General features: G+C 40.7%; 2 protein-coding genes and 1 long non-coding RNA gene across 4 annotated transcripts; 1 reads left to right on the top strand and 2 right to left on the bottom strand.

Moving 5' to 3' along the window:
* Positions 1–27,257: 27,257 nt before the first annotated feature.
* Positions 27,258–27,634, bottom strand: LOC134287138 (uncharacterized). 2 transcript variants are annotated; one of them, XR_009997056.1, is made up of 3 exons: positions 27,511–27,634; positions 27,380–27,436; positions 27,258–27,319 (listed from the first exon to the last, which is right to left on the bottom strand). It is a non-coding gene; the product is annotated as an uncharacterized LOC134287138 (long non-coding RNA). The 2 variants fall into 2 exon arrangements; XR_009997057.1 differs by having other exon boundaries at positions 27,380–27,447; positions 27,511–27,624.
* Positions 27,635–48,320: 20,686 nt separating this feature from the next.
* On the top strand, positions 48,321–49,362 carry LOC115257834 (uncharacterized). Its single transcript, XM_062848287.1, has one exon. The coding sequence runs from the start codon at positions 48,321–48,323 to the stop codon at positions 49,221–49,223; it is 903 nt and encodes a 300-aa protein (XP_062704271.1). The 3' UTR covers positions 49,224–49,362.
* LOC134286641 (uncharacterized) lies at positions 49,266–50,562 on the bottom strand. Its single transcript, XM_062848286.1, has 2 exons — positions 50,497–50,562; positions 49,266–50,416 (listed from the first exon to the last, which is right to left on the bottom strand). The coding sequence occupies exons 1-2, from the start codon at positions 50,560–50,562 to the stop codon at positions 49,379–49,381; spliced, it is 1,104 nt and encodes a 367-aa protein (XP_062704270.1). The 3' UTR covers positions 49,266–49,378.
* Positions 50,563–72,089: the final 21,527 nt, after the last annotated feature.

The raw sequence follows: 72,089 nt of genomic DNA, 5'->3' as shown, positions 1-72,089 counted from the left end.
TTGAATGCGGTCTGAGCCAATTTTCTTGTTAACCGTTTATCGGGTTATCTAAAAAGTCACGATTTGATGTATAGCATGCATGGGTTAGGATCACTTTTTCATTTAACCACTTCCAGCGGGACACCCGGAACCGATTCCGGGACAATACCGATTATCCCTTGTATGGTTTGAAACTAGTTTCTTGCTAACTGTTCATCAGGCTACCTAAAAAGCCATGAATTGATGCGTCTAATGGATGGATTTGGATCATTTGTGCATTTGACCACTTCAGGCGTAACAACTGAAACGGTTCTGGATCACTACCGATACTGTCTAATGTGGTCTGAGCCTATTTTCTTGCTAACCGTTCATCAAGTTATCTGAAAAGCCACTATCTGATGTGTCACATGCATGTGTTTGGTGCCTTTTGGCATTTGGCCACTTCCGGCGGGACACCCTGGATTGGATCCGGAACACTATCGGTAGTCTTTAAAGAGATCTTAGTTGTGGTCGGAGTTTATTTTCTTGCTAATCGTTCATCAAATAATTTAAATATCCGCTGTTGAATGTGCCGCAGGCATGAGTTTGGTTCTCTTCCACATTTGACCACATCCGGCGGGACACCTGGAACCGGTTCCGGAACACTATCGGTTGATCCATATATGGTCTGAAACTATTTTCTTGCTAAAGGTTTATCAGGTTGCCTAAAGAGCCGCGATTTGATGCGTCGCATGTGAGGGTTTGTTTAACTTTTATACTCGGCTACTTCCGGCAGGACATCTGGAACGGGTTCTGTAACACTACCGGTTCAAATATGGTCTGAGAATGTTTTCCTGCCTACTGTCCATCAGTTTATCGAAAAAGCCGCTGTTTGATGTGTCGCATGCATGGGTTTGGTTCATTTTCATATTTGGCCACTTCCGGCGGAACACCAGGAACCGGTTCCGGAACACTACCGGTTCAGATATGGTCTGACAATGTTTTTCTACCTACTGTTCATCAGGTTATCGAAAAAGCCGCTGTTAGATGTGTCGCATGCATGGGTTTGGTTCACTTCCATATTTGGCCACTTCCGGCGGAACACCCGGAACCGGTTCCGGAACACTACCGGTTCAGATATGGTCTGAGACTATTTTCCTGCTTACCTTTCATCAAGTTATTCAAAATTCCGTGGTTTGATGTGTCGCATGCATGGGTTTGTAGCGTTTTTATATCTGGCCCCTTCCTGGGGTACCGATCCGGAACACCTAAATGGCCATAACTCCGGAACGGCTTGACCGATCTGAACCATTTTCAATAGGAAACAATGGGACTATATGCCGCGTCGAATGAACCATCGGTCGTTGAAATCGGTTGATATTTACTATCTAAAAATGAGGTGACCTTTTTGTACACACACACACACACACACGCACATACGCACACACATACATACACACACACACACATACACACACACAGACATCATCTCAACTCGTCGAGCTGAGTCGATTGGTATATAAGACTTGACCCCTCCGAAGGCTCTATAAAATTTTCGTTTTTGGAGTGAACATATAGCCTTTCGGTACACCTTGGTGTACGAGAAAGGCAAAAAATCAGAACAATAGATCACGTTCACAAAAGATGGTTGAACCCATTTAAACTTCACATTTTGCTCAAATTATGGTAGAAATAAATAATTTTCCTTAAAAAATCGGCTTCTTTGCACCCTTTTTCTCCATAGTATACCGGCTATGGCTAATCCCATAAGGAATGCACGCAAATAGTGCGAAAAGAAACCGAAGTTAAAAAATGTAGCCATACAGGGTTCCTATCATTGGCACACGCTGTAATAAATACGAAAAGTAGTTTTGGCTTTGTGTCTATATTTTTTTCTGTAAAGTATAGAAACTAAGCTATCTTTTAACATATTGATGACATTCGTTGGGCTTCTCGTTATTTTTGTACAAATCCCAAGTAACATTCTCAGCGCTCATTGGATTTATTTTGGTTTTATTAGAGTTTTATAACGGTCATAGATAACACCATCGGTTGAAATTTTATTTAACACTAGAAGTGTTCTAAGAAGCATCAATAAAATTATAACAAAACTTATCAATGCAGCAACCTATTTGATTTATGAACGGTTTTATGGTGGTCGTAAAGAGTGCCTTAAAATAAACGTTGAAAGAGTAATCATTGCAAGCTTAGCATGTCAACAGATGCACAGTGTCATATTTGATGGCCAACAATAACGCCGACTATAACCGTGACCCAATTATTTGTTTCATTTTAATGGTTGTTTAAATATTATTCAATTTATTATACAGCGATTTCAAAATTCTATCTAAATAAATGTGCTTTCAATAAAATACAATCAAAAGTGATTTGTTCAGACATTCCTTTAAACATTTTTGTCCATCCATAATCGACCATAGTGAAGTACTCTTCTTGATCGAACTGTGCGCCATCTCATAGGGAGTAGCGGTAACTATAGGTGGATTTATTGGTAGCTTAATATGGTAATATCACGATCAATTACACTTATTGTGGCTATAACGAAGATACGTTTGATTTATTGTCGAACGCACTTATTTCTTGGGAAGCTGCTGCTGCCATATTGAAGTTGAAAACTTTTCCTCATCGCGGAATTAATAAACACATCAAAATACTACATACCTTGATAATTTGCCGCTTATTATGGAAAGCATTGTTATAAGCACTTTCAGGAGAGTCATTTTTGGCGAAATTCAAGAAAAAACGGTCACTAAATATACACTTTTAATCCATGTATCGGCTGGAAATTGCACTTTTCGAGAGGCGCGTTTGTTTTCAGCACCTATTATCAAAATATTCACTGTGAAACTGCTCTTGCACATAAATTTAATCACAACATAGATCGCCAGAGTCACACTCTTCTAATAATATTCACTTCTGCTTACCGATTAAAGTAAATTCTATTATGGCTGCGATCCCGACAGAAGTTTGTTTACCTTTTTTCCACGGATAAAAAATTGGCTGTCAATGTTTTCGAGCAGAAATGAGCAACATGAAAGTTTTATTGCGAACTTATTGTTGCTCTTAATGGTTACTTGAAAACATCGATAAGTGTGGTCCACTTGGTCGAATTACGTTCTTATAGCGGTTATCAGAAGGTTTTGATGGAATTGTTGGCTTTATTAGCAGTTTTATAAAATTGGTCGGGAAAATCGCTTATAGAGCATTATAAATCACAAAATGTTACTTGGGATAGTTTTCCTTAGGTAGTGCCTTAATTGGTACAGGCACCCTACTGTACAAATGATTTTTCGATTCAAAAAGTGGCCAATGTCAAATTTTTCGTATCGGAATTAACAATGACAATTTAAACACTTTTCATGCGTTTAATAAGATTTTCATACGACTTGCAGTAATTCTTTTACCAAATAGTTTGACAACTAACCAGAACTATAGATCTATACACACAAAACGTAAATCATCCCTTAATCTATAATCTGTTTCAGAAATTATAAATACACGTTGTTTTTTAAATGGAATGTACTGTTTTGATGATTTCAATCAACATTTTTTTAGAATACACACAGTTCGAAAAAAACCTGTAAAATTATGACGGATCGAATGTAACAAAAGGACCCCGTCATATATGATGGAAAGTTTTGTGCGATCTTAAAATTACATTGCAGATATCTGTTGGAAAACATAAAGAAAAATTGAGCTCCGCGCGAGAATTGAACTCAGATCCTTGGGGTGTGAGTAGCACGCCCGAGCTCTCTCGGCTATCTCAACTTGTTGAGGAGCAGACAGTCAAAGTTAAACTGCTTCTACCATAATGCACGCATTCCCGACATGCTCCGGCTGCAGCAGAGAGTACTGAGAGAGACAACTAGGAAACCGCCTGAGCTGCGAGCAGCCGTTAGTTTAGCTGATGACGGAGAGTGGCTGACATGATTTATAGCAGATGCATGTAAATTTAAAGCGAATATGCTTTAAAATCTGTAAACAAGCCGTCTGACCAGCAGCTGGCTGCACCGCTGACGTTAAATGTTGGTGATTTACATTTTTCTGCCGCAAATTTTAGTTGATCTTCAATTTACGTGCTGTTTAACTTTCATATTTTTTTGCAGCATATTGTGACCCATATTTTTGAATTTCCTTTCAATTGTCATGATATTTTGAAGAACAGTTGAGTTCTCTAACAATTAACTTCATTCTTCAAATTTGCATTTACACAAAGTTCTTTATCTGTATTAACGAGATTTTTAGCCCTAGGCTAGTTCATCTCGGGACCCACGCTTTACTTCTCTTCCAAAGAAAGAACTCACATTTTGCGAGTTTGTCGGGAATGGAATTCGATCCCAGGTCCTCGACGTTATAGTCAAGTGTTCTAACCATCATACCAGGTCCGCTCCCATGCACAAAGTTGTTTTTCAATGATTTCAACATTAATTATCACTAAATACCAAATTTTATCTAACTTTTTATCATATTCGCTTACTCAAAAAGTTGTCTAAGAATTCCCTTCATCAAAACCTGCAAAAAATCAATAAAGGCATTCGCACAACATTTTTTATGACATCAAGTTTCCTATTTTTCAAGGTTTCCTACGGAATATAAAAACCACCGCACGCACAGTTTATTAACTTTTCTGATCGCATTTAATTTAAAATAATTTATTTTTCAGCTCATTCAATCCTTCAGATGGCAAAGCTTGTTATACCATAAAAACGATTGCAGTAAGCAGTAATTAAGATATTCGTTTGCTTAACTTTTGTTACTGTATGTGATGTTGAGAAATTTAAAAAAAATTGCATTTTGATCAAATATTCCAGTGAAAATAACTTTAATAAATCGAGAAATACCTTTTCTTGATGAAGCAGTAACTTTCATTGTGTTTGGAAATTTAATATTATATTATGGGGACTTTTCCTTCTTTTTTACCACTTTGTACGAATTCAAATTTGAATCATCTAGTTTACAGAGCCCTATTTTTGAACTTTTACAAGAAACATCAACAAAGTTGGTATCATTTGCTTCGTTAGAATATTTACTCTAATAGCTAGAATAAACTTTTTAGATATTGTACTCAAATTGAAATAGCAGTCAATCGTTAGTGCATTTATGATTTCTGAAACAGTCTATAGGGTAAGACACGTCAAAATAAAACTATTTAGTTGCCTTTATAAGCTTTCCTACAGCTACAATAGATTACAAACAAATAATATGTAACAACTTGGATATTCGTCTAATGATTTCCCTTCTAGTTCGTCATCAGATTGCTCCTGCAATTTATCTTAAGATTTATCCTGGAGTTTTTTAGGGGTTTCTTCTGAAAGTTTACTCATATATTTCTCTGAGAGGATCTCCAAGTATTCATACATCAAGTTCTTACGGAGACTCTCTCAGGAGCTCCTTCAGGGATTTCTCCTGGGGTCCTTCCTGCCAGAGTTATGTTATGCTTGGTATCCAGATATTCCTCCTAAAATTCTTCCAAGGATTTCTCTTTGAGTTATTTAACGGTTGCTCCGCTGGTAACCTCTTCCAGAGGTTTCTCCTGAAGTTCCTCCAGTAGTGATTCCTTCTTTTTTTTTCAGTAACCTGATTTGCCTCATAAAGAACAACTAAACGGCTGCAAATGATCTAGGACTTTATTTATAATCGTCACCATAAAGTGTTAATAAATTACAACAGGAACAACCAACGAAGCGTTATCTTTGACATTTATTTTTAATTGCAGTTTGTGTAATCTATTAAAAATGAATCCAATATGCTAATTATTTTTTTCCATCTCTCTTCACCAAACAACACGGCTGCCAGAAATAATTTGGTTTTAATTAAAAAATAATAATTAATAACGTAGAGTACTGGAAGCTCATTTCCTCACGCACACATTCGCCCAAAAGGGACCGCAAACAAGCGGCCTACAGCCGACTACATGAGTCCCGACGCGACGTCAGCCAAGAGGAAAAAATACCATCCCGTAGCACAATATCTGTGATGACTGGTGCCCTTCCGGGGTCAGTTATTGCACCCCGGGCCAACTTCCGCCGGAGGTCAAAATGGCCATTCTACATGACCGGTCAACAGCGGTAATGATGTTCATAAAATAATTTAATGTTTATTTGTACCTGTTCCGAGAGCTATAATTTCCAGTCGAGTTGATCTACAAAGAGTTTGCAAAAATAAATAGCTTTTTTTCTCGCTCACATGTTCCGCCATCAATTATTCGAGATGACATCAAACATCATCAAGATTGAACAGTATCGATGCCATTGGTTGTCATGTTTTACAGCGAGGAAATGGATGTGCGGTTACTCGTTTGAGGTGAGATGAACGTTTATTCGAAAGTTTTCGTATTTGTTTCCAAAGAACCGACCTTTCAAAGGTTTACCAATTGCAGTTACCTACAATAATTATCCGCAGAAACAACTGTTTCAAATAGTGATTAACCCAAGCACCAAAAAAAGACGACCATCTGCAATGAGCCAAATCGAACAACCCTTTCTAGATGAAAGAATGCGGGTCATGATCTAATTTTTATCGAGCAAAACCTCGTAATCCGTCGACTGGCCATAACTTTGGTCCTCGTTGCTTTGTTTCGGTTTCTAACTTCCACCAAGACTAAGACAGTCAGTCAGAATGAATCGCGGACGGATGATGGGCTCCTTTTGCATTCGACTGCGACTGACTGACAGGGCTGATAACAGTCGGCGAGAGCAGTACATTCCTGGAAGTGGCAGACTTTTTCCAGGAATCTTACAAACCACTGGGCGACTTTAACTGTTTTATGGGACATTAGATTCTCGACATGCCGAGACCCATCAGGCTCCCTTTCGCGAGATGGGAGTGGATTGTTGAAAGTGGCAAGAAAAGAAAGACAAGGCAAGAAGTGGATCTGGGTCGGGTGCTCGTTTAATTTTGTCGACGTCTGGTGCGATGGTTGAGGACAAATCGTTTCCGTTGCGTGGGTATGCTTTTTTATGCAATCAAATTTTATCGATGCCAGGAACAGAAAGATCCTTATGTTTTCTTTGAACTAGGGGAAAGAGAAAGTGGACTTCAAATTTGCCTTCTCAGCGGGTTTTGAAGATGAACATGTATTGAGAACATATCCTGCAAGTAGCATTTTTTAAAAATAAAATAAGAAAAAAAACGACATTTCATCCGGCAACATACAACACGATTCAACCAAATAAAAATTGGTCAAGAGTTTCCTTGGTCATCAAAAAACCATACAAGACATATTAAAATCACATTATCATCATCCCCGCCGAGTCCATTGTGACACCCTTCCTGTCCCCGACGACACCCGCACACCAACTACTGACACCTTAAGCCTCAGCAGGTCGCCGCCAGTCAAGCGTAGTTGAACCGGGGGGCCATCAGCCCATAGGAAGGAATCATCAGCTTAAGCATTATATATCGGGAGAAAATCCGTTTTGCACCCTTGCCTTCCACGTGCCACAAGGTTCATTATCATCACCGAAGCGCAGCACACAATCTCCGGAACAACGACAGTGACGATCAACCGAAAAAGCCAGAAGACAACAGACGACAGGAGACGGTCCATCAGTTTCAGCAGGAAAACCTCCCCATCATCGTCGCCGCAACCCTTAAAAGCAGCGCGCAGGGGAAAAACTCACCTCCGTAACCAGAAAGAAGCGGAGAGACGGCATATGTCACGTTTTCAGCACCGCACCCTGCCTGCCTGGCTGCGAAGAAAATTCCGGATTTTCTGTTTTGTCATTTCAATCTCATTTTCTGCTCTGTCGCCGGAGAATAATACCCACCAACTAGCGCACCCCCGCTTAGGTTCGGAAAGGAAACTGTCCGCCACCTTCGCCACATTCGGGATAATCGGCTGGCCTGGTCGGCCGTCACCGCCGCTGCTACCGCACTGAACAGCGTCAGATCGTCACCCATCGACCGATTGCAAGAACAACAGACAGGGGAGGAAATAATTCGAAATTTAAAACATCAATCAATCAATTATTAATAACAAGTTAAATCCTTCGAACGTCTCGTCTACTGAAGGAACTGAGTCCCTACGTTGCTACAATGAGCGCCGTAGCGCAGTTTCCAGGGTTGGCTTGAGGAAAATTTTGAATCTAACTTGCTGTCAGACTATTGATATTGTACCACCTTCACTATCACTGGAGGCTAATGAATATCACGACGATAAGTAGCGAATTGATATTGACCCGTACTCTGTATCACTGATTCACTGAAACTTCTTCTTCTTCTTCTTTATGGCTCGACGTCCCCATTGGGACTTGGCCTGCCTCGCTTCAACTTAGTGTTCTTTTTAGGCACTTCCACAGTTATTAATTGAAGGGCTTTCTTTGCCTGCCATTGCATGAATTCGTATATTGTGAGGCAAACCCAATGATACACTATGCCTAGTGAGTCGAGAAATGTTTCCCGACCGGAACGGGAATCGAACCCGCCGTCTCCGGATTGGCGATCCATAGCCTTAACCACTAGGCTAACTGACTCCCAGACTCCCAGAAGCTACGTTCAAAATTTGAGAAAAATCGGTTGAGCCTAAGGGGGCACTCAAAACGCTTGAAGTTTGTATTGGAAAACTTGGGCAAATGTGTGCAGAAATTTTCAGTTTTCGAATTTTGCTGCTAGGTGGCACTGTAAGCATTCAATAAATAAACCCTTTTGTATTATTGTAGGTGACTATATGCTAAAGAACTTTGTCGAAGACCGCGAAGTGATCCAACGTCTGTGAAAAAAGTTATACTCTAGGAAAAGTGAGGCAAAGTATTGAGATTTCATTATTGATATTATTCCTTTACATGCATTGGAAAAATAACAATAAAGTTTATCCTCACTTTTCCTAGAGTATAACTTTTTTCACAGCCGTCGGATCACTTTGCGGTCTTCGTCAAAGTTCTCTGGCATATAGTCACCTACAATAATACCAAAGGGTTTGATTATTGAACGCTTACAGTGCCACCTAGCGACAAAATTCGAAAACATAAAATTTCTGCATTACATTTGGCCAAGTTTTTCCATACAAACTTCAAGCGTTTTAAGCGCCCCCTTAGGCTTAATTGATTTTGCTCAAATTTTGAACGTAGCTTCTGGGTGTCCAAAACAACTGATTTAGGAGGTAAGACTTGCATTTTTCGAAATTTTTGTTTTTCATATAACTGTGGGCCACCTTAATCGTTACATTAGGGGCTGTCCATAAACCACGTGGTCATTTTTTGGGACTTTTCAACCCCCCCCCCCCCCCCCGCGTGATCATCAGTCCATACAAAAAAAATTTATTTGTTCATACAAAATGGTCATTGGTCAAGCCCCCCCCTCATGACCACGTGGTTTATGGACAGCCCCTTACTACCCAGACGGATCTGGTCGTGTTCGGTTCCGCCTACCAGCATGTACTCTGACTCCACACGTATCAATCATCTAAGGGTGTTTGCATTATAAAAAATATAATATAGAACTCAATAAACCAAATATTTCAATGTAGTCAAAACCAAATAGTAGGATTATGTCTATACTTTTAATTCATGAATACTTTTCTCGTTGAATGTGATGAAAAATATTAAAATTGTGACTTTCTTGAACAATGCCGGAAACCACAGTTTATGAATCAGCAGAATACTTGCCCACACATATGAATCAGTTGAGACACTATTTATGAATCTTCGATTTTTTGGCAACTCTTGATAAGCTCATGTCACCATACGCCTCAATGGCTGTAGAACCATCATCTCAGAACACATAATAGACATTTGCCATAAATCTGAATTGATTTCAGGCAGGTGTGTCTACTTTTAAGAACAAAACTCCAACATGCTATTCACACATTCAATTGGCATGGGCCTGAATACTTTATATGCACTAAAATTTGCTTTATATGCACTAAGATTGCTTTAATCGAAAATCTCCTTTGGACCCAAGTTGAGGCCACCAACCAAGGATGCTTTCACTCACCTGGTAATCATTTAATTCATTTGTCTATAATCCAATTCAGACGCCTGTTACTACAATGTGATGTTCGGCAAACGTGTGAGGGAGTGTTTTTCCTACAATTATCACCAAGGACGCCATATATTAATATTTTTTACGGCGTAAAAGTGTTAGTACCATCTACTGTTACTAAAAGATTAAATTTTATGATAATTCAGTATGAGAAGTAAAACTAACGCTCTCACACTGTAAATATGGGAGTTTAAACATGGTGTCCTTGGTAATAATTGAAGAAAAAAAAAACACTACCTTACAAGTAACATTGTCGTAACAAGCTTCTGAACTGAGTTATAGACGAATGAATTAAAAGAAAGCCAGGTGAGTGAAAGCATCCTTGACACCAACACGTTTTCAAATTCTATTTTATACTATCTCATCACTCATATTTTAATCAACGTAGCCCGAAAATGTACAAAATCCCGTGCTCAATGATCGTTCCTGACACGCCCTCCATCAAGTGTCCAGCAACGATAACAACATTCAAAATGGCCATCCAGGTTCTAAAAGATGCTGAGCATTTCTTACAAACATTGAAAAACTGGTGAAATATATTTAAAAATTGCAAAATCTCAGACAATTTTTACCTGATTCAAAAGCTGTGTCACATCCGTATTTTTTCCCACAATTTATGAGTCATGTGTTTTGCTAGATTATTATGTGAAGTCGCCATTCCACAGCACTTTTCCATCATAAACATACTGGTTTAACATGTTACAGTAGGTTGCTGCTCGATTTATCCCCAAAAAGTTGTTCAGAAACGTCTAAATTGTCATTTTTTTCTTATCGACAACAGTCGTACGTCTTGCAAAAGCGACTAAAAAATGGCAACAATGACAGCCTAAAAATCAAGTCGACAATGTTCGTTGATTTCGGAAACAAAATCATATTCCGCGCTGTAACAACTGTTGAATGTTCGATATACACAAGGGTTTGTTGAACAAAAATACTTTTTAGATGTTTTGTGACAAGTTACCTTCTGATTTTGTTATTTAAAGCCAGCTGATTAATAAACTGTGGGTGATTCATCGGTGTGGGGTCACTGTACTTTGTTTTTGAGGCATTCACCACCAGTCCGACCTCTGTTGTTTCGCGTTTCAGGCGGGTGTAAAGCTCTGCCACCTTTCCAAATGTTCTTTCAATAATGTCCATGTCGTCCGTAAAGCACACAAATTGACCGGATTTTGTGAAAATCGTTCCCCGGCTGTTGAGCCCGGCTCGTCGCATCACACCTTCCAGCGCAATGTTGAATAGTAGGCAGGAAAGTCCTCACGCAGTTTTGCACACCGTTCATAGTTGCTTTAATCAGTCTAGTCAGCTTCCCAGGAAAGCCGTTTTCGTCCATGATTCTCCATAGCTCTGCGCGGTCGACACTGTCGTATGCCGCCTTAAAGCCGATGAACAGGTGATGCGTTGGGACCTGGTATTCACGGAAGGATTTGCCGTACGGTGAAGATCTGGTCCGTTTTCGATCGGCCGTCGATGAAGCCGGCTTGATAACTTCCCAAGAACTAATTCGATTTAGGGGACAGACGGCGGAAGATGATCTGCACGCAAATAAAACCGTTCCAGAATACGTCAACTTCCAGTCACGAAACCTGGAACGAGCTGGAACATGGCTTACGATTCTACACCATGAATAAAAATCATGGATACACGAACAACAAGGAACAATGTTCTGCAAACTAAACGTAACGCCTGCGAAATCGAACACTGGCACTACGGAAAATCACAGAAACGTGATTTTCGTTCCAGAAATCATCCAGCAGTTCATGAGAGTGGCAACAGTGTTTACATAGGCTAGAACTTTGTTCACGGCTACGTTCTCATAAACGCGATTTTGTTCACGGACATGAGAACCTACTTCACGGTCAGCATTTGGTCGGCGATGAATTTCAAGGCATTTTCGTCGTGTCGTAAGTAAATGTTGTCAACATTTATTTTGACTTTTACAACATACTTACCTATCACATTCAAAATAAACAGCCGCACAATATGTGAATACACATTTTAATAACATATTAAAAGAAATATCATAATTCAATGAGCGGAATCATTCGACAACAATTATCACTGTTGATTTTATACACAGGCACTTGCATAGGTTAAATACAGAAAAAAAGGCAATCCACTAAAATACAATTACGCAACTCACACAGTAACTAACACACAACTGCAGTTGCACTTAACTTTTTCAAATTGAGGATACTTTGGTTAAACTATAGCAATATCTTTCGCGACATTTGTATGGACAGTAGCTGCCGGGTGGATGTTTGTTTTTTTTTTTGCGTGCATTACCAATCATGACAGCACACATGAACGGAGTTCCAGATAGCGGAACTAAATCACGAATGTGATTGTTGTGGATCGCAATATCGTGAATGCAGTTCACATTTTTTGCAAAGCGTTACGAAATGGACAGATCAATCGAACGACCACAAAATGTGTTCCTAGATATATGACAATTCATCTCGAAAACTGGATTTTCTCATCACGTTAACTAGAACTACATCACGAACCAGTTGACAGCCGAAGCTTGCACTAACCGGACGCGTTCTTTTTCATTCGATCGATTTCGTCATAAAATGAGTGCAAAACGCGAAAACACTTTAGTGGTAGACTTCAGTTTTTTACCCAGAACACCTGAAGTACCAGCAGTGCATAACCCAAGTAACAGAACTAGCTGAATAACAGTTTCTTAAGCTAAAGTTTGCTTGAGAGTTGTTTGTTCCACTCTTGTACAGCAAAAATGTTTGTTGGGAAATTCATATGCGAGGAACTTAAGTTGGACATTAAACACATCCGAAATGTCCAGCTTCACAATGTGCGAAACTGTGTTTGCGTCGAGATGGTAGACATGGACATCGCCAAGCACTATCAAGATACTCGTCACTTGCAGCACAAAATTAAATGTGGTGAAAACGAGTACAAAATCCCCGTGTACGTAGAGGACGGTGCTATCAATGTGCGGGTGCACGATTTGCCACCAAATACGCCTTCCTCGGTGATTGTCGAACATCTTCGCAAATATGGAACCGTTCTTTCCATTTCCAGGGAAAGGTGGAAACACTATTTTCCTGGGCTCTACAACGGGGTTCGAGTGGTGAGAATCCAGCTCACTCACCCAATCCCGTCGTATGTGACCATCGGCAATGACGTCACGATGATCACGTATCCGAGTCAACCGAAGACGAAAAAGCCTCATCCACGAAGCTTCAACATCACACCGCAAGCCAACACAACAAACACCGGCAAAACATACGCTCTTGCAGAAGCGGACTTCCCACCGCTGGATGCTCCGCAGCCACAACGTTCATCGTTGAAAAACAATGATAACCCCAAACGAATGCCGAAAAGTAATGAAGGAAGAATGCCCACGCAACCCGAACACGTAGATGCTACTAACAACGCAGACAATAGCGAGCCTGAATCAACAGACGGTGAGTCCGACGAAGAACAATTGGCAGGCAAGCGACGGCTGTCATCGGATAGGAAAGAGAACACTCCGAAACGTAAAATGTGGAACCAGAGTTGTCAGATTGACGGATCAGAAGATAGTGTAACGATTGAGGATGTCGATGTGACGGAAGTTGAATCAACCGATTTTTCACCGGTACAAACACGGAGTACGAAAAACAAATTAGGTAAAAATAAGTAAAACTATGTATTCTATGTTAAAATTTAAGAGATGAACCAGCCTAGGGCTGAAAATCTCTATAATAAAGACTCCACGCCATTCAGGTGCTGATTGAAGTGTTGCTTCCATCTTTCGATCACCTCACGTCCGTCCGTCAAGAGGCCTTCGTCTTTATCCCTGCATATTTCGGCTTGCGGCACGAAGCCGTTGCGGGATGCGTTGAGCTTCTGATAGAACATCCGTGTTTCTAAGGAACGGCACAGCAGTTCCATTTCTTCACACTCCGCTTCTTCCAGGCGGAGCTTTTCTCCTGAAAGAGGCGCCATGTAACTCGTCCTCGTCTGGCAGCGCGGCCTTGAGATTCTGTGCGTATGCTGATGCGTTATCCAGTTCCAGGTACGATGAGTTCGTCTGCTGATGGGCGCTGAACTTTCCAATCGTCGCAGCTCTGGTATGATTACCTCTAAACCTTGGGACGGACCTCCTCAGTCTAGCTGAAGTCAGATGGAGAAAAAGTGCGCACGCTGCACTAGCACTTAAGCACACAGCTCTCAGTTGGCGGTCTTTGTCATCGCTTGACCCTTGGAAACATGAGGTAGGCACTTGTGACGGTTGGACCAAAATATGTTGTCATCAATAATGTATGGTATACTGGTGACCGATACGGTACAACCTCTAGAGCAGCTGAAGCAACCGGAAGTCGCCTCAGCATACGCGCAGAATCCCGAGTTAGCGTTGCCAGATGAGGGAGAGCTCAAGGTGGTCACTCCAGAGCCGAGAGCACCTTCTGGTACGTAAAAATGAGTCGACGGAACGAATGGTTTGATGAAGAGTGCAGAGCGATTTAGGACGAAAAGAAAGCTACGCGGGCAGTAATGCTGCAGCAAGGAACAGAATAGACCAGCCTCTTGCGGGAGAAAACGCGCTGCCTGGAAGAAGTGGAGTGTGAAGGAATGGAACTGCTGTGCCGTTCCCAAGAAACACGTATGTTCTACCAGAAACTCAACGCATCCATCAGCGGCTTTGTGCCGCGAGTTGAAATATACGGAATCGAAAGATAGCTAGCCCGTTTATTTTTGTTAATTTGATGAATAGTAAGGTTGTTTTATTAGTCTTATTTGGTGGTACTCGCGTGCATTAAAATTTTCCAGCCGACCCTGTGATAACAGTCTGGATCGTTTTTGTCTCACCGGGAGTTTTCGAGCTTCGGATTACGCTCAACGTGGTCGTCAGCAGTCTCATCAGCAACTGCACTGTTCTTGAAGGCGTTGGATTTCGCACACGGCTTCTACAGTTAGTCTACACTAGGGCACATAGCAAAAACATCATCAACGACCACGGTGGCATCAAATCTACTGACAAGGGTGCCCCTTTCGCAAGGTGCAGATAAATCCGACAAGCCTACCCTCGCTCGGCGGTGCACACACCCTCTTGCACCAAAACTGCAAAAGTGTGCTATGTTTCATATATGTACGTAGATATAGTGACGCGTCGTCGCGGTGAAACAATCCCTTTTACAATATTTATATCGTAAAAGCCATCTCACCCGCTGCGTGCCGTATCGAAATGCCACAAGGGAACAAACAATATCCGTCCGGTGACTGCGCTGCAGTTTTTATCCACTGAATCCTCTATCTTTTATCGCCTCCCACCGTTTGTCGGCGTTGAACACCGAGCGAGGTGATGGAAAAGTGCCATAAGCCAATCATCTTTACGCACTTGGTTTTATTTCTTCCAATTACAATTGCACCACCAACGAATTGTAAGCTGAAACCGTTTCTGTTTGATCGTTTGACCAAATTTCGGGACGTTTCCTGGTAGCCATTTACAAGCGTTTGTTGGTGGATGCGTGAAATTGAGGGCAAGGAAATAGTTCTAATTAGGTAATTAAGGTCTCTCAGTTGGTGTGCAACTAATGAGCTCATTTTGGTTATGACAAGGAATTGAGGGAGGGATGCATCATCAAGCGAGTTGTTGTTTATCAAGGGATCGCAAATGCTTTTATGGACATTGAAGCCTATGTGATATGGTAACAAATCGAACCTTACGCCAATTGTTTTGTTAAATCATGTTTCTTCCGTGACTTTTGAACTCGCTAGGCTGATGATTGGGGACAATGGAAATTCGCGGCGAAATTTTATCCAGCAATCGTAAGTTTAGCTAACATTTCGCGGAATTTCACATATTTCGCGCATATGCCTTAATTTTATGCCATTATCCCTACTGGAGACCGATTCTAGAGTAGAATAATGCCCTTAGTTCGAAAACGCGAAGGAAATGAATACGGAAGCGTATTTTTTAGACTTCTCAAGTAGCAGGTAATTTTAGTTAATAGGGGGATTAGGGGCATAATGCACACCCTAAGCAAATGAGTATGTTAGGCCTGTATAACAGAGAAAAACTTAACATATTATCAGTTGGCTTACAACTTTGACTTGTTTCCTACGTATTTCAATCATTTACAGCAGGTAGAATGTCATTATTGCGAAGAAATCATGAATTGTAAACCGTGTGTTTTTTTGGGCTGGCAGGAAAGGTACGGGGCGAAATGGACACCCATCGGGGCATAATGGACACCCCTGCATATTTTATGCTGTATCTTTGATAATATCGACCAGTTAAGTAACTTGCCTACGGAGATCAATACCACAGATATAATACTCAAATTTAGACGAGTTTACATAACATCAAAGTAAATTAAATGAATTTTAGGCTAAAATATTCGGATTGATTTTTTCCACACTATCTAAAACGCCTAACAGTATGCAACGCGCATACATCCATTCAGAATTGCCAGTGTTCATTTCGCCCGAATCGACTACAAAATTGAAATTGCTATTTTGAGTAAGTTCTGATAAAAAATATAATACTTCAACCATTGCTAAATCTGCGTGTACATGTAGATATGCTAAAATTTTATTTGTTTTATGGTGGACACATTCAAACACGCGTAGTACCTTATTTACTGCTGCTTCGAAATTATAAGAAATCCACCACATGAAAAACATACTTCAATTTCAATGATATTGTGGTTATTTTGAAGGAATATAAATGATACTTTTGAAAAATAGAACAATGACTTGTTCCTTTACACTTGTGCATTAAAAGTTTTACATAAAAGTCAACGGTTTCGACAAAAACAGGGGTGTCCATTTCGCCCCGGGTGTCCATTATGCCCCTAATCCCCCTACCTATGTGATACATTCTTGCTAGATCGATGCTTCGAACATTGTTATCCCGATTGACCTATAATCGTCAACCTTCTTGTCCTGTAAAGTAAAATACAAGTAAATATCTCTAGTGCTATCCATTTGATATCCCTGATCGAAACAGACTCCCCCGCGTAAGGCGTTTACCATCAGCAGCTCTTGGTGAACTTACCTATCCTTGCTGCAGATGTGGCGTTGCAACTTGGTGGTTGAAAGCGAATTTGAAAGTCAGATGAGATCGGAGGATTCGTGGATTCGTACTGAATAAATCTACATACGAAAAGTCCCTTTTTGCGCCTGGACCCACAGCATATCGGTTCTTGTGCTGATCTGATTTGGACAAGATTTTTATCTGCACGACGTCAACGACTCTGATGACGACGAAGATTGCCTTGGTGTGCGACAATCGTCGTTGTCGTCGGAGAAAGGAGATGCTGGATTTCTTCCAGGAGGCAAGTATCTCTCCCCGGTGTGGCAGCGTCACTATGGTTGAATTTGTGACGCGATTCTCAACTTGGTAGCTGATATGATTTTTGTTCTTAGATTCGTCGAAGTATTTGGCAAATGCATTCAAATATACATTTTAATAAGGACTATTTGCTTAAATTTTCAAAAATCAACTTTTCTTGTCCTTCAACTTGAGCATCACTGCAGCTTACAATCCGAAACATAAGAACCGACCGTGAGGGAAAATCGAAGGAAATTTATACGAGCTGCTTCGGTGTGTTGTGCCCTCTGTATGCCAGGGAGTAGCCGAGCCCATCAATTGGGTCTGATCGTCATCAAGGGGTAGAATTTTCCTTGCCTCAGTATCCCGATTCCCGGCGGTGGTGGTGTAGTGCGACTCCAGCAATACTGCGGTGGAATCAACTGGTTGCGAGACGACGACGGTGATTTCCAATTCAAATTTATTCCAGTCGAAATCCAGTCCGCCGAGGACGACGCTCTTTCTATCCAGGCAAGCATCCTCATCGCCGTCGACTGTCGGAGCCATATTGGATGGCGTCGTCGGAGCAGTTGCACTCGCACACAGCCGGTGAACTTGACCTCTTGGCTTAGTGAAATTGAAATGTACATCATTTGAATGCGATTTGAGTTTTACTGGCGATGACGCTGAAATTGCTGTTACTCCGAACTGCTGTGGTGTGGTAGGGAGAGCGGGTGTAAAATGCGCATGTAAAGAGGAATTGATCCATGATGGAATAGAATTATTGGAATAGTGAGGATTTATTTGCACATCTTTACCAAGAAAACACAACAATAGTAATCTGGTACAACAATAGTATGTGGTTGCTCTTTCCATCCACGGTCACGCCCAATGCTCACCAGATCATGCTTAATCTAGCACCCTTATCATGTTCTCTGCGCTACACACCTCCCAGACAACCAATTTACACGTATAATGAAGTTTATGTTCATGTTATACGTACTTTTATGCGGTAAAGTTACATCGCATAAGATGCAGTAAAAGTGCCTTATGCGTACAAAAGTGGAGGCGCTATACGTGCATTGACAGAAAAATAACAACGCTATATGACTTCAGGCGATATATTATGCAATGCACGGTGTGCATTATTGCGACGTAATATATCATCTTATGCGACTTAATAATATTCGAAAAAAAAAAAACAATTCTTGTCACCTCAGTATCGAACTAAGAACCTTTGGATTTTCGAGCTACACTTCACACTGAACACCAAACACTACTTATGAATCACACTGATTAAATGTCATGACCTTCTAACTAACCTCAGCGTTGAAATGCACTTGGTTTCCGTGCGCTATCTAGAGCTCAAAATGACGAAACGTGATTTCCCGCACATTAATCACTACCTCTTTCTTGCTAGCACCACCCATTATAAATTATCAGGTCATTAAAACAAAAATGAGGAATTTATAACTTATTTTGTAACCATTATTATGACTGTTAACTTTCTTGTAGCTTTTTGGTACTCCAACAGCACCTCTTTCATTGTTATCACATATCACATCGCAATATACCAACGTTAACAATTTTAGCTTATGCGAGTTTGTATGCACATTTTAACGAGTTTATTTTTACTTTTATGCGATTTAGTTTGTGCACCAATGCGAGTTTCACTGACATAATAAGAAAAGTACCAAGCGAAGTCGTATAATCATCGCAGTGCGCAATTATGCGAATTCAATTGACAGTTTGCGAGTCCGCTCGAACTCTTTTGCGAATAAGGAAAGTTCGTCGCAATAAAACATCAGAATATCGTCTACTACGATGTAGTTATACATTATAGAAGTTAATTTGCACTCTTATATGACTTTACCAGATACATCGCAATAAGTTCAAAAAATAACATCATATGCGATGAAAATTGTCATTTAGCCGTATATATATGCAATAGTTAGTTAAAATAGTACTTTATACGATGTACGCCGTACATCCTTATGCGATTTCTGGTTGTCTGGGCTACTTGCGCCTAGCGGATCTGAAGCGAGCACCAACCTTACAAGGTTGTTGCCCGGCATTCTTGCAGTATTCTTCCGGTTTTGGCTACCTTCTGGGTGCTGCGTTCGCCGTAGAGTGCATTAAGTTTGTGCATCATTTTCCACCGCCGTTGTCCTACGTACCGCCAAAGCTTAGGACTATCGCCCGTCGCTCGAACACTTCAAGTGTTTGCAGGTCCTCCTCTAGCGTGGTACATGTCTCGTGTGTGTAGACGACCACCTGTCTTCCCAAGTAACAATTATACTTTTGTGGCAATCCTGAAGTAATTTCTAAGATAGAATCATAAAACTTAGCAATAAAGCTCTTTGTTCTGCAAATCTGAGATGAAATAGGTATAAAACATCCATAAGACTAATCTGGCCCACTCTTCAGGAGATCTTCAAAGCAGCTTTTGAAGACTGCTTTGAAACTAGTTGTATTTATGTACATGCGCTGATGATTGATTATAAGAACTCCATGAAACTTTAACAAGAATATCTTGAGGCATGTTGATCTTTTAGCTGTCTTTCTCAAAAGTGTCAACAGTGCATAATAAATGAAATCTTTTACCTAAGCATTATGCAGATGCAAACAAGTTTTGTTTCATGGATGAAATATAAATTGAACTGCGAAATAATTTTCATCAAATTGAAATGGCTAAAACATTTAAATTGCCTGACAGATCATTGATGACAGGGAATCGAAATTTTCCGAGCCATACCCACTTTTTCGTTGATATGCCACCCAAAACATACGAAAATTACAAAGCGCCTCAAAAATAATATCAATCATTAATATACGAAGACATAAATTTCCTTTGAAAACAAAAGGCTACGCCACTTTTTCAATTCTTTCCAAGCATGGCTGCCGTTCCAAGCGAACAAAACTCATGCAGCCGCCATCAATTGTTATTACCTTTAATCCAAACCCCCTCAAAACAATGATGGAACCAAGTCACCTTGCATGAACGCTACAGCCTTTATTGAAGATTGTTTTTACTAGTTATGATCTTAAGGCAGATTTGTTCGTCTTAAATGAAACTTATTCGTTTTATACAAGAGTAACAGTCTTTGACAATTGTTTGTTTACGTTTTCGATGCTAGAAAGTTGTTTCTGTACATTTCGCGGTGTTTCGCGTCAAGATGTGCCAATTCTATTTTATTTCCCTGTATTATTGCTATAAATAATGAAGTACAACTTACTACAATTACACTATTTGGCATGAGCTTGAGCAGAGTCACAGTAAGTACTCATTTCATTTTCGATTCGCATAGCTATGGCCTGTGTGAGAAACTGGTTGAAGGCAGGACGACAGCAGGCCTCGCATTTTTGATTGGCCGTAAAATCATTATTTCGTTGACATGATTACTTCTTAGCACAAGAATGGCTAAATTATCAGTGAGCAAACATGTTTATGTGTTTATATTTGCATGAGAACGCGATTTTCCAACCAATTTGTTGCATTCATTATTTGGATTGAAAAATAGTTCGTTGTCTTATCATTATTTCGCATAGTTCTTGTTCCAGAGTAATGGCTCTAGCTCAAGAATAGAAGGTTTCAAGAAGTTTTTAAAGGAGGATTAGCCAGATCAAATGCACTTGAATAAACGAAGCATAAACTTTTAATAAAATATGTTGATGTTATGTGTTGAAAATAACTTCAAATACGCCTTAAAACTTATTATAAGATTTAATGCTCTTGTAAATTCAGTTGTTTTATGCGCGAATTTCAAAATTAACTTGAAGGCGACTTAAAAACCGCAAATGAACGAAGATTGTTTTCTCTTGATAAAAACAACTATAAATGTTCCATGAATTAGTCATGCTGTGATAAAGCTCCCATAAAAATACTCAAATCTAAAAGGAATTGAAATTGTTACTTGGGTTATAAGCGTTTTGTACACGGTACGCTTACTCGAGACTATTGCCGAGCTATTTGACATTATCTTCAACAATGCTATTATCACCATACTTGCCCTTTGCAAGCATATTCCACGTGGCTTCCGAATTTCAGCTTATCGTCGATCATGACCCCCAGTTGCTGCAGTGAGCGCTTAGAGTTGATCGTGCACCCACCTGTGGTGACCACTGCCTGTTGTTCAGACTTGCTATTGTTTATCACCACCGCCTCCGTTTTTGGTGCGTGAGTGTCAACTGTCTCAAGCTCCTGCAGTTCTCAGCTAGGCCAATTTCGTGCGTTGCTGTCAGTTCCACTTCCTCTATAGATTCGCCGTATACCACGAGGGTAATGTCATCGGCAAAGCTGTCTAGCTTTACGGCCGATGGAAGTTTGAGCCTCAATACTCCACCATACGCCGCGTTCTATAGTACCTGGCCCAGGATGGAGCTCTGAGGTACCTCCGCGGTTATGTTGTAGCTTCTCTCGCCTACCTCGGTGTCATAGATTAGCACCTCTGCTCTGGAAGTAGCTCTCCTATATTCGGCATGAGCTAATCGGGTGGTGTATGGCACTCAACTGACGCTGCTGAACGCATTCTTTACGTCCAGCGTGACGACCGCGAAATAGCGGATTTCGTTTGCTCTTTTGGAGCGCTATCTCAGTCGTTTTGGTTACAGCCCCAATAGCGTCCACCGTTGATCGACCCTTCCGGAAGCCGAACAGGCTATCCGAGAGGCCAGAGTCCTAGGGTCTCTCGGTATAGACCATCAGCCTCGACAGAATGGTCCGTTTCAACAGTTTATGGTGCTGGCGGCGGTGTCCAAAAGGCAGATACCTAGGGCCTAGGCAGAGCCATTCTGAACATGTCAGACTGTCAGGGCTAGCCTTCAAGGCCGCCTTGACGATTACTGTCGGTATACAGGGCCCATGGTCTTTTATCGTGGTGCGGAAAATAACGTTTCCACGATCTTCTGCAGTATCTCAGAGTAGTGTACCTGGGTTGCTGAGGGACCCTCCGTTTTGCCTATGACTAATCTGTATGTATCACCCCAAGGGGTTATGTTGGCTGCCTGGATGAGATTTTCGAAGCACGATCGCTGACGCACCTTGACCTCTTTGTTCAGTGCCAGTTTAGCCGCCCTGGTGGCCTCATTCCGCACCATTCTACCATCGGTGCAAGCTCTTTGCATCCTCCTTCTGGCTCTTAGGCAGGATGCGCAGAGTTCACGAGTATATCGTCCAATTCTAGGTAGGGATCACATTGACATTGCGGCGTCACATGTACGGCTTAGGGTTCCGACTAGATCATCGCTGCAAAGATCATCGGTCCCTCAATAAGCAATCGCTCCACAAATGCCGGCTTATAGATGCGCGAGGTGAGCGATCCCCGATGACGGTCAACTCTGGCCGCCTTTCTCCGTGTTCCACCCTATATCGAATCGTCGGATTATCACTGTGTGTGTCTTCATCGTCGCTCCTCCAGTCTAAGCTAGGGTTCAGACCCGGGCTCCAGAATATGACGGACTCTGCACCGTTTCTGTCGCCCACGTTCGCATTAGTCAAGCGGCCACCCCAATCAAACGCCCAGGCGTTGAAGTTTTCACCGGTGGGACTCAATTCCACTAGTGTGCTTGATAGTGAATCCAGCATAGATGTGAACTGGTCTATCGGTCACCTGGGAGGGGCATAACAATTAAAGTAGTACACCCCATTGATCTTCACTATTGCGAAGCCCTCGTGCGACGTGGAAATTACTTCCTGGACCGGAAAACGACCGGTTGTACAGATCGCAGCTAGTTTGGCCTTATCCGCTACCTAGTCCCCGTTATCAGGGGGGATGCGATATGGGTCCGATAGTATAGCGATGTCTGTACATACTTGACTCCGAGACTGACTGCCACAGCAACTGTGGTGCAGCTTCACAGGGTTCAGGTTTAGCTGTGTAACATACTTTATCGTCGGTTAGTTCGAAAATCCTCTACCACATAACCAAAAACACACCGACATCTGCATGAACTTGTGCACACGCAATGGTATATACGCAATGAGAATATATTTCAGGTATGGAAGAAGAAAAGGGGGGTATGTATTAGTAAGCAGAGAAAAATATACGTGGAGCCTCGTAGACGTGCGGTTGGGGTCACCGAGCTTCTGATCGCACCATGCTGTGAGGTGAGAGTTCGATTCCCGCTTCGGGCGATGAAACTTTTCGTGAGAATAGTTTCTTCTCCGTATCCACTAGTGCATGCTCCGTGTGTCCGTTGTCTAGTGTTAAGTTTCATTCAGTCTGTGCAGCCTTTGGCTGAAGACGGTGTCCGCGTCTTTTTTTTTTTTTTTTAAGTTGTGTCACTATTGGACACGGGTTCTTGTGGGAACTTGCTTTACTTGTAATTGAGGGGGTCAGAAGCAGAGGGGTGTAAGTGACCAAAACCTGATTTTGAGATAATGAACGTCAACTTTGACATCTTAAAAAAAAATCAAAAATAATCGAAAATGTTCGGAATCGCCTCGAATATTCAACTATCAAGCAACTTCACCATTGGAGATGGAAACAGATGTTGTATAAGGTGTTTTTCTGCAAATATGAAAATTCGATTTTTTTGGTCAGTGTCACTTACACCCCTTTACCACCAAACGTTTGACTTACACCCATTTGCCTCCAAACAAATCCTCAATAGGGTTTCAGCTTTATATGTAGGCTAAAGTATTACTATGTAAAAAAGAGTCCTTAAAATATGAAATATCGTTTTCAGGGAAAAATGCCCATGCCATAAGCATGATAAAATCAGAAAAGTTCAACAGGCCCTATTTTATATTGTAGGTCCTCCCTGACGTAACCATTGTTGTCACCTTTTCGAGAGCAATCCAAACGTAGAGTTTTTTGTTTAAACTATAAATTTTCATTATGAGATTATTTACTGTATGCTTGAGCTAGTTAGCTTACAATTTTCCATCGAGCATCGAACTTATTTTTTCTTTTGGTTATGTAGACTACAATTCATTAATTTACATGCCAATTCATTCAAGTGTACAAGTACATAGCATACTTATTCAAAATAATATATTGTATAACTACAGAAGATGTGAATATTAGTTTTAAGTAGGTTGGGAGAGGACCTGATGTGATGGTTAGAACACATGACTATCACGCCGAGAACTTGGGATCGAGTATTACTCCTGACAAACTCACAAAAATGTAGGTTTTTACTTCGAGAAGTAAAGCTATGCTTTCTAAGATTAACTAAACCTGGCTATGAGGCTTAAGAGGAAACAAACCATCATCCTTTACCAGAAAATCAAAAGCAGTTTTTTGGCTGAAATCATAACCAATGGTAATATTATCACTGTACTCTATGCAGCACCTAGATAGCAGTGAAATAATTTTCATTTACGGTTTTTGGATTTCTAGCAAGAAAACTGCTTTTGAATAATTGATGATTGCTGATGACTGAATGATGGTTATTTGAGCCTTAAAAAAGACACGGACTCGTTTAATGCTTCCAGTGAGCTACTTGTTCTTAAAGGAATCACGACACTAGACAACGGACTAGCATGCAACGTCCAGTGACACAGCCATTTTTTTTCCTGACAGCTGCGGCGGGAATCGAACCCACGCTATTCAGCACTATACAACTAAGTGCTTGGAGACACTAGCCGCACGAACACGAAGCCAATAGTTGATGAAGATAAAAATAATTTTTTAGTAGGTTAAATGAAATAGCAAATTGTAGACTTTTACCTCTTATAAATTCAACACAGTTTTGTTTTGATTTGGCATGTTATTTAAACCAATGATTAGTCAAATAACACCCGTCCTATGACAAGGCACGCCACCAACTGTTTTAGAGCCTCTATTTTGTTATTCATACCTGGTTAATGCATGCCCATTGCAAGTCTTCTTCTTTAAGGCTCGATGTCCCCACTGGGACTTGGCCTGCCTCGCTTCAACTTAGTGTTAGCACTTTCACAGTTATTAATTGAAGGGCTTTCTTTGCCTGCCATTGCATGAATTTGTATATTGTGAGGCAAGTACAATGATACACTATGCCCAGGGAGTCGAGAAAATTTTCCCGACCGGAACGGGAATCGAACCCGCCGTCTCCGGATTGGCGATCCATAACCTTAAACACTAGGCTAACCGGAGACCCCGCCCAAGTCATTGAGGTTTTGTTTTTGTCAGTTAAGTATAAATTTAATTCTGTCTTTGAATGAAATGAAATACATTTCAACCTGATTTAATAAAAAGACAAAATGTATAGTACGAAGAAAGGAGCAAGATCTTTTGGACCATTTTTCAAAACCTTTCGGAAATCATCTCGTGGCATATGTAATTGTTGAGCAGCTAATTGACCTACTATTAATTATTAATCGGAGATATTATCCTTGAAAGTACCTAAAGTCTCATAATTGTCTACTTACTCTTGTCGTTGTGGTTTTGTAAATTTATGTAAATATTTCAAACACTTTTGCACATTCCTAAATTGGAAAATTATTGGCGATTTCAAATGCAAATCATTCCGAATTTGAAATACAGCCTAAATGGTGTTAACCCTATCTGGCGTTATCACGCACTGAATTATTGAACAGTGGTCACCCACGAGTATAAACTGTATTGCCTACTCAATCTCACGAAATCAAAATGTAATTGTTAGAATACCAGACAGCATGCCCAAATATGTGTGATGGTAAAAATGAAGACTTGGAAATTTAAAAAAGTAACTGAAACTAAATTGAGCAGTTACATTGAGAAGAACAGATTCAATGCGATTTCTACATTATCAAAAGCTTTCGCCAAGTACGTCCGAGCCCATAACATAAGACATGATTGAAACCATATCATAGGAACCATGGATGTACACTAATTCATTAAAAACTTTGATTCATTTATGTTTAATATCTTAAGTAGTTATAATATTGCACTTACACCCCTTTGCCTCCAAACAAATCTCCTCAATGGTTTAGCGTCATATTTTCATTCAATGTTTAAACATGTTAAAATATTTTTAAAAATTACGAGTCTTTGGCAACAAACAAAGTTGATCTCGTAGAATCACGCACGATGTTTATCTCAATTTTGAATTTTTGGTCACTTACACCCCTCTGCCTCTAACCCCCTCTTGTGATATATGTTTTGATTCATACACCACGGGTCTCACGCACACAAAGTTTCTTCGTCCACATTTCTATTAGAATCTCATTTGTATAGTCGTGACGTAGCAGGCGCCATTCTTAAAAATAGAAGTTCACAGACACCACAATCACAGACAAATAGACGTATCACTTGGAACAAATTGCGATAAAAATCATCGTTAAGAAAACATAATCGCCCAATGCTAACCAGGCTGTGTTACGCAAACCACTCAGTAGGTGGCAGTAGTGAGCAAACGTCAAACAGGAGCAAAAACGATGCGAGCGCCGTGAACGAGCGATTTGCGAACTACAAAATATTTGAACTAACCGTTAAAAAGGGTAACGATGAGAAGGTAGTAGAGTGAGACGTCTGTTTGTCTGTACCACAACACTGAAGATGCATTTTAGTTGCAATCCGCTACATATCTCATCAATTTATTGTGTGAGTGCTGCAGGTCTTGTGATACTATACTTTAAGAAAAAGTTACTCAAATATAAGAAAGATTCACACAAATCTGATCTAAACTGGAACAGCACAAAGAAACGAGTGAACACATTTATAGCATTACTACCCATGATCGCTTAGTTGACGTAAGCGCCACTTAAGTTTTCAACAAACATTTGTAATTTTAACAACGAATGAAACGAAGATCATGATTTTTTTAACGTTGACATATAACTAACAGTTAAATCTTGTACTCTACTTAATAAAACTGGTAAAAAATATGCACATGCTATGGATATTAGCTTATGTATGCTGACATTGAAAATGGTGGTTGCGTCAACTATGCGAACATGGGCAGATTAGCGGCCAACCTTGTCAAGAATACTATATACGTGTTATGGAAGTAACAAGAGCGAATTTTATCCGTTTTTTTTTGCACACTTTTATTTCACAGCAACGGTTAAAAATTTCCTACAATGGCACAATAATAATCAGGGTAATTCATGTTGGGTTGTTTCAGGGTTAACCTACGTTACTTGACCGTATCTTGTTCCCGAATTATTGGCAGAATACCGGAGCTATACTGGACACTTATCTGTGTAGGCAAGTAATTATAATTATGATTGCGGGTAACATAGACAGTAGAATTACCTACATTATATCGATACTTGTTCTGATTATTGCAGAATCATTCAACTCTAACCTTCATTCACTGCAATCAACCTAGTTAAGAATTGAAGTTATTAAGATAGAGAAAATATGCATGGAAACTTATCTTATACCTACTTGTTTAGGATTAGTAAACAGAGGAATCAAATATGCAGTATTTTAATTAGAATATTCAAAATTATTTTGGTATAGGAATTCACGTTGCCTTCACTTATAGTTCGTGGTACAATGTTATCTTTTTCTTTAGTTCTTCTTTCGCTGTCTATTCTGACAACCGCCGATGACATACTTCGGCGCAAGGTCATCCAAATTTACGGTGTAGTAGGTATGGGGTCTTCAGTTAGCCTAGTGGTTAAGGCTATGGATCGCCAATCGGGAGACGGCAGGTTCGATTCCCGTTCCAGTCAGGAAATTTTCTCGACTCCCTGGGTATAGTGTATCATTGTACTTGCCTCAAAATATACAAATTCATGCAATGGCAGGCAAAGGAAGCCCTTCAATTAATAATTGTGGAAGTGCTCGAAGAACACTAAGTTGAAGAGAGGCAGGCCAAGTCCCAGTGGGGACGTAGAGCCAAAAAGAAGAAGAAGAAGAAGAAGAAGAAGAAGGTATGGCGTCACACAATGCGCGTGCGCAACAATATGTCTGAAACCAATAATGCGATTTTGAGAAATTATGAAATTTCAATGCAAACTTTTCTTCGCATGGAAATTTTTACCCTATCGTCCCCACTTTCTGCAACTTGATTGTGTGGTTGACGATGATCATGATGATGATTGCGATGACGGTCGTCGGTGGAGTTTGTTCTGTATTCAGTGCAAGTTTTGATAGTATTTTACGATGCACGGTGGAAGACTCAACAGTAGGTACCTACCTACCTATGCTAGTACAACACCATTGTCATTCGCCTACGATGCGGGAGAAGGATTGCCGGAACCTGATGTTGTGCACGGGGACGTCTAGCTGCACGTGGGTTAGCTGCAAACGCGCGGTTTGGGAGCAATCCGTCGCCGGTCGTACGGGATGAATACTTTTAAACGATGACTACAAAATGTGCTTCTGTGGAAGGCGTTGACCCGAGCCTGACGGGTTTTATTCTAGTGACATTGAAACTTGGGCAGCGGGAAAAAGGAACGGCTAGTGAAAGTGAAATATTTCCCTAGGAATTCTGACGAACCCTGACGTCCTGCTACGACGCTCATGTCGTATCATACAAATATGATTGATTCAATCATTGCCTTTGATGGCACAATGTAATCTAATCACCAGCTGTTACCATTGAAAACCGCACATGAATTGAACACTGGAATCATTTGCGATAGGCAACACTACTGGTCGAATCATGCTGATCCCATTCAGAGGTTTCAATTACCAATAATCTAATTTAGCCCGGAAGCCTGTACAGCACAACTCACGCAATTCTCTCCAGCAATATTACTGCAAAAAGTCACATTTCTTCGACCCATTCTTGGCACTGAGTTTGGCTCGAAGGTTCTCCGATGCGGACGTGTCTACTTTACGAACATTATTTCGATACGCCTGCAAGGGAAACGAAAACAAATAACGTACAACAAGGTTCTTCTCGGATTTGGGATGGCGAAGGGTGCAAAAAGAAAGAAGCCTGACGTAAGTTAGTTAAATCCAGCAAGACAGATGAATTCGCATATTAGCCATATTACGAAATATATTGCGTGACATAATAACACCGCCCCGGGGATACCGTATCGTGTGATTAACTTCAAATACATACCATCAAGCCCTCGTAAGAAAGAAAGTTACAATATATGAGGATCTGAAGGATTTTTTTTCACGGAAGGTTGGGTAATAGTTTATCGTTTTGGGATTCGGCTGCACTGCCATGGCGTGGGTTAGATGAACGATGATATTATGGGAAACAGTTTCTATCTACAATGTGTATGTGTCACACAAAGTTTAGAATGAGTGTGAATTTTTGCATACTTTTTTTAATATTTTTTTTCATCTCGTTTTATTTGTGAATTTTAACAATTGTTATTTTCTCACACATTTCTTTTAATCAAATAAGTTTAGGTAGTAGGGTCCATTGATCATAATAATGACTTCGACTTCCATGCGGATCAAGAAGTTTTTGTAATAGAAAATTCCCGAATGAAATAAAAACAGTACTATAGTTTTGTATAGTTTGTACACGTCTGGACAGTTACTGACTGACCTGGTTGAGCAGTTGAAACGCTGGGTAGAGCACTTTGGAAACCTTTTTCAAGTGACAGCCTCGCTATCAACACCTCAGGATGATCCGCCTAGGGTTCGACGCATTACCCGTGTCAACACCGAAACTCCATCAGTGCAGGAGATAGAAACAGCCATCCGTAGCATGAAATCAAAGAAGCCCCAGGGGAAGTTCGCATATCAGCTGAGATGCTCAAATCTGACCCCGTAGTATCCGCACAACTACTGCTTCAATTGTTCTGCAACATATGGGAAACCGCGGCATTTCCGGCCGACTGGATGCAAAGCGTCTTGGTAAAGATACCCAAAAAGGGTGACCTGACTTCGTAGTGGTTGATGACGTTGCTCTCCTAGCTAAACGGCGCTCTGATATGCAGAGCAAGCTCGATGATCTTGCCTTGTCTTGAATCGCTCCTCAGCGGCAGGTCTTACCATCAACGTCAACAAGACCAAATCGTTGGATGTAAACACGGTCAACCCTTCCAGCATTAGCTAGCTGGGCAATCAGTGGAGAATGTTGAAAGCTTTCAATACCTTGGTAGCCAAATGGCGGCCATTGGCGGCACCAAGATCGACATAAGTGCACGGATCAAGAAGACGGGGGCTGCATTTGCGAGTTTAAGAAATGTATGGAAAAACATCCAGATCAGTCGACGCACCAAAACCCGAATCTTTAACTCGTACGTAAAACCTGTGCTGCTATACGCCAGTGAAACCTGGACGGTGAGTATCAGTGAAGAACACGCAACGCCTGCAGGTCTCCATCAATAGATGCATGCGGTATATAATTCGTGCATTGTGGCCTCACAAGGCGTCCTCATGCAGTAGCAATGCATGTTGCCCTAAATGCTCTGGTGATCATAATGCTGACGAATGTGAAGCTGACTTCGTAAAATGTGTTAACTGTGAACGACTTAACAAGGATCGAAAATCACCATATGATGAAATTGTCGATGTCAACCATTCAGCGTGGGGAACGGATTGTCCCATTTACCGGAAACGTGAAAAGATTGCTAAACAGCGTATTGATTACTCGACATAGCAATTAACTGGAGGCATCTTGAAACTACAGGAGCAACACACCGTTTGTTCAGGTAATTTTGCTGGCAGTATATGTCTTGCCGAAGTTAATATAGATGCTGCACCAAAATCAAATGATGTTCACCGATTGCAGAGTTCCTCGAGTTTGAAGACCTCTGAGCATACACCAACAGATGATCAACAACGTAGCCATTACATCAACTCACAGGAGCAACACGCCGTTTGTCCAGGTAAATTTGCTGGCAGTATATGTCTTGCCGAAGCTACCTATGATGCTGCACCCCATTCAAATGATGACGACCGATTTCAGGACCATTCGGCTGGCCACCAGCTTCCAGTTGAGCTACACCTAGCAAACAACCACGATGAGCGACGTACTGCTCGGGCAGGTAAATCTATGCATAGTATATGTCACGCCGAAGCATGGCAGGATACTACACACAGCTTAGCAGAAATCATTGGCTTTCAGGGAACAAATCTACACGTTTGTACCGATGGAGTGGACACCAGTCTAGCCGGTGCGTCAACCGTCCCCCCTGTAGCGGGTTCTGATGCGCCGCTATCTTCATCTGAGCATTCTATAAGCTTCTATTATCAGAATGTCAGAGGACTGCGAACGAATATTGAAGACTTTTATTTGGCTTTACTAGACGCTGAGTATGACGTTGTCGTACTGACGGAAACGTGGTTAAATCCGGAAATTCATTCGCCACAGTTGTTTGGACAACTGTACACCGTTTACCGCCACGACCGTGACCCGTCACGCAGTGGTAAGTCGAGAGGTGGTGGTGTCCTGATCGCTGTTACCAACAAGCTTGCTTCCAAACAAATCGATATCGCTCACATTGAAGGCATTGAACACTTATGGATCAGCATTGAAGTGACTGGAAGTAAAACGTATGTCGGGGTCGTATATATACCGCCTGATGTGGCATCTGATTCCAGTACTATTGGAGGTTTCATTAACTCAATCGAGACAATCGTCAGCTCATCGGAACTACTAGATGCGCACATGCTGTTTGGTGACTTCAATCAACCGAAGCTAACATGGTTTCCCTCTTCTGCACATGGGTTGACCGTGGACCCACAGCTTTCGACTGTTTCTAGGACCAGCGCTATCTTTCTGGATGGTTTTTCGATGCTCAACATGACACAGATCAATCCAAACAAAAATGGCTTCAATAGAACTCTTGATCTACTATTCGTGAGTCATGACATAGTGCTGAAATGTACTGTATGTGAACCAGCTCAACCGTTAACACGTGTAGACCTGCACCATCCACCCTTTGTGGTTGCTTTCCAGAGTTCACCTCTCACTCGCTTCAGGGATATTGCTGAAGATACGTCGTTTGATTTCAAACGAACTGATTTCGCCGCTCTTAATCAAGCACTCTCTGCAGTTGATTGGAGTCCTGTATATGAAGCAGAAAATGTTAATATGGCACTGGACATTTTTACCAGCACACTGAGTGGAAGGTTTCGAGATGTTGTTCCACCGCGTCGACCACCTCAAAAACCAATATGGTCAAATGGAATTCTCAGAAAGTTGAAGCGTGAAAGAGCTGCGGCGTTGAGAAAGTATTCTAGGCACAGAAACCCATATACGCGAGGGTCTTTTATCATTGCTAGCTCTAGGTACAAGCGTTACAATCGTACACTATACAGAAGGTATGTACGCCGTAAGCAAACAGATCTTAAACGTAATCCTAAAGGGTTCTGGTCATTCGTAAACGAAAAGCGCAAAGAACGTGGGCTACCAACTTCTATGTACTACGGAAATGATGCTTCGGATTCCCTTGATGAGATCTGCAATTTATTTGCAAAACACTTCTCGAGTGTGTTCGACGATCAACCAATAAGTGTTGAACAGCTCAGCAATGCTGTTAGTTCTGTTCCGGAAAATGTGCTTAATTTTCACGTCGGTGACTACACTGAAACAGACATCCTCACAGCTCTACGCAAAATAAAGGCCTCTTCAGCGGTTGGGCCTGATAGGATTCCGACACTTGTATTGAAGAAATGCGCAAATGCTCTATGTGAACCCCTACGCTTCATCTGCAACAGTTCAATCCGGCAATCCACGTTTCCGGATCGATGGAAAAACTCCGTTTTGTTCCCCGTATACAAGAAAGGAGAAAAAAGAGATGTGAAGAACTATCGTGGAATAACTTCACTATGCGCTGGCTCTAAATTATTGGAGACACTTGTTAGTCAGGAGCTTCTACGTGCATCTAAATCGTATATATCAGTGGACCAGCATGGGTTTTATCCGGGAAGGTCTATTTCTACGAACCTGGTACAATTCACCTCATTTTGCATCACCAATATGAAGGAGGGCGCTCAAATTGATACGATTTATACTGACCTGAAGGCCGCATTCGATCGAGTTAATCATCAGCTCCTGCTACAGAAAATGCTTCGCTTGGGATCTTCACCTAGTTTTGTAAAGTGGCTGGAGTCGTATCTCGTAGACCGTCAGTTATGTGTGAAGCTGGGTAATTGCCAGTCCGCTGCGTTCATCAACCCTTCCGGCGTCCCACAAGGAAGTAACCTAGGACCTCTGCTGTTCTCGCTGTATTTCAACGATATTTGCCTTATTATACCTGCTGGATGTCGATTAGTGTATGCAGATGATCTAAAAATTTTCCTCATCGTGAAGTCAATTGATGACTGCAGGCAGCTACAGAAGATTGTCGACATGTTTTCCAACTGGTGCAAGGACAACTGCATGTCTATAAGCGTCGGAAAATGTGCCGTGATATCATTTTCCCGGTCAAAAAATCCACTAATGTGGCCCTACTCAATTGAAGGTGGTGCGATTGAAAGAGTTTCTAGCTTCAAAGACCTAGGAGTAATTCTCGACACACAGCTCACATTTAGGGAACATTATTCGTTCGTTATTGCGAATGCCAACAAGAACCTTGGGTTCATCTTTCGGATATCCAAGGAATTCACCGATCCTCATTGTCTGCGATCCCTTTACTGCTCCTTGGTACGATCAATTCTGGAAACTGCAGTAGTGGTTTGGAGCCCCTACCATGACGTCTGGATAAAGCGAATCGAGTCGGTGCAGTCCAAATTCATCCGTTACGCGCTACGGTTCCTGCCCTGGAATAACCCGTATGAGCTTCCTCCGTACGAAGATCGCTGTCAATTGCTAGAACTTGATACCCTCGAGAAACGAAGAAAAGTGGCAATGGCTGTTTTTGCAGGAAAGATTTTAACAGGAAGTATTGATGCACCTTATATTTTGTCAAAATTTAATTTGAATGTCATTCCTAGACCTTTAAGGACGCGAACGTTTTTAAGATTAGATTTCCAACGCACTGACTATGCTCAACAAGAGCCAATTAGACGAATATGTGCTGTTTTTAATTGCGTGTTTGATTTGTTTGATTTTAATGTTAATATTGATGTTTTCCGTAATCGTTTGAGTTCAAGTTTGTGATGTATTTGTTAGTTTTTAAGTTCATTCATGTAGACTTTCGTGTTCGATGAATAATAACAATAATAAGAATAAGAATAAGAATAATTGGATCTTCAACGTGGAGCTCTATCGTCGATGTCATCAAAAGTCGATTGGGACAGAAATTCGGGAGCGAAAGTGGAGGTGGGTCGGCCACACTCTACGCAGGAATCTGAAAACAAGCATTAGACAGCAGGACATCGCAGTAGAGGCAGACCCAGAGGCTCATGGCGGCACAGCCACTCAACAACGAAATCAAGCAAGTCGACAGAAATTTGACCTGGTCAGAGATCAAGGCGATGGATCGAAATCGCCCAGGATGGAAATCTTCCAATTCAGCCATCTGCACCACCGTGGGTGCTCAGAACTGAAAATAAGTAAGTAGACCACATTTGCAGATAGAAAGCTTGCAGCTTCAGGAGGGTAATGGGTTTGAAAATAACTGCTTTAGAAGAAGACACCATCCAATGTGTCAAATCATCAGGCTAGATAGCAACTCGTTTTGATTCATGGAGACTGCGTAACCGTTACGTCCGAGTTAATGAATGGAAAAAATCTAAGAAAAAATTGCTGTCATTCATGAAGAAATCCTTTTTAATTTACTGCTGGAGTCTTTGCTGATATTTCTGAAGAAATTCTGGAGGAAGTTTTAGATTGCCTTCGTGGAGGAATTTCTGAAAGAATCTCTGGAGGATTTTTGAATTAATTGTCTATCTCAGGGGTTCCCTCCCAACCTTTTTGAGGTGGCGACCCTATTTAAAAAATTTCAAAACATCTGGGGCTCCATGACAATTTTTGGGAAAAATATGAATTAAATAAAAGAAACAAAGCTTATTGAATACAGTGGCGCAGTGCCATATTTATGTTTTTTTTTCTTTTTTAGGATGTTGAATTTTACTAAAAATGGAGTATTCTATTCAATACTACACACTTAACACTAATTGTCGAGCTCGGCAAAAATAAATGCCGAGTATGAACGGCAAATCAGAAAATTACTGATATTCCAGTAACCAAAACATTGAGTGCCAAGATTCCGTAAAAATAATTACTGAGAATCCGTAAAAGTTGCTCAGCATGCCGAATTTCGTCAAACATATTACATATTACCGAGAATCAGCATTGCCAGCTGTCACTCGAAATCGCGAACGCGCCCCCTCAAGCGCCATGTTTATTTTAAGAGGTTTACTGAAAAGTGTTCGTTTTTTGCTGCAGAGTTTTTGGTTATTTCATGTGTTATTCAGCCAGCTTTGAATGACGGAAAACAGTTACGGTGCCGTAATGGACTGCGCGTTGGAATCCAAGGATCATAGTCGTAAAACTCCAGCTCCGTATAAGTATTGTTTTCGATTTTCATTTTTTGGTAGTTTTCTTTATGTATTTCGCACTTTCAGACTGGTGCCTTGTTATGTGCGGAATTCAGCGTGTTAAACATTGTGATGTTCGTCGTCCGACAAGTGTTTCTTCGGATGTTCAACTTGTCGTGCCTTGTAGCTTTGCGCATTACTGGAAAAACAGCTTGCTGTGACCGAACTATGAGTATTGTTGAAAATCACAAATAAAATGAATATTTCCTAAATCGTTGTTTAAAATAAACAAAGTTGAAGAAAATCCTCGAAAAGTTTCTTAAGTTGCTGATTACTCGGTAAATTAAATTGTGTTTCATTTGCTGATTGATCGGCAATTTACGGTTTGTTATTGTACAGTTTTTGCCGAGAAGTCAGTAATTTCGTTGCCGAGATTGTCAGCATTATTTGACATTTAGTCGGATGGCAAATTGCCGAACTCCCCAGGAACTTGAATTTTTGCCGAGATGATTGCTGAGCACTCGGCTGTGCAAAACTCGGCAATTATTTTGCTGACATTCGGCAAAGAAAACTAAGTGTGTATGTATCATCAATTTGATCTGAAAAAAAATCCGCCTATGAATATAAACAAGATTTTCTTATGAAGTCTGAAAAAAAATCTCCATCTTTTACAATTTCAGTAAAAATAAATTTAAAATACTCATTAAAATACTCTAAAATCAAATCGATTAAAAAAATCTCAATAGATTTTTTGATTTTCGAATTCCAAAATGTTGTCAGTCTCCAGAAGCACTTACTAAAAATATTACCATACATGTACCAACTTTGAAATACTGTATAATTATGAAGATTTCTGAGATATTTTGAACAAGCATTTGTTTTAATCCCGAAAAAAAATCCTTGGAATAAATATTAGGTAATGTAATCTTCATGAATGAATAATCATCTGGACATGTTTCTTGAAACTACTGATAAAATCGCCACTTTTGCAGTATTTTCGCCCCCCGTAGACCCGCGATTTCTGCTCACTTTGGGATTCTCTGGTGTGTACCCATCTCTAATTTTCACGAGTTACTACTGATTACCGAGAGAGAAAAAAACGCAAAACAATGTAACAAAATTGAAAAATGGTATAATTTGAACAAAATAGAATAAAAATTCAACTTTTTTTTGGTAACACGCATAATTTTACTTCATATTTGAACATGAGAAAAATTAAACCTATAGTCCATTAGAAAAATTAATTCGAGCCAATTTAATTAATAAAAATCTGACAGGAGGTAGCAGGAGGTAACAGTGAAACATAAGTAGCTAATCTTTATAGGTCAATAATACATAGATGGGATGTGCATATAAAAACATCAAAGGACGGACTCGACTATCCGGCAATAGGAAAAAATCACACTGGATAATTGAACATTTTTTTTTCATTACCTTATTGTGTTAAGGTACCTTAATTAGTGTCCCTTCCGGGGATTGCTCCGGGATGTCTATCTGGGTATTCCTCCCAGAAATTCCTTCTGAAAATCCTTCTGCTCCTTTCTTCTTCTTTAACTTTGCGATTCTACGTTCCAACCGGAACTTGGCCTGCCTCTTCAAGTGTTATTCGTGTAATTTAACAGTTTAAGGCTTTTTTGCCTGTCACTGCCTGAATTTTTACACATTTTTTTTAAAAATACCTTTTTAAGCGAAATAAATTTCACGCGATTTTTACACTATTTTCTTGAAATTACGCTATTTGCTGAATTCTTCTCTCCTGGTTGCTATTGCTTTCCGATGGGGCTTAAATTTCTACCGGAAATCTCTCCCTTGGTTTTCTTTAGTAATTCCTACTAGAGATTCTACCTTGTATTGCTCCAGAATTCTTAATGGATTTCTTCTGAGAAATCGCCAGGAAATAATTCAGAAGTTCCTTTAGGTGAATTCGTCTTTCAGAAATAAGTTTCTCTAGGAAAGAGGAGTCTAGGATCTTGGAATACAATCTGGGGATTTCTACAGCAACTCCTGAAGGGTTCCCAGAAGAAACAAAGGATTCCCCAAAAAAAAATCTATACAAATCCCATTAGTTTGGAAAGTATCCTTCGAGGAACAATTGGATGATTTCTTGAAAGAACTTATACAGGATTACTAGAAGGAATTTCTCAAAGATTCCCACAAGGAACTTCTGGAGGATTTCCAGGAATAACTCCCCGAGATTTCTATACAGAACATCAGGAAGACTCCCTGAAGAAACTTCTGGAGAATTTGAGTAAGGATTCCTGGAAGATACACTCCCGATCAAAAGTTTGAGGTCACCCCCTCAAAAACATGTAATTTTTTTAAGCCCATATCTCCGCCAATTTGTGTCCGATTTCAAAACCCTAGGTTTCATTCAAAAGATAATAAATCAAAGAAATTTTAAACATGATTTCAAAAAAACTTAAAAAAAAAATTGTATGTAAACTTAATCAAAAGTTGCCAAATTTTCTAAAAAATGAAAATAAACTTACGGCAGTGTCGCTGGAAATTGGTTCGATCAAATTTTAAGATGAGAGTGGTAATATAACCCATTTTCTATTAGCTTTCAGCTACTTTTTACAGAACTTAGCTAAAAAATCTAGAAAAAAAAGATATTAAGTAAATTAACTCTTCATGTCATCAACCAAAATTTTGGGGTCACCCCTCAATATGATGTGTCAGCCAAAAGTTTGGGGTCACTTTCGTAAAACATGGAAAAGTGATTTGATGATATCTTCGTCATCTATAGTTCAATTTTAATTCTTTTTGGCTCATATCAAAGATAATTAACTAAATTTACGTTTGATGTCTTTAACTTAACGTTTTTAACGTTTTTTGTATATAAAAATGTTATGTAAAGTTAACACATTTCACCACATTTCAAAAAATGAGGCAACTTTACGTTAAGTTATAGTATGTAAATTTCAACAAATATGTGCGGTTCAATGTCAATGCAGTAAGTATCATTCATTATGTTTCAAATAAGCCAGGAAGAATTAAAATTGAATGAAAGATGCCAAGATATCAACAAATCACTTTTCCATGTTTTACGATAGTGACCCCAAACTTTTGGCCGATACATCATTTTGAGGGGTGACCCCAAACTTTTGGTCGATGACATCAAGGATTAATTTACCTAATAACTTTTTTTTTCTAGATTATTTAGCTAAGTTCTGTAAAAAGCAGTTGAAAGCAAATAGAAAATGGGTTATATTACCGCTTTCATCTTAAAATTTGATCGACCCAATTTCCAGCGACACTACCGTAAGTTTATATTCACTTTTTAGAAAATTTGGCAACTTTGGGATAAGTTTACATACAATTTTTTGTTGAAAAAGTTCCTTTTAAATCATGTTCAAAGTTTCTTTGACTTATTATCTTTTGAATGAGACCTAGGGTTTTGAGATCAGACGCAAATTGGCGAAGATATGAGCCTAAAAAAATGACATGTTTTTTAAGGGGGTGACCCCAAACTTTTGATCGGGAGTGTAACTAAACTTCTGGGAGATTCCCAGTAAACGCAGTAAGAAATCGGGGAGAATTATTATTATTATATTAGTTTTATTTACGAGATTTTCATCCCAAGGCTGATTCATCTAGCAGTCATGGGGAAATAACAAAGATGAAAGATGGAATCCTCTTGGAAAATCTCTGGGAAGCACTGGCATAGCCACGGGGGGCGGTGTAAGGTTTAACTCCCCTCTCTCTCTCTCTCTCTCTCTCTCTCTCTCTCTCTCTCTCTTCTTGGCGTAACGTCCTCATTGGGACAAAGCCTGCTTCTCAGCTTAGTGTTCTATGAGCACTTCCACAGTTATTAACTGAGAGCTTCCTCTGCCAATGACCATTTTGCATGCGTAAATCGTGTGGCAGGCACGAAGATACTCTATGCCCAAGGAAGTCAAGGAAATTTCCTTTACGAAAAGATCCTGGACCGACCGGGAATCGAACCCGTCACCCTCAGCATGGTCATGCTGAATACCCGTGCGTTTACCGCCTCGGCTATATGGGCCCTAAGGGTTAACTCCCCCCCACTGCTGAATTTTTCGGCTGCGCCGCTATTTTCAAACTACAAATACAATTGCTCAATACTGTCTACAAAATGTAAGTGAAAAATTAAAAACGGTATCATTGACCGCTGAAAACCCCTCCCAGAGACAATTTCTGGCTACGCCACTGCTGGGAAGTATTCCTAATAAAAGACCCAGTAGGTGGAGGTGTTTCTACTACGCATAAACAACAAAACAAAGTCATGTAGGAATCCTTTAAAGAAATTTTAAGATGGAGGACATTCCAGGTCAAAATATTATAAGAAACTTTTCGAAGAATCAAAGGAAGAACTTCTGATGAAATTCTAGATAAAGTGTTGAACGAATCCCAGAAAGAAATTCTGGAGGAACTCCAAAAAAGAAGCTTTGGAGAAATACCAGAAAAAAATTTTGGAGGGATTTCAGAAAGTGATAATGAAAGAATTCCCTTCGGAAATTCTAAAGAAATGGAGAAACTCCTATACAGGTCGGACTCGATTATCCGGAGCCGGGATCTGATGTTTTTCAAACACATATCTGGGGAACGGAATGCTCTAAAAAGCTGGAATATGGACATTTTGTTAATGCAACATTGATAAGTAATCAGTCAATATTTCAGCTTCTTTCAGCATACCGTTTGCAAGATATGTTTTTGGGAAGCGCCAAAACACGACTCCGGATGATCGAATCCGACCTGTATTTCAAAAGTAAAATTCTGGTGAATCTCCAGAGCAACACTTAGGTGAATTTCAACAGGATGTCTAGGTTAAATCCCAGAATGATTTTCTTAGCCCATCTTGTGCATTAGGGCCATTCTAGACCCAAACCGTACACTACTTCAGTGAGCTGTTCACAACATAATGCGTAAGGAAGGTTAATAAATTCCAATTCATGGTAAAATATTTGAAGGGATCCTCAAAGAAATTCCAGGAGAAATTTAAAAAGAGACATCTAGGTTGATCCGAGGAGAAATTTATGAAGAAATCATAAGGGGTAGAACCTCTTTTCTATAAAAAATCTTATGGAATTCCGAAAGATAAACAATCGGCATGGGACGAGATAATCTAGAAGAATTATGGAGGAACTTCTTGGGGAATCCAATATTCTGGAGAAGTTACAAGTGATTGCTTAGAAAAATTCCTGGAGATTTCCTAAAAGTATCCTAGACGAAATATTTATAGGAATATGTAAAGATGATACTCGTGGAGAAACGCCTCCGGAAGGAAGTGAACATATCTTGTTTGTTAGGATATCGAAATTACGTTCTTGGAGATTAACCCTCAAGCAGTCGCGTCTTCGGCCACCATAAGCGGCACCACACGCACGCTGTAGATCACAAGCGTGCTTTTTCCATGGTGCGTGTACTCAGTACACGACGCGATCGCTCCCGGGTTAATCATTCGTGCAAGTATGTCATACTTTAAAACGTCGATCCGGGTACTGGAACTGTAATAGGGTGACGAAGGGTATTATCGGCAGGTTTGTTCTCTTCGTCATGGGAGGTTTTTGTGGGCCAAATTGCCTGAAATTTGGGCATGTTGCGACGGGAATTCATCCCGCCGCAGATGATTTTCGGACGCTGAAACAGAAACCAGTTTCACAGCATTGTTTTTCAACAGACGCTCGAAACTACAATTTATTTTCATTAAATTAGACATAAAATAACATATAAATTAACTTACACTTTTAGTTTCGTCCAGACGTCAACAAAGAATGGATATAATGACAATAATAATCTACATACAACATACAATGTGACGTATCACTTCAGCTTGCACATACAACTTGAACAACAACTTGTATGCAAGCTATACAACATATTTATGTACAATTACAGTGCCGTTCATTAGTATTGCCATGGGCGAACAGGGCATTTAACTCGGCTTGGTTGGGAAGGATTTCAGGCCTACTTTGAGCTTAACAGGTTTCGAAACCACCCCCCCCCCCCCATGACGAAAAGAACAAAACTGCCGAAAATACGTAAATTCCCCTATGTGTCATTCTTGCGTTCGACGAAAATAGATTTCCAAAAATATGGTCACAAATGTGGTGAAAACCTCTTGTCGGCGTCACAGTAGGGTGGGGCTAATTTCAAAAAATCTCTCCGATACATGATTTCCCATGTGGGATGGAAAGTGATCTACTAGTCGAAATAAGTGAACCGTACAAAAATTAGCGATTTCGGTTGATATTTAGGGGTGACGCAAAGGGTTCAAGTAAAATTTTTGCTAGAACAAACTTTCAAAAAACATTTCAAAATTAATTTTCAAACTTATTTTTTCTATACTAAATCGGTGATTCTAGAACCCACTTGAGCCAAATTTGTGCTCAAAATTGCAATATCTTCACTGGTTTCTGAGATATTTGAAAAATATGTCGTTTTTGCGACCTCCATACATTTTGTATGGGATAAAAAAAATGTGAAAAACTTTGAACCTCATTTACTCAAAAATGGGGTATTGACACTTATACATACCCACTTTGCTTCTCACCCTCTCAAATGTGTAGTAATTTACTCCTTCTGTATTCTGCCTAAATGATTGATGGATTCTTTTAGGAATAACAATTAATTAATTGCAGTAGACAAGTGATAAAAGATAAGTGTTTTACTGTGAATTTACTTAAAGTTTGCTTCTTTTCAACTCTCAAAGATTTTTAGCTCACCTTCACTGAGTGTAAGCCCTCGTTTGCCCAGCCGTAACTTGTTTAACTATTCTACTCCCTCCGCCACACACGGCTATTCCAACCTATTCCAACATGTGTGTTCTTCCATTTCTTCACCCCAATCAATGACCAAACTAGAGCAACGTAAAATCACACATTACTAGCATCCCTCTTGTTTCGCAGCCAACCGACCATTGCTGTGCCAATTGTGAGCGGGTGGTAATTGAGATCCCCGGAAATAGAAGGCGATAATTAGGATATTGGGTCGATTTCAACACCCACCACCGAGCGCCGTTCGTTAGGCCATAGAAAGAAAACCCGGGGACAACATAACAAATGACTAATTTATGTCAATTTGGCCGTGGAGACGAAGCCAATGTATGTAATTTACAATTTGTAGCAAATGATTACCGATGATTTATGGGGACGCCGCCGCACCGGCTTGTAACAGTCAGGCAGCAGCCAGCGCAGTGTTGACGGTGAGGTAAAATTTCGTTTACTCGAACGGTGTGTCCCCGGGGAGTAAATTGTACGGCCGACCGTGTTGGATGTGCAGGCAGCTCAACAAATTCCAAAGATGCAATAAATCACATCATTACTGCGATTATGAGTGACAGACATCACGTAGCGGGGACTGTACTGGATGAAAGTCGAAGGAATCCGATAAGTGGTATCACCAGTAGTACCCTGGCCAGTACTGGATGGCTTCATTCACGTTTCGCGTCAGAAGGCGCTCTCGGAAGAGCAGTTATGTAGCAAGTTTGGCATTGTGATTCTGGTTGAATGTTTTCCACAGACACACTGGAGAATGGGTATGAGGAAAAAGATTGGAAGTTACTGTTATATGGGACCTGAAAAGGAGCGAATCTGCTGTGGAATGAATGAAATTTGAACGCATGTGAAATTCGACAAAAATTCCTACGGTGGCTGCTAAACTCGATGTGAGAAAAAAAAAAACTGGTGAGAATCTCTTCAACTCATAGACATTAAATTAATTCGTTATCCTTATACTCGTGGCTGAGTTCTATAATCACATACTTCATTTAAGTACCTATAATACAAAATTACTTACAACGTCGAGCACTTGAGTGCTACACTAGGTATTAACCCGGGAGCGATCGCGTCGTGTACTGAGTACACGCACCATAAAAAATGCACGCTCGGGGTACACAACGTAAGCGTGGCGTCGCTGCAGGTAGTCTAAGACGCGACTGCTCAAGGGTTAACAAAAAAAACATTAAAAACATTACTAAAACACAAAAAAGTTCAAGCACAGATAACAGACGTTTATGCTTATATTGGCAATGTGTGTAAAAATGCTCAACAGCCATTTTGTATGTAACGAGCAGCTGAAACTCATGTGGCAATCATTTAGAGATGGCGCAGTGATCGATAGTCAGTGATCGCTTTCAAGATTGCATGCACTACGCAATTTTACATTCAAGATTGTATTCGATCTTGAATGAAACTGGAACTTTGAACTATTCTTGCATTCAGTTTAGATGTAATGTCGCAATCAGTTGAGTAGATGGCGGTAGTGAGCCAACGTATATCATTTTGAACATTTACACAGGATTCTGCGAAAAATTTGTACTAGCATAAACATCTGTTATCTGTGGTTCAAGCATAATTCAGAATATTAAAAACATCTTCTAAGAGCAGCTTCAGTAAATTACGAAAAATAATATGAAAATATAAAGTTATCAAAAAAGATTGGTAACAATTAATCGTGGCTTATTTCACATACCCTTATGTCTTGGCACCATTGCAACAACAGCAGCTGCAGCAACATTCGTCCGTCACTCACTGAGGCAGTCAGTCAGTTATCCATCCAGCCGCCAAGCAGCCAGTAGTCAGTCCAGTCTGCAGTCTCCCCATTCTTGGGATAGCCGAAGAACACTGTCTGCCATCCAGCCACTACTGTCTGGGCGATGGTCATTTAAGGAAGTGCTGCTGCCATCTCTCATCACACCGTCGTCGTCGTCGTCGTCGTCCGCTGCAGTCGCGCAATCGCTGATCACATCTCCCATTTCCTGTAGGGGCAAGTGAAGAAAAATGAACTGATTAGGATATTGGAATCACATTTTAAAGTGATGAGCATTGCAGATGCTTTAACTTCTAAAAATGGGTGTACAAATAACATCCTTATTGCATCTTGGCCACGTAATAAATTACCCTCCGCTTGTAAGTAGGTCTAACATTCACCCGAATCAGTTCGACAGATAATGCAAAAAACGTATTACTACACTGGGCTGCATTAAGTGGTTCAGATTCAGCTTCGTCACCGGCTTTCTGAATTACCAGTTAAGGCTCCTTTGAATGCCGGGAATTTTATGCCTCCCGTCGAATTTATGCTGTTTCCAGATTTTCCGGAACACATCAAACACTTGAGAGGTTTAGTGCAGCCTCATGCCTTATTTCCTTCGACACGACTGTACAACTTGCTCCTAGACTATTTGGGCGATAGCCGATGAAGCAGCGTTCCAGATTAAACCATTTCTACACATCCTATGACAAGATTGTCCGAAGTCATGACTCTACCATGCGGCAAGCACGATCCACCCTAGACCTTCAGTTTAATATCATCTCCGATCAACTGAAGGTCTAGGGTGGATCGTGCTTGCCGCATGGTAGAGTCATGACTTCGGACAATCTTGTCAGAGGATGTGTAGAAATGGTTTAATCTGGAACGCTGCTTCATCGGCTCTTTGGCCACGTCCACAGGGAACTTCAACCACAACACCTCGTCGTTCATGACATTTTATAACTACGGGCCAAGGATTGAACCTTTTGCATCTATTTTTTTTTCTTTTAAATTATGATAATCTACTCAACAGACAGCTGATCTGGGAAGTCCAGATAATGTGGGGTTAAAGACCATCATATTCTTCAACCACTTACCCTAATTTACAGATGTTTTGTCTGCTAGGGTACTGCGTGAGCGATTCCAATTGGCGGCTGCACTTACACTTTGTACAGTGCCTAATGTAATCTATTCTAATTCTGCTATATTGTACTGGTTGCCGTTGCGCTGCTGTCACTTTCTACCCCCGATTGGGGGTCCATTACGAGTTGCCGTTAGCCAATATCCAAGTTTCCGGGTCCGTTAGAGCATATGCTCAGAAGAGGGTCAGGTTTCAGCTGCTCTGGGGGAAGAGCAACTGACGAAAGATGGCAAGTACCGGTGCTGGGATCGAACCCATGATCATCCACTTATCAAGTGAACTTGTAGCCACTACGCTACGGGCCCCGGCAAAAAGACCATCTTCTACAACAAAAGTAGAAGCCAGTACTACTCTTTCCTCTAACCACATAACATAAGTGGAACTCTGGCTCTAAAAGTTGATGCTTTTCCGATTTCATACGCTGGTATGCAGGGCGCCGAAATGTCAAATGCGTTATAACACTATTGCCATTTAATTTTTTAGCATTTATACAATTTTTCAATGCTGTGAAGTAAAACAAAGATCTCATAGACCGGCAAACCGTGGAGATCTTAAATATTGAGACATAAATTGTGATGAAACTTTGTAAACTCAAGTCGAAAATACGTTTTCTAGCCTTAAATATAAAGGGAGATCGATATGTGAAACGGGGATGTGCTATTTAGAAGATTTTAATGAATTTATGACAAAATGAATAAGTGGATTCCCAGCAGTTCGTTTTGTGCATGTATCTGATGCCAGTCTTCGTTCCTGTATTCTTTGCCAAAAATGGAATACTGGTGGGATCAGATATTTTTTTTTTGTTTACCAAAATAAATGACAGTTCGACGCCTCTTTTGCAAGATACAACAGTTTCGCGTGCTGGAAAAGGATACAACTTTTGCCTTCCCTCTGACTATGTAGTTCCACTTATGTTATGTACTCTAACCCCTAAACAACATTCTCATGGTCGCCAAACCCTTCGTCTCTCCGGAACTACAAAGAAGGCATTGCTTCAGAGAAGAGCTAGTGCATATCGCACCCTCATGGTTTGCTGAGTAGCCTGCAGCAACGAACATCGATGAGTCGCTTTATGGAGTCCACCAAGATAGCATGCTGAGCTGGGGCCTTCACATGCACCGACCTTGCCGAGAACCCCTTTCGAACCGCGGGCTCGGAACCATCCCAGTAAACCAACGCCACGACAACAACGTTACCAGGATGTTCTCACAGTGGCCACTTAATCGCTGTAAGAGTCGGCACAAGGGGCCTGCAGCTATAAACTTTCCGAAAAGTATACCTGAAGTATGCCTGCCCATAACTGCATATTTGTAACATTTGCATATTTTGCTACTATTGAGTTAATATCGGAGATCATCATCAAATCACACGTACTTTCGAGTAACTAAATAAAATTTAAATGTTTGTTCTAGAATCTATGAAAAAATACCAAGTCATTTTGTCTCATTGACAAATGTAACCGCATAACAGTCACACTGCGGAAATAGACTGGCTGTAAAGTGTGTCATCATTCATATTTGGGACTGATTTATTTTCTGGCCATTAGTCTGGCATACAAGAAGTGCTGTAGAAGATTTTATTGCGAAATTCATAATTTTAAAATTATAAGATTTTTTTTTTGAGATTTTCGTTCATTCCCATACTAGAGAAAGTTGCAACTTTGGGCTCAATTTTCTCCACTGCCTACTTATGTCGAATGTTACTGTTATGCGGTTATGGGCAGTATCGTCGTAGTATTTCTAGTATTTTCTGTAGCATAGCAACCCATGAAACAAGACACACAAATAACACTGTGCATGCATACGACGAACGTCATAAAATCAGTTTTCTTCTAACAAGTGGTGGACAAGGTGAATTGAAAAGTCAGCTTTTTTCATCAAATCGTGTCGTGAAATATTTTATTTGTTCCTACTTTTAGGTGTAGATCAAGCTCCTGCTACTAGACGGCTTAAAGCCTTCATCATATTGCTGCTCAATTTAACCGGATTCGACGTTCATGATACTCCGCCGTACATATTATAAGAATCGAAAAAAAATCTACTTTGGCGATTACATATAATCGCAATCAAAGATACCCGCCAAATAATCGCAGTGTCAGTGATCAAAAATTTTCCTTGTTTGTTTTCTGTTGCATTTCACCCAGCGTATAGCCATTTCCGGCATTTGGAGGCACTTGGTAAGATTGTAATATAATAAATTCAAAAAAATGTCGATTTTCATGAGATTAACTCCGTTTTAGATCATGGATACTATCCTGCAAGAAATAAATGCTAAACATGCCTCAAAAAACACCGTTTATCACTGCCTCTATGGGTACTACTTCCTGGGACTCAAGCGAAATCACTTGGCAAGGATATACAAAAAGCATCCTACAACTAGGGTAAAAAATATAATTTGGACATGTATATAATTTGGACATGCACGTCGATGTATGCCTTGTTCCGGAGAGCTACTAAAAGAGGATACTTCTCAATATCGATTATTGGATCAAATAGACCCTATTTTGATGACTTACGTTGAAAATACGCTTAACAATTAAGAATTTACTTCAAAATTTTCGAAAATGTAAATAATTTCACTAAAACCCCTCAAATGCACAGTTATGCAAGACGACATACACTTCACAGTCACATACAATATTCACCTCAAAATCGTTGAAATAATAATTGTAAGAAATTTAAAAGCCTTATTGCATTGAAACATGTTCAATAAAGAAGCATTAGGCAGCCAATCTCTTAACATTCATCTAGAACGCATAAAATAGGCAGTGTCCAAAATACATTACAAGTTTTCTACTGTAAATATATTTTGGTCATCTGACGAACTGCATGGGGATGCACTGCGATTGCATACTTGGAGGCGTATTCTGTGGGTCTGGCGATATTTCCTCGATTTTAACAAAAACTGTAATAGTTATAGAAATAGATGCCTGTTAAGGTGACAAATTTGATTATTTGCAAGAAAATATTTGTTAAGTTATGCTACTTCCATGATTTAGCAGTATTCACAACTGAACATTAAGATAATTGCCCTGTCCAAATTATATATACCTGAGGGTGTCCAAAACGTATTTTCGGTGTCCAAAATGCAATTCTAACAGGCGAGTGTAAATTGTGATTTTCTTAGCATAAAATGCTTTCGTTAAGGTTTTTGTCACCAGGAACGCAAAGTACAATCATATTATAAGCGTATTAGTAACTTTGCAAAATAATCAATTGCTTTCTAAGGAAGCTAGGGGACGATTTTTTCAATGTTGTCCTCAGCCTGTCCAAAATACATGAATTACCCTATTGCTGGTTGGATAAAAAAGTATGAGCAGGAAGGAATGTTTGATCGTAAAGAACGGTCCAGAGTTTTCAAACGTTTTGGCTTAGCAGAACGACAGTGGATTATAGAGCTCTACAATAAACGTCCGGTGTTGCTTCTCGACGAGGCAAGGGATTTGTTCCAACGCGAATTCAAGAAAACCATAAGTGCAGCTTCTATCAACAGGATACTGCATGATGAAGGGTACTCGTGGAAAGTCTTGGAGCGACGAGCAATCCAGCTGCGATTCAGTGACATCCAGCGTTTTTTCAACGAACCTTTAAGCATAGTATGGGATCTACATGCTCTGGTGTTCTTGGACGAAGTGTCATTCGACAATAGAGGCATGTTGCGGACGAAAGGCTATGCGCCGGTTGGGAAGAAGCTTATATATCGTGGAAAATTTGTCCGGAGGCCTCGTTGTTCGCTTTTGAGCTTTCTGGGATACGATGGGGTTTTAGAAACCTTTTCAACTGAGGGTACTTTTACACGTGCAAAATTTTTCGATTGCATTCGTAAATTTGCAACTAATGGAAGTGTCCAAACGCACCCTGGAAAGTACTCAGTGTGGATCATGGATGGAGCACGAATACACTGCCATAAATCAATCATTGACTACCTTCGCTCACTTAGAATTATAGTACTATTTTTGCCAGCTTACGCTCCATTCTACAATCCAATAGAGTATGTCTTCGGATACCTTAAAAAATATTTGAAACGGAATTATGTTGAGAATGATAAGACAGATTTATCAGTAATAATTGCTAGAGCTTTGATTAGGTTTAAGTCATACGACTGCATACGAATTTTCCGTAAATGTGGGTATTTGGCTGGAGGTCAGTTCGATCCCAGTATTGGATTGAATCAAGAATAATGAAACCATGTATTCTAATAAAGTTGCCGTAAGGTTTTATTTCTGTTTTAGTGAATAAAAATAAATAAATAAACTAACTCCTCAATATTTTATTTAATAACAATTCATTTATCAATTACAAAGTAAAAAACAATACAAATCTTTCGAATTCTTGGTCATTTATGATCCACATCTAGACAGTCGGTTACCGATTGAGCTAATTCTGCCGAATATCTGTTTTCTGTTACAGCAACAGATCTGGTCATAGCACTCAGCATGTCTCCATACTCTTTCTGTTTTTCTTCCAGCAACGATATTCTTCCTGCCATTAATGATGCTACATTCAACAACTGCTCATGGTCCGCCCTAAGATCGTTCAGAATTCTGGAATACGCGTTGTTAATCTTTGTTGCTACATTCAAGTCCAATCGAGCCTTTGCTAGCAGGGTATCACTATGAACTGGAACAGAGCTGAACAGACTGATCAGGTGCTGTGGAGGAGTTTGATTAATAAGTTCTTCCCGTTTATCTTGAGGTTGAGAACTTATCCAGCTGGCCCAACATCCCCAATTGACATCATCTCCGCATAGGTACTTGCAATGAGTGGCCTTCAGATCATCTTTCAATTTGTTAATCGATACAATTGACTCGGCTCCAGCCCGATCCTTTTCGAGGGGTCTCAGTAGTTGGCTCTCAACCGCGTGCCATTTGGCCAGGGTAGTAACACGATCCGAAAATTTGTACAATACGATCCATACTTCCTTGTTTAGCCAGCCTTGCAATGTCTTTCCATCCACTTTCGTTGGCAGCGTATTTCTTTTGCTACTTTTGTCGTGGAATACCATGAAATTATTCCGATTTTCAAATACCGGCTGATCCTCGTCCCACGAAATCTCCTCAACGTCAGCAGCTGCTCCGAGAAAGAGTAAAGCACGATGCAAGAATTGTATGCAATAGTTCCACAATTTCTGCATAACGTCATCGACTTCATCGGATGCAACAGCAACTTCACCACAGCGATCGAACGATTTTTGGTTTTTGAAATTTTTCAGGTACACAGTACCTGAAAACTGGAACTTTCCACCGTTGTCCTTGTCGTTGTCTGATTCGTTATCGGAATGGAGGCTGGCATGAATTGTCTTCAACTGAAAAGAATTAGAGTTAGTGAAGTGTTTTTTAAAATCACAAATGTTCTTACTTTCTTGGATGTAGAGCTTGGACCAGCTTCACAAGCATCACCGTCTTCTGATTCCAAGTAAACGGTGTCAGTTGAAATCGCATCGTATTCAATTACTATGTCGGAGATTTCATTTCCATCACCTGATCCTAAACTACCAGTAACGGAATCCGCGTTGGACATTTTGTTCAAGTATTCGAAAATGCTCAAGAGAGATGCACGTTTGAAAAACTGTCAACTAATGGCTCAATATTTTGACGGGTTTGACACGCGCTTGCTGAGATTTGAGACTGCGGGTAAATTTTCTCTATCTTCCATGACTTGGAAATGTAATCGCCTAAACTGATACTTCAATGAAACGGACAATAAGTTTCGCGTGCTTCCGTTGCTTACATATTCAATTGGATGAAACAAGGTTTTGATTAGTTCAATTAAATGTCTTTATCGTTGAACTATACACACGTAACTTAACTGTTTTTCTAGATAAGTGAAGAACTTGCGCTGCAACTAGAGAACCGAAAGGCTTCCAGGGAAGTTTTATGCAGCTACTTTTCTATCCTGTAGACCATAGCCTATCTTAGCTGATCAACTATCTTAACGGTCACAGTACCGAAAGAATCCGTTTGTATAGCATTTTTTTTTAATAAAATGGTTTGAAATGAACCTCGTCTAACGCAATTTTTATTTGAAAAAGGTTTAATCTCCCCACGCCTATCGTGACGCCTATGCATTATGGCTGGCTAATAATCAGGTACTTTCAGGAAGGAATCTGATTTGAGTAGTTTATGCAAAAAATAGCTGAGCTAAATGACGAACATAGCCAGTTTGAGGAGACTGGAGACTGGAAGACCTAAAGCTCACGCAATAGAAATACACTAGAAATCCAATGGCGCTGTAGTCACTTTTTCCATTCAATTATGTTAATAACTTTAATTGCACTAATTGACTATTTTTATGTTTCCATCTTGTAGAAGACCTTTTGTTTTGGTAAACAAAACTTATTTGACACTTCTAGTACCACTACTGATGCTGTAAGGGCGTGGCAAACTAGATGTTAGTCACACAAACAGTCGCGACAATGCCCAAGCAACACACATGTTATATAAGAGTAACGACAGCGCATGTTTTGGTTGTATAGAAGTTAATTCGACGTTATTTCAACATTGTGTTAGAATTACGTAAAATAAACTTCTATACAACCAAAACATGCGCTGTCGTAACTGTTATATAACATGTGTGTTGCTTGGGTGGACTTCTGTGGCTAGTTATTCTAATGCTCACGCTGACTTTTATGCTTCCTTTGAGTGATTTGCACCAGAAACATCGAAGTAAGCGGCATCCTTCGATGCTAATAATGTCGTAGTATTTGCTAGTATTCTCTAGTATTTTTGGAAACTCAACCATGTTTAGAGTTGCAGGCCCCTTGAGTCGACAGGAAAAAACCGCAAGGCACCAATATGACCTACGTAGCCGATTTCGAACCCTTGGACCACCTCTTGTACTAGCTATTCTCCGAGTCCACCTCCTCTGTAGCTCCGAGACAATGTGGGTAATAGCCGTTGAAACGGCATTCCTGCCAAACTCATCCCTACACATCCTCTGCACAAGATTGTCCGGAGTTGTGTCCTTCCCGCATGTGGCAAGCATGCGGCCACGCGAAAACGTTGGCACACGAACAAAAGGTTGTTACGTTTGTAAATAGTTGTGAACATATTGTCAGTTAATTTTCTGTTTTGTACTGTGATTTGTTCATTTGCCCCTAAATTTTAATATGCAATGGTAGCGCTCCAAACATTTCAGGAGCGAACCAGCACAAAACACGCAAGCCGTCTCCTAACACGGACATCAAATTGTAGACGGTCTTGTGTTGTTGCCCAAATCAGGATGCCCCTTAGGATCAGAAATTCCTAGACCAAAACAAGCTATGAATACAGCAACAGATGCTGCGAACTAAAAGGCGAACTGCCAGAAAAAATACGATTACAGGATTTGACTGATGGACCAAGAACAATTATGAAACCTCATCATCCTGGTTTGGGACTTCGTTATCTATAGTTTAGATAACTGGGCACAATTAATGTTATGTTTTGCATGTTTGTGTTTTGTGCATTTGTAGTGTTCCATTTTAATTTGCGTATCTAAGTTCCCAGACGTGTGGCCCGATACGGAAAATAAAATGCACATTTATAAGGTTCCAATGTTTTCGTTATATTGGCGCCCAACGTGGGGCCTTGCGCATTTATGAGGTTATTTTTATGCATTTATGAGGTTCCAATGTACTATCCGTTATATTTTGATACATTGTATTAATTATTTTCTTTTAGTAATGTACTATTCGTTACATTACATACTATTCGTTAGATCAAATATAAGTGTCCGCAACAGTAAAGATAGATAAAGGCTAAGTGCTTGGTTGATGGCAGTTCTTTGGCCGTTGGTTAATGGCGTTAGATCATACCCTTTGCCAGGATTCGCTGGCGTTATTAGTTCTAAGTTAGCCTGGTGGCAATTAGTTTTAAGTTAGCCTGGTGGCAAGGTGTTGTGCTGCGTCAATTTGTGATGTTCCTAATTTGTGCAATTGTAAGGTACTATGTGTCGTTATATGTTGATACATTGTATTAATTAATTTCTTTTATTTTTGTAACATAGTATGTATGTAATGTACTATTCGTTACATTACATACTATTCGTTACAAGGTGCTCCACCATTTCCTCTAAACCAGCACAAACAGGGCTGTGGAGCGGACCTGGTGTGATGGTAAAACACGTGACTATCACGCCGAGGACCTGAGATCGAATCCCACTCCCGAAAAACTCACAAAAACTGTGAGTTCTTCCTTCGGAAGGGAAGTACAGCGTGGGTCCCGAGATGAACAAGCCTAGGGCTAAAAATCTCGTTAATATAGATAAAAAAAAAAACAAACAAACAGGGCTTCCGGGAGAACCCGCATGCCCGAAACGATGTACTGCCGAAAGCAACCATGGCCTGAAGAGGCCATAGTCAGCCTTATGGGTCCACCTTATTTTATGGAACTGTCCCACGCGCGCTGCCATTTGACCATGGAGGCCAACCTGGCAGTCCTGCATATGCCTCTTGTGCCGCGCATTTTGAAGTACTCTATGTCTTTCCTGATAAGGATGCCGATAGGCACCATACCAGTGACAACGCAGAGCGTGTCGTGTGACACGGTACGGTACGCGCTCGCAACCCTCAGGCACATTAGCCTATAAGCACGTTTCAACTTACCACGCTTTTAGTACTTAGCGCCGTGCCCCAAGCTGGGCTGCCATACCTTAGTATGGGTGCAGCGACACTAGCCAGAAGCTTGCTCTTACTGGCATACACCGCGAAGCAGTTGAACATCATTTGGGACAGTTCCACTATAGCGGTGGAGAAACTTTTGCAGCCGTCATCAACGTGGTTACCATCGCCGCCTAGTGTTTAACGGAGCGCTTCGAAGTGATAGTTTTTGACGGAGTGCTTCGAACACAACCTTGATGGAGTGGGCAGTATTTTTTTTTTTTTATCTAGTTCATTTATTTGGGGCTCAATCGCGTATAACGCTTTACGGAGCCGAAGATCTTTCTTTGTACTTAATAGTATACACTATACATAGTAATAACTTTTTAATGATATCTGTTAGTAATGGGTGGAAGCCAGGGTACTCGTGGCAGCTCGAGGTTAGAAGGTCACATTTTGAGGGATGGACAGGGTAAGGATTGGGCCAAAGGTTTCACTGCTGCTCATCCGGGGGTAAATCGCATCTTGCTAGCGAATTCGGTGCCTTGTGGTGTTGGTACCAACTTGTTGTGGAACTTGGTCTTCCGGATGGCCAGGAGTAGCTTGGTAACACAAAGAGGACAAAACAGAGAAAAAAAAAAACTGGAGAAGAAAACACAAGCGAATTAAACTTTTATACCAGCAGAGCGAAGAAAGTCGAAAATACATCCCATATATGTGACATCGCGGGTCCCCAACACATCTCTCACAAGAACAAAGGGTTGTCTACCTCGGGCCTCAAGGGTATCCAAAAGTAGTGCTCTGGAGGCGTCATTATCCGGGCATTGCCAAACTACGTGGTCGATGTCATCATAACCGGAACCGCACTTAGTACAAACATTGCTCAACGCGAGGTTAATCCTGTGTAAATGCGCGTCTAGCGAGTAATGGTTGGACATAAGTCTTGACATCACGCGAATGAAATTGCGACTTACATCCAAACCATACCACCACACTCGCAAAGAAACATTAGGAATAATGGAATGTAACCACCGTCCCAGCTGGCCATCTCGCCAATCATTTTGCCAACTTTGAAGAGAACTCTGGCGAACAAAATGGAAAAATTCATCATGTGAAATTCTTCTATCATAGATCTCACCTTCCTGTGCGCCCACCTTTGCGAGAGAGTCCGCCTTCTCATTGCCATAAATTGAGCAATGTGAGGGGACCCATACAAAGGTAATCTTGTAGGATCTTTCGACCAGTGCACCCATCTGCTCCCTTATTTTTGTAAGAAAGTAAGATGGATGTTTTACAGGTTTCATCGACCGGAGTGCCTCAATCGAACTAAGGCTATCCGAGAAGATGAAGAAATGGTCTACGGGCATGTTGGAAATCATCCCCAAAGCGAAATTGATTGCTGCCAGCTCAGCAACATAAACCGAACAAGGTTCCTGAAGTTTGCGGAAGGCGGTGAAATTTTCATTGAAGACACCGAAACCAGTGGATCCATTTATGCGAGACCCATCAGTGAAGAATCTCTTACAGGAATTGACATTTTGGTACTTTTCGTTAAAAATGCGAGGAATAGATAGACATCGAAGTTGATCTGGTATTCCATGAATAGCTTGTTTCATGGACAGATCGTATTTAACAGAGGAACTGTCATTAGTGAAGTGTACACGGGGAGGATTATAACTTGGTAGGCTTATGTCAGATGACATGTAGAACAGATAGATTCTCATGAATTTTGATTGAGTGTTCAGACTGAGCATTTCTTCGAAGTTTTCAATGACAAGTGTGTTGCTCACTCCACACTTGATAAGTAACCTTAGCGAGAGCTCCCAGAATCGGTTCTGGAGAGGTTTCACCCCTGCCAGGACCTCTAGGCTCGCATTATGCGTTGAGTGCATACAACCGAGAGCAATACGCAAACAACGGTATTGAATTCGTTCCAACTTTATTAGGTGGCAGTTTGCTGCTGAGTGGAAGCAGAAAGAGCCATACTCGAGAACAGAGAGAATAGTCGTTTTGTAAAGTTTTATGAGGTCTTCCGGGTGAGCACCCCACCATGTTCCGGTAATTGTGCGTAGAAAATTGATCCTTTGTTGACATTTTTGCACCAAATACTTGATTTGGGTACCCCAAGTGCCTTTTGAATCAAACCAGACCCCAAGGTATTTCGAAGTCAAAGACTGGTCGATTTCTATTCCCAAAAGATTGAGTTTCAGTTGGGCTGGGTTCCGCTTTCTAGAAAACACAACCAATTGAGTTTTTTGCGGAGCAAACTCGATCCCCAAATCTCTTGCCCAGATTGACAGATTATTTAGAGAATTTTGCAATGGTCTTTGCAACATTTCTGCATGTGGGCCTTTTAGAGAAACCACAGCATCATCTGCAAGTTGTCTTAGCGTGCATTGTCCTTCCAAGCAACTATCAATGTCTTTCACGTAAAAATTATAAAGCAAGGGACTTAAACATGAGCCTTGGGGTAGGCCCATGTAACTAATTCTGGAAGTTGTCAGTTGTCCGAGATTGAAGCTCATATGTTTTTCTGACAACAAATTATACAAGAAATTATTTAAAATTCCTGGAAGTCCACTATTGTGCAGTTTTTCTGACAATATTCCTATGGAAACTGAATCAAAGGCGCCCTTAATATCCAAGAAAACTGAAGCCAGTTGCTCCTTTTCCGCAAAGGCCAGTTGAATATCTGTTGAAAGCAACGCTAGACAATCGTTTGTTCCTTTGCCCTTGCGAAACCCGAACTGTGTATTTGAAAGCAAATCATTCGATTCAACCCAATGGTCGAGTCGTGATAGGATCATTTTTTCTAACAATTTCCTTAAACATGATAACATAGCAATTGGGCGGTATGAATTATGATCAGACGCTGGTTTACCAGGCTTTTGAATAGCTATTACTTTGACCTGTCTCCATTCTGGCGGAACAATGTTATTCTCCATCAATGAGTTGAACAGGTCCAGTAATCGTCTTTTCGCGATATCTGGGAGATTTTTGAGAAGATTGAACTTGATCATATCGCGTCCCGGAGCGGAATTGTTTGATGAAAGAAGAGCCATAGAAAATTCCAGCATAGTGAATGGTCTGTCCAGAGAACCGTCTCCTGAGGATGTTTCCCAAGAAATCGGTTGTGCTGGGACTGAGTCTGGGCAGACCTTTTTCGCGAAGCTAAATATCCAACGGTTGGAGTATTCGTCACTCTCATTAGAAGAAGAGCGGTTTCGCATGTTGCGAGCCACTCTCCAAAGCGTTGTCATTGAAGTTTCTCTAGAGAGGCCCTCAATGAAGTGTCGCCAATAACTACGCTTCTTCGCTTTCAGCAGGTTCTTCAGCTGTCTTTCGAGCTTAGCATACTCTTGAAAAAGATCTGAAGTACCATGCCTACGAAAAGCTTTGAAAGCATCAGATTTTTTAAGATACAACTGGGTGCAATCATCATCCCAGCCTAGTGTGGCGGGTCTTCTTTTGAAAGTTGCACTTGGAACTCGTCGTTTTTGTGATTCTAATGCACTCTTGTATATCAGTTCTGATAGGAATCGATATTCATCCAAAGGTGGGAGGGGGTTGAATGATTCGATGCCAAAAGATACCGCTTCTGCATATTTTTGCCAATCGATATTCCTTGTGAGGTCAAAAGGAACCTGAATTGGTTGGTCTGACCTTTCACTATTATGCTTTATGGTGGTTATAATGGGCAAGTGATCACTACCATGAGGATCCTCGATTACCTTCCACAAGCAATCGAATGATAGTGAACTTGACCCCAGTGATAGGTCGAGACGACTTTCTTTGCCGTCAGATGCAATACGTGTCACTTCACCTGTATTTAAAATGTTCAAATTGAAATCGTCGCACAAATCATAGAAAATGGCCGCTCTATTATCGTCACATGGTTCGCCCCACCCTGTACCATGTGCATTCATATCACCCAGAATTAAAACTGGATGTGATAGTGCAGCAACCGCATTCCAAAGATGACGGCGGTTAATTGAAATTCTTGGAGGAATGTAAACGGAAGCTACGCAAAGTTCTTTACCCTTTACGTTTATTTGGCAAGCGACGATTTCTACGCCAGGATGAGTCGCGATTGGAATTCTATAAAATGAGTAAGTCTTTTTGATCCCCAAAAGAACCCCTCCATAATGGTCATCTCGATCCTGGCGTATAATGTTAAAATCGTGGAAGTTGAGTTCATCTTCAGAAGAAAGCCATGTTTCACAAAGGGCAAATATATCACAGTCAGAGTTGTGAATCAAAAACTTAAACAGGTCTAATTTAGGTTTTAGACTATGACAGTTCCACTGTAGCACAGTGATCATATCTTGTACCTCACTTGATGAATTATCCATCGAAAGATATGATCGCAGCAAGGAGGGGCCATGATTGTGTCAGATTCCGAAGATATTCTTCTACTGTAGGTATAAACATATCAATAATGCCTCTAAATGTTTCTGGAAGGCTGAGGGCATTATATAAGCGATCCACGAGAACCCTAAAAGTAAACAGTCCTCGCTTGGGTCTAGGAGGCTTGCTTGAAGTGCGAGGAACTTTGGTAGCTTTTTTCTTGCTACCTTGTCGAATATTTGTCTTTGAAGTGTATTTAACAGGCGGAGACGGGGATGACAGATTCTTGCTACAACATGGATCTGAAGCTAAAGGAACCTGATTATTCGGAGTTTTTAAATTTACCCCGCCTCCTTTGACATTAGGCAAACTTTTGAGGGAAGACTTCAAAAAGACCTTTCGGCGCAATCCCGGGGAAGATGATGACTTCCTTTTTCCAGGTGCGTGTACCTCCGATAGAGATCCACCCTCATCAGTTTCGCCATCGTCCTGATCATCGGAAGACAACTCCTGATAGGGATTTTCAACTGGGACAGCTGATTCAGACACGGAATCTGGTGTTTTAAAAGATTTCACCATCTCCGCATATGTCTGTTTGGAGCGCCTTATGATAGAGCGACTCTCATTTCGAATGCGTCTTTTGTAAGCCGGGCAAACTTGCAAGTCATGTGGATCTCCACCACAGTAGCTACATTTTTCCGCTTCCTGTGTGCAAGAGTCCTCCAAATGAGCTTGGTTGTATTGCCACAACGGGGCTTGTTGTCGCAAAAGCTATCACTGTGACCAAACTGCTTGCATTTGGTACAATTAAAAACCTTCGGCCTAAAAAGATGCACTGGGTAAAAACCACCATCGATTACAACAAATTCCGGGAGGACGGAACCTGGAAAAGTCACTCGAAAAAACGCTGAAGGCGAGTACACCTTTTTATTTCCTTCCATGGAAGCCTTAGATAAGCGTTTACAGTCTAGGATAGCCACATCAGGAATTGACCTATTTTTGAATCGACCAAAGCCGGTCTTGATGTCCTCACATGTCAGCATTTCGTCGAGGATCTTCCCCTCCACCTCCACTTCTCGTGCTGGCACATAGACCACGTATTCAACAGTAAACGCTTCGTGTTGAGCAATTTCATTTGCTGCTTTGTAGCTAGGTGCGGTAACACGCAGCTTGGATGCTTTCACTTGGTGAACAACGGTCCCAGGATACTTACGCGTCAGCTCTCGAGAAATCGAAAGCATATTCAATGGTTTGCATTTGCGCCGGAAATAGACAACCCAAGGCCCAGGCGAAGATGGCTGATAAAACCGCGTACGAGCAATGATATCATTGGGAGGCGTTTCGCCTCCATTGGATTCATCCATGCACAGGAGAAGAATTAATACAAAATTGGTTTATATTTTAACACACTCTGTGTGGAACGTTAGCTAATAAGAAGAAAAAAAAACCGGCAAAAAAAAAAAAAAAAATTCACAAGAAAAAATATATATATAAAGAGAAAAAAATTTTACAATTGCTCACTCTGGCCTCAGCCCACTGTTGAGCCTCAGCCCACTGTAGAGCCTCAGCCTACTGTTATTGCAAAGTGGACAAACAACTAACACGTGATGACGTGATGAGCGGAGGAATGGGACAACACAAAACGAGATCGAATATCGATTATACTTATCGAGTGTATAGATAGCTGTTTGTTGGTGATGCCTCGGATGCACAGACAAAACGCTGCTGCTGCTTTTGTATCACCCGTCACACTCGTCACCGCCGCCGCCGCGCGCCGCCGTTGATATCGGGCCCGCTATTGATGGCGTGGGTAATTAAATTTCTGTTGCACAGTGCACTATTCCAATGCCTGCTTCCTTCCCGCGATCGCGGATCGCCCAAGACAATCGTCTTCGTCCTCGGTAGGATAAATAACTCGCGATATAAAAAACCACTAGGTGGGCAAAAAAACTCCACCGGCTACAAAGCGATTGACTGCGATTCAGACACGGTACACACGACCGGCTGCTTCAAACGATCGGTAAGGAATGGAGTGGGCAGTAGTCAACTCCACTTCTTCGATCGATTTTAACGTGGACTTCCAGCGTAATGTCGTCAGTGAAGCCGACGATCACCTCCCCCACTGGGAACTCTAACTTCAACACCTCATCGTACATGACATTCCACAACACCGGAACCAAGATGGAACCTTGCGGGACCTCTGAGGTTATGTGAAAGTACTTCCGACCCACCTCTGTGTCATAAACTAGTACTCGATTCCGGAAGTAACTTCTGAGAGTCTTGAACAGGTACCCGGAATCTGAATCCCAACTGAACGTATTCCTTTCACCCAGAACCATTGCTGCACAGTAGCGAATCCCTCTACTCTTACGTTGGAGCGCTATCTCGGCGGTTTTTGTAACCGTCAGGATCGCGTCTACGGTCGACCTTTCCTTTCGGAAGCCGATCTGACTGCTCGAGAGACCATTTACACCCTCGGTGTAACTCAACATTCAATTGGGGATGATACTTTCGAACACCTTCCCGTCGAGTCGATTAAGCATATTGTTCTACATGCCGAAGGGTCTGTGAGTGGTTTCCCCGCCTTTAACAATACAACCAGGCTCTGCCTCTTCCAAGTTTCTGGAAAAACTTTCTCGTCCAGGCATTTCTGCATGGCAGACCTAAACATCTCGGCAGACTCTGCAATAGCTACTTTTAAGGCCTGGTTCACTCCACCCGGACCCGCGATAGCGAAGTCCTTACCTACGCTAAAGGACTTTGCTATCCAGGAAAGATCCACATCGGTGACGCTCTCCTCATCGCCAGCCCCAGTCCCCTACGAAAAAAGACCAAGGACTCATGGCGGACTCGGACTACAAAAGGTAACTTCGATGATTGACGACTCCGCTCCATTCCATCTAAAGGTACTTTTGGTGATGACATTAAAAAGATCGACATCTAGCATGGCCAGTGCCTCTGGTAGGATTTGACATAAAGCATAAAGCCACTCGCCACCAGTCGTCGCCCTGTTAGCATCTTTGCTGGACTGCTAGATCTTTGATCACCACGGGAGGTGCATAGAAGATCCCGTTTACCATGGCGACCACGAAGACCTCATAACAAGTAGACACTAACTCTTGGACAGGGTATTTACACACGCAGAAAAAATAATTGTAAACACAATTAAATTCTAGTTCAAATCAACCGATTTTTCAGTTTGCTATAGCGACAAACTGATTTCTAGTTTAAACTGAACTTTATCCATTGTTTGATAATACAAATATTTTCATTTGACGAAATTTTTAACAGTTTGTTAGAACAAACTGAGATTTGGTAGTTTCAACATAAAATAACAGATTGTTTTAAACGACTGCACTTTTGGTACTAACAAAACCGCAATGTGATTGTGTTGGTGACGGCAGCTCCTGCGGCAGCTCGGAAATCTATTTTTAGACACTCGGCAAGCGGATGGAAGCGAGAACGAATAAAAAAGGCAAAAAAGCGAAACCGACCAACTTTTTGAGGATGCTGTCTTGAGTACCTGCGCGTTATCCATCACGGCCAAAACTGCACTTGGAAGTTGGAATGATGGATTTGCAACACTTTCTTCGTTGTGGCGATGTTGGGGTAAGAATTTTAAAGATGTGTGAGTGCATCCGGGCCATGTTTATGGTCCCCATTTTGTTGAAACAAATGAAGTTTTCATCGTTATATGGAATGATGGGAATTGATTGTGTTCAGGACGGAGCCATAGTACCCCAGTTTCCCCCAGCACTCAACCGATGTGAGAACTCATCGAGAACGATTAATAATAATCAAAACCAATTGTATAGGGACACACAATTAGTATTCAGGCAGACACCGCAAGATAGAGAGCACACGCGAGCTAGTTTGATAGAAGAAGCACAGTTTAGGAGTTACAATTTGTTGGACAGGATTATACAGAGAAAGGACTGAAAATGTAAGCTATCGGACTGAATTATAATGAAAAAAAACATGCAACTTAATAGCAGTCTTCAAGGATCATCATTGCGAAGGCGAGTTTTTGAAAAGCATGCGTTGAAAAACTCCTTGCAGTTCGATGGATTTGAACATTTGCATTTTATTGCTCCTATGCTCACTTGATTGCAAATAGTGCATCATTGATCTGAATCATTTCACCCAATAGCCAAAAGCGGGAAGTTTGGGTATGACGTGTTGTGTCTGATTGTTCAAAAGCAAACTGTTTTGCAAATGTAGTAATTTCAAAACCACCATAATGAATTATGAAAACAGTGTGCGCTACAGACGACATTTTTGACGACGGCGGTGGTCAAGAAACCTTTTCAGTCCTGAATAAAACTAACCATTCTTTGTGAACTGGCCAGGTTCCAGCTAAAATGCACGTACATTTTTTAACAAAATATTGTTAAGATTTTGAAGTAAAAATTCTGTTAATTTTGGGATGACTTTAAATACTCAACATAAAACGTCAAACAGTCGCTTGATGCGAAGGGGGATAGTAAAAATATTGGTCCATCGTTTTTTTTCTGGATTTCTAGACCTCCTCCCCATCTGATTTCAAATTGTAATGCACTTGCTGTCACACTTATCTGGAACCTGCCTCACCATAATCCAACATATTTGCAAATGTTCCCTATTAATAGTTCAAAAACTCATAAACTTATGAAGGAGTAATATACTGCCTATGATCGCATATCAGTCTCATATTTGCTGGATTTCCTATTCATAGAGGACATTTATACGATCATAGGCAGTATAGTGCATTCAAAGTGATAAAATTGATGTATTTATTCATATATTCGACACAGTATGATTCAGATGCTACGCCTAGGACAACTTTTGTTTTCTCCATGGTGTCTACCGGAAAATCATTATAACTTCTTGTTGAGTTAGGTGAAAGTGACCTGGTATAGATACATGCATTCTGCATCGATCTATTACACAACAATGTGAATCCGCGTCAATCCTGAAGAAGATATATAAAAATTTACAACATTTCAGGAGAATTTTAAAAATTAACCGTAAACCCACCTGACATCCAATGACGATGAAAACTCAACAATAACACATCACACTGCTTGGAAAACCAAGCTGGTTGCTAGGTTGCTAGGTCAACAATGCAAGATTGCCTAGCGGAAAGAGTTGATAATTGATTTAGATCAATGATGCAGTATTTTCATCGAAATGATAGGAGCGAGTCATAGCCTTGTTGATTTGAAAAAACAAGGAGTGTGCATTCTCCCGCTCCTTGTTTTTTGAATCAAAGCAATGCAATGCTAAGGAACTTTTGAAGACTGCTTAATAGTTAGTTTAAACATAAAAACTATTCATGCGAACTATTACTTATAAACTATGTTAATACTTAAAAATAATTAATTAAATTTGATTTACAGCTAAAAGCGAATTCCACCGTAAAAAGCGAGTTTTGCTCTTTGGACGGTCCGAAAACCATCACCTGTCGCAACAGATTGTTTTGATCGATAAACTCTAAGCAAGAACAAAGAAAAATAACTTTGGAATAAGCAATTGCTCAGTTTGAAAATCAACCATGCGTTTTATTGTTTTAAACAAGCCTCTTTTTTCTGCGTGCACGTTGTCCATATCGCCACCACTTTTACAGACCCATCAACGACTCAACTGCCGTTACCGGCGGGTACTCAGCTTAAGTCTGTTATGATGAGGACATCCGTCCCCTACTCAGCGGCTACCCGACACAGCAGTTGCTGGGATGCGTCACAGTGGTTCAAGCTCCGCTGCGTTACCTGCTCTGTAACTTCTCAGCTATGCCTCATCCAAAGGCCAGGCACCTTGTCCTTGGGTGCTCCGTTGTTGGGTGCTTGCTGTTTGCGGATTGGCCAGAGCAAATCAAACATTAGGGAGGATTCGTTCAGCCTTGTGTCCTATGGCTTTTACCTCCACATCGCTTACAAAACTTGCTTCTATCAGGGTGTTTGCAGTCCCATGTCTTGTGTCCTATATCCATACACCTTTAGTAACCATCCGGTGGCTTTTATAAGTCAGTTAGTTTGTATACTGACCAGCCCACAGAGGTCCAATTTTGAGAAAAGCTGGCAGAAACTCAATTTCAGAACATGTCTTCAATGGGTATACTATAATAGAGCATTTATCTATATAGGTAATATCAGCAGCATTGAATAGCTTTTAAAAAAATGGAAATATTGATTTTTTATCTTGTTACAGCACTGAATAGGTAGTTGCTTTTAGAAATTACTGAATTTTTGATAAAGAACACAAACGAGTTCAACCCTCACAAAAGTCAGTCAATAAAAGTAATTCAATCATTCCCAATTTTTTTTATTAATTAGTTCTTGTGTATGTATATCAGACATCTACAATGGAGCAAGAGATCAAAAATGCGCCCCTATGGGCTTTGTGAGCTTCAAGATCCGTAAGCTTAGCATCGCTCTTCGAATAGGTACTTAGAACCATTCGTCTTGATGAAGAGGGCATATCCATTTTCATGCTTTTCACCTGCCTTCGTTTATCTCCTTGAAACAGTATCCCTAGCCTCCTGATCATCCTTCTTTTTCTTTCTCTTGTTTTTCTGCCTGTCAACTAGGGTCCAAGGAGCATTCTTCCCTGACCCGACCTAACCTGTGATGTCCCAACCCTCTACTCACTTCGACCCACCCTTCCCAATTTTTCTGGACGGCTGACCGGGGCCCGACTTGCTGGCACTACTGCCCTTGACTCTCGGGGTTAACAACTTCCTGGCTTTGCGAGCGCCATTTGGTAGCTTCTCGCCTAACGGCTGCCTTACACGCTTCTGCGACAGCTTGTCGTTAACCCGGGAGCGGTCGCGTCGTGTACTGAGTACACGCACCATGAAAAATGCACGTATGTGGTACACAGCGTGAGCGCGGCGTCGCTACAGGTAGTCAAAGACGCGACTGCTCGAGGGCTAATCATCATGTCTTGCGTACCCTTCGGGCTACCCGCGAGTGCAAAAGCCTTTTTCTGGATAGACTTCGGCGCCTTCAGCTTCACGAGCTCTTTAGCTGCCGTAGTTACAATGAGTTTATCAGGCGTAGTCCATAAACTGCGTGGACTTTGTAGCAGCCATGAGGCGGCTTGGAGTCTGCTTTCTTCTTCCGGCCAGTTTTCAAACAAGTGGCTTATGCGCCACCTCCTAGGAGGACCACTAGTCGTGTTCTGCGCCCAGCTAGATACTGAACGAAAAGGTCAGCATCAAAATACTCAACAGTATGTAGGAAGAAGTAAGCAGACTCATCTATCCAATTATCCCGAAAGAATCTTACACCTCAATAACTTTCCTCACATGAACATTACCAACGAATCCCGGAAGACAACCGTACTCCAAGAACTCGACCTTATCCAGTACTTCAAATTTTCTTAAACATCACTGACTAACACATTGTTTTACAAAAACAAAAACGTCATACTTTCGAATTTATTAACCCGTTGCACAGTGATGCGGCTCCATACAAAATGTGGCGAAAAGTCTTAACATGAATTATATACCTTCACAGCTTATCAAACTTTGTTATTTATTAGAATTAGTCACCAAGAAGACATTTTGACATCCCATGAGTCACATTGGCCACTTTTAGGACTATTCCGGAATCCTGGTTCCCTCGGGGAAGAGGATAATTTTCGGATATTTTTGGAACCCATCTTGCGATACATTATTTTTCATGATTTTGAAAAATAGGTCCAGTAGAAGTAATTTCCGGACTTTTAGACGAGATTGGCCACTTTTAGGACCGTTCCGGAATCCTGGTTCCCTTGGAGAAGAGGACAATATTTTAATGTTTTTAAAACCCATCTTGCGACACACTATTTTTCATGTTTTTGCAAACACGTTCCATTAGAAGTCATTTTCGGAATTTCGGGCTAGATTGGCCACTTTCAAAACCATTTCGGAATCCTGGCTCCCTCGGGGAAGAGGATAATTTTCGGATATTTTTGGAACCCATCTTGCGACACATCATTTTTCATGATTTTGAAAAACAGGTCCATTAGAAGTCTTTTCCGGACTTTTGGGACAGATTGGCCACATTCAGCACCGTTCTGGAATCCTGGTTCCCTCGGGGAAGAGGACATTTTTTGGATGTTTTCAAACACCATCTTGCGACATACCATTCTTCAAGAATTTTAAAAATATGTACATTAGTAATCATCTTGGTAATCATTTCAGCACGTTTTCTAGATGGCCAACTAGAAAACAAGACTCTACTCAAAAGTCAAACATGTGCAAGTATATGGAACCGTCTAACCCTTTTTTCATATATCACGGCTTTATAAAACAATTTTTAATAGTTGTATTATATTGAGCAAAAACTAAGGTTAATTATCAAAAATTTTTGAAATATAAATCAGTTGGTGTGTTATAAATTAGTTCCTCAAATTGCTCAATATTTCATTACAACAATAACATTTAAATTAGTTTTACATTTCGTATGTTTCTTCAAAACACTTATACCAGGTAAATACCAACTATTATAATAAGCCCAGATTAGAGGTTCGATTCCGATCAGAAAAAAATGTCGACTTCCTGGATATAGTGTGGTATTATGCTTATTATGCAATATACAAATGCAATACAATGGAAAGCAAAAAAACTCTGCTTTCAATAATTGTGGAAGTGCTAAAAGAACTCTAACTTGCATAACCTACCTTTTAGCAAGGCCCCATTAGTTGGGATTCTAATGAATCCATCTGAAAAGTGATTAGTTCTATGTATTATTGTATATGACGTCAGGCCTTTGGGTTAAGAAGTATATAAGTGGTGTAGAACTATTTCAAGGCCTCCAAAACATTTCCCAGTTTAAGTCTAATTTCTATGCGCTTGTAAAAGATTTTAAGGCACTCAAGAATAGATTTTTTGTCCTAAGCTAGGTCTTAAGCATATAGAATTTAACTATAAGTAAAACTTGATGGTAACATACTGTTTTTGTTTGAAAATCATGTTTTTCACGAAAGTAAAACGATTTTACAAGAAATTGCCTACATTTAGGCGTTTAATATGGGTCCTTTTATGGCCGTGATATAATTTGGTACGCTGAGTTGAGGAGTGTTATTCCTTGGTTGTTTAGCACAGCATCTTCTAAGGGATGTTCTGTATCACACTCTCCCCTAAGCGGGCAGACATTCCGCCACTGCACTGATGTCTGCCCCGCAATCGTTGGAGGGTAAAAGAAGCTGAAACAAAAGTCGCAATGGTTTGGGATTTTTTGTCCATCTCGAGCGAATCATACATCCATCAAGACCGAGAAGTGCAAACGCGACGAGCTCCCGTGGTGTGCTCTTCATGGGAAATGGATTGGAATCGAGTCGAATCACCCGCCAGCCAGCGCAGCGGAGTGTTTGCCTCCTTGGTCACTTGGCATAGGGAGTTATTTCAACTTCAACACCTTTGAAGAGATCTTCCGTAAATCGCACATCGTGGCACTACTGGGCCATATGGTTGTCTTTCTGATTGGGTGGAAAATTCTCCCTCGAAGGGATGCTGGTAGGAAGGTTGTATTGATTGCATCCTCTGAGCCGCTGTCGAAAAATCTCTTTCAAGTGCCCTAAATGTTTAGCCGGGGGCCATTTAAACTACTCCTCGAAGCGGTGCCGCATTCAAGGACCTCGCACTCAGCGCGGACTGAAAGCCAATCTCGACTTGAGTGTTTCTAATTCGATTGAATTGGCTTTTTCTTCCACGAATTGCGCGAACTGTTCATCCGGCATCCGGGTTGGGCCTTCGAACCAGTTTAGGGTTCGTCCACTCAGTAAGTGGTAACTACGAGTGTTTGCCCGAAGGTGTAATTTACCGAAAAGTGCTTCAATTTTCAAGAGCGCATGTGAATGAATTTTTCAAATACCGAGTTGTTTTTATTGAAGCGATTGAAATCGACTCAAAATGAAAGGTTTTTTTTCAGATGATCTTCTAAAGGGGATAAGTAGATGAGAGCATTCTGGAATTTAATGACATTTATAAAAAAAAATCTCTAGCGCCGTGGTTTTTCCCACAGTTGGAGCCGTTTCGATGATGGGTAGGGAAGCTCAATGGAGCCGGATAGGGCTGCATTCCGTTTTTTTTTTTCGATAAACATCAATTATTCATTTCAATTCCGTAGGCTGAGTCCGGTGTGCTTTTTGTGGGTTTTTTTTCCTGTAGCCAATTTCCGATAAGTGATCACAGGATGCTCTACTGGATCCGGTGTCAGTTCATAAAAGAGCCGCAGCTCAGTGAGAGCAAAGAACCGGAAATGAAAACAGAAAGTAGGGTACATACATCCTTTTTATCATTTATATTAAAATTTAATTGAAAAATTAATTATTTTACGTTTTTCCTTCTGTTTTTTTTTTTTTTTTGCTTTTTTCCAATACGTACATGCACACATGACGCTTTGGTAATGTATTTGTAGAAGCAAATTGATGCTATCCCGAAATGGAAAAACAGTTTTTAAGGCTTGCGAGTTTAATGCAAATTTTTTGTCTAATATTTTTGATACAACAGGGGCAACGTAAATTATTCCTGTTTGTCCAGTATTGCCAATGGAAGCATATGCTTCCTTTATAACTTTCTCTTATTAACGAATACGTTATGGAACGTGTAAAACGATTTTTTCTGATTACACAACGTTACGACACGGGGTTAGTATTTTCTTCAGGGAAAATTAACTTGGTCCTCTGAAGAAGACATTAACCCCGTGTCAAAACGTTGGGCAGTTATCAAAAATCGTTTTATTATAAAAGACTGCGTAGCCTTTTCTAAGAGAAAGATGATACTTTACCGTCGAGCCCGCCACTGAAAAGGTTTATTTTTATTTAGTGTGCTTACGCTAATTCTTCACTTGGACACATTTCTGTTCCTTGTGCTTTTTTTTCCATTTTTGAATAGACTCACTTACAGTAAATAAATTAAATTTTCAATTTATACTTTTTGTGATGAACCGATTTTAAAACGTTATTTTACTCGCTAACATCGTTTTTTAACAATTAGGGTAGAAATTTACTTCGTCATATACGCTGATTCTAGTCATATCAGATGGAAAATAGTCAATATTTAAAGATATTCAAAATTGCCTATGCCATTGACTTATTTGATGAAAGTAAAACGATGTAGACTATCAAAACCAGTCCCTATAGCATTGAAAATCGAATAATTATTTAATATTTAACGTTTTAAATTCACTACGACTTCACATTTTTTTTTTCATATTGCGCATGACGAAGGCAACCGGGCCAAAGCATCAGACACTTTTACACCGCGGTATTTGAACTTTATTGAATGATACAGCAGTGCCCCTGCTGTCATGTCCATTTAATTCTTCTAAAATAAAGATAATTACTTATATTATTCTAATAGTACTTGAAACTTTGAATTGAAAACTGTTTCGAGATAGCAATTAATTGCTCGGCGTTAAGTCAAAATTTTTCATTTTTTTTTTTTGCGATGGTGTCCTGTTACGCTTTGTTTTATTATTTATTTTTCTTGTTATACAATGTCCCCATTTCCATTTATAAAGCATGAATTGAATCTTCTAATCAAAGCTGATCGTTTGATGTACCTACAACATAACCATTTGTGGAAGCAAAAATTTGATTCTAGCGCAAAACGTAACGCGTGGAATGTGTCATCAGCTGGCCGAATTATTATCCATTGCCGTTCAATTTTCACTTCGCCAGATTCAGTTGTTGAACCAACCTTCAAACAGCTTCAAACCAACTATGTGGCACTACAAAGTTGAAATATCTCTTTCTCCCGTCACTAAAATGTAAACAACAAGTTGTCATCATCCAGGGCGGGTGCAAGTAAATGTGTGCGTGGATTTTCTGCTTACGAAACATCGTTTTCCACAACCTCAGAGAAAGATCTCCTCGTTGCACTGTGATTGCGTACTATGATCTGGTGGGCAAAACTATTTATTGAAATATTTTGGTCGTTATTTCAAAGATACATCCATTTCAATATAAAATCTTTTCACTCAAAAGTATGTTCAACACATGATTTAATTTGGAACGTGCTTTGGAACGGTCAAATCATAAGTTTTGACCATCCTATGTAGCATAGTGTCACGCAGAAGGTATGCCAAAAACTGAATTCCTAAATTGTGCCCGATATAAACGTGGACTAGACAGAAACAGAATTCGAGGAACTTTTATTCAATCTTAATATTATTGTATGGAAATTATAGTTCTTTCAAAATATACCTCCAGGAGTTCCTTAGGAATTCCTTCAGGATTTTCTAGTGAGTTTCTTTAGATGTTCTTCGGGAATTCCTAAAGGAGTTCTTCACGAATCCCTCCAGAAGTTTCTCGAGAATTCCTTAAAGAAGTTCCTCGACAATTCCTCCAGAAGTTCCTCATGGATTCCTCCGGATGTTCACTGAAAGTTCCCCCAGAAGTTGCTCGGGAATCCCTGCAAAAATTCCTAGAGAATTCCTTCAGGATTTTCTCGTGAATTCCTTCAAAAGTTCCTCGGCAATTTATCCAGGAGTTCTTCGCGAATCCCACCAAAAGATCATCGAGAATGCTTCCAGAAGTTCCTCGGCAAATTCTCTGAAAGTTTCTCAGCAATCCCTGCAGAAGTTCCTCGGGAATTCCTCTACGAGTTACCTTATGAAGTTCTTCAAAATTTCCCCAGATTACCATCCCCCCCAGATTACTCTAATAGATTCTAGGGAATTCCTCCAGGAGTTCTTCGGGAACTTCCTCGAAGAGTTCCTCGGAAATTCCTCCAAGATTTCCCAGGAAATTTCTTCAGGATTTTCTAGCGAATCCCTTCTGATGATCATTGGAAATACCTCAGAAATTCCTTCAGGAGCTCCTCGTGAGTCCCTCTAGAAGTTTGTCGAGAATTCATCCATCAGTTCCCCGGAAATTCCTTCAACAGTTCCTTGGAAATGCCTCCAGAAATTCCTTTGGAATTCCTCCAGGAGTTCATCGGGAATTTCTTCATAAGTTTTTCAAAAATATTCCAGGAGTTCTTTGGGAATTCCCCCAGATTGCCCGGAAATTCTTCTAGGAGTTCATCAGAAATTCCTTGATAATTCCTTCAGGAATTCCCCGGGAATTCCTCCAAGAGTTCCTCGGGAATTCCTTTAGGATTTTCTCGTGAATCCTTCCAGTAGTAACTCGGCACTGCTTCCAGAAGTTTCTTGGCAATTCCTTCAGAAGTTCCTCATGGATTTCTCCACAAGTTCCCCGGAAATTCCTCCAGAAGTTGCTCGGGAATCCCTGCAGAAATTCCTCGGTAATTCCTTCAAGATTTTCTCGTGAATTCCTTCAGAAGATCCTAGGCAATTTCTCCAGGAGTTCCTCGAGAATTCCTTCAGGGGTTCCTTGCGAAGTCCTCCAAAAGTTCCTCGAGAATGTTTCCAGAAGTTCCTCGTCAACTTCTCCGAAAGTTTCTCAGGATCCCTGCAGAAGTTCCTCAAGAATTCCTCCAGGAGTTCCTCGGGAATTCCGCCAGAAGTTCCTCGGGAATCCCTGCAGAAGTTCCTCGGGAATTCCTCCAGGAGTTCCTCGGAAATTTTTCTACGAGTTAAGTCATGAAGTTCTTCAAAATGTTTCCAGATTCTCCGGAAATTACTCTGAAAGATTCTAGGGAGTTCCTCCCAGAGTTACTCGAAAATTCCTCCAGGAGTTACTCGGGAATTCCTCTAGGAGTTTTCCAAAAACTCCTCGAGTTTTAGTCCAGGAGTTGCTTGAGAATTCTTCTAGAAGTTCTTATATTCATCCATGTGCTCCTCAGAATTCTTCCATGTGTACCTTAGAATCCCAGAAGTTTCTTTGTAATTCCTCCAGAAATTCCTCGGGAGTTTCTTTAGAAGTTCCTCGGAAATTCCTCCAGGAGTTTCTTGGGACTTCCTCAAGGAGTTCCTCGGGGATTCCTCCAGGAAATCCTCAGAATTTTCTCTATGAGTTGCTCGAGAAAACCTCCTGAAGTTCTCCAAAATTTTCCTAGATTCCCCGGAAATTACTCTTAAAGATTCTAGGGAATTCCTCCCGGAGTTACTCGGAAATTCTTCCAGGAGTTCCTCGGAAATTCTTCCAGGAGTTCCTCAGGAATTCCTCCAGAAGTTCCTCGAGAATCCCTGCAGAAGTTCCTTGGGAATTCTTCCAGGAGCTACTCGGACCTTTTTCTACGAGTTGCCTCATG

This window comes from Aedes albopictus, chromosome 2 (genome assembly GCF_035046485.1).
Source record: "Aedes albopictus strain Foshan chromosome 2, AalbF5, whole genome shotgun sequence".
NCBI classification, from domain to species: Eukaryota; Metazoa; Arthropoda; class Insecta; order Diptera; family Culicidae; genus Aedes; species Aedes albopictus.
This window is presented reverse-complemented; position numbering and strand designations above follow the sequence as displayed.

Coding starts and splice junctions, on each gene's coding strand:
- LOC115257834 (XM_062848287.1), top strand. CDS start 48,321: ATGAATTACCCTATTGCTGGTTGGATAAAAAAGTATGAGCAGGAAGGA.
- LOC134286641 (XM_062848286.1), bottom strand. CDS start 50,562: ATGTCCAACGCGGATTCCGTTACTGGTAGTTTAGGATCAGGTGATGGA. Junction 50,417..50,496: donor GAAATGAAATCTCCGACATA/GTAATTGAATAC, acceptor AGCTGGTCCAAG/CTCTACATCCAAGAAAGTAA.